At 38.2% G+C, this 72,089-nt stretch overlaps 3 protein-coding genes across 3 annotated transcripts; 1 reads left to right on the top strand and 2 right to left on the bottom strand.

Annotated features, from left to right (window-relative positions):
• The first annotated feature begins 185 nt into the window (after positions 1-185).
• Positions 186-3,734, top strand: LOC107769957 (glutamate-1-semialdehyde 2,1-aminomutase, chloroplastic-like). The gene is given in 3 exon segments (NM_001325045.1): positions 186-483; positions 1,643-1,816; positions 2,500-3,734. Coding segments are annotated over 3 exon segments (1,437 nt in total). The 5' UTR covers positions 186-288; the 3' UTR covers positions 3,568-3,734.
• Positions 3,735-4,917: 1,183 nt separating this feature from the next.
• Positions 4,918-7,801, bottom strand: LOC107769958 (UPF0664 stress-induced protein C29B12.11c). The gene is made up of 5 exons (XM_016589218.2): positions 7,549-7,801; positions 6,413-6,515; positions 5,566-5,637; positions 5,284-5,489; positions 4,918-5,177 (listed from the first exon to the last, which is right to left on the bottom strand). Exons 1-5 carry the CDS (start codon positions 7,656-7,658, stop codon positions 5,081-5,083), a joined length of 588 nt encoding a protein of 195 aa, XP_016444704.1. The 5' UTR covers positions 7,659-7,801; the 3' UTR covers positions 4,918-5,080.
• Positions 7,802-27,546: 19,745 nt separating this feature from the next.
• On the bottom strand, positions 27,547-29,080 carry LOC107769959 (transcription factor TCP7-like). Its single transcript, XM_016589219.2, has one exon. The coding sequence runs from the start codon at positions 28,801-28,803 to the stop codon at positions 28,018-28,020; it is 786 nt and encodes a 261-aa protein (XP_016444705.1). The 5' UTR covers positions 28,804-29,080; the 3' UTR covers positions 27,547-28,017.
• Between the last annotated feature and the right edge of the window lie 43,009 nt (positions 29,081-72,089).

The following is a 72,089-nucleotide window of genomic DNA, read 5'->3' as shown; positions in this document are numbered from 1 at the left end:
TTTTTTAATGACCACTTGTAAATCTGACTATTTTTAAATTTCTCCCATATTTCTTAAAAGGTGATATTTATGTAAATCTTCCGTAAAGAAGATGTTTGAACCATGGGCCAAGCCCAATTTTCCGACATCTTAGAAATTTTGTCACATTCGTTTTCTTTAAGATTTCTCTATCTACTTTTCCTTATCTTCTTCATCAAAAGGCACTTTAAAAACCAAGAATTCATAACAAAAAGCCATTGCTGCACCAACTCAAGAAGATTCAAAACAGAGAGACACAAAGTTGGTAAAATGGCTGCTGTAAATGGTGTTGGAATTTCATGGCCATCTAAATTGACTCAAAGTCAAAGACCCAAATTGGTTTTCTCTCCATCTCCCCGTCGATGCACCCCATCTTCTTCAACAATTAAAATGACTGCATCAGTTGATGAAAAGAAGAAAACTTTCACTCTTCAAAAGTCTGAAGAAGCTTTCAGCAAAGCCAAGGTACAATTTCGATTTTTTTTTTTTTATGGTTATTGTTCAGTGTTTAGTTTTCGTTTTGAAATTGGGTTGCTTCAAGATTCAATCTTTTATATTAATTACTAATATTGCTAGTAAAAATGCTAGCTTTAAGGGTTAGAGGAAGAAGAGGAAATTTTGGTTTGATAAAATTGGTGCATTTTCCAAGATCGGCATTTACTCCTTTGCTAGAATCTTACCTTATGTCAAGGGGATTCAATACTTTAATATAATACGACAATAACAAACTCAATGTAATCCCACAAGTGAGGTCAAGTGAGGTCTGAGGAGGGTAGTGTGTACGCTGCCTTCAAGCAGACAGATAGTCTGTTTCTGGAGAGAGGCTGTTTCCGGTATAGTTTAATATAATAAGAAGTAAAAAAGTTCGTTTTTGCCCTATTTACACAGTGTAATTTTGCGGCCAAGTGGATTCAATTGAACCCTTTTTTCTCAACTTAGCTCCGTCTCTGCTGATATACAAAATGTGGTTATCCTCCCATATAAGTTATAATTGAATTGCCATTTGTATGTGTCGCTATGAGAATCTTGAGTATGTTTTAGGTGTGTAGTTGCGCTGAAAAGGTGCAATTTATTACACTCTTTAAATATCTTGAAAATTGTAGGTGTTTGACTACAAAGAGGAGATATACTGAGTAATCTGATAATGTAGCAAAATGTGTGTGTTTGCTTTAGTTGGTTTCTGTTCCCTTTACATATTCTTATATTTTTAACATATCTTCTGATGTAACTTATTGAGATTGGAACTTATAAGGGAAAGATGCTAAAACTTATCACATTTTCTAGATGGGGGAAACGTTAGGAAAATGCGCTTGAGAAAGAACGAATTGTACAATCCCTTGTTTGAAAGGGAATTGCACTTTCAACTAGTTGTCTGTGGTTGTTTGCATCAGTAGGAGGCGCTGAAAATACAAGTTAAAGTTCAGTTATATGGTGCAAACAGTCAATCTACAGATGCACTTGATTCGTGCTATTCTTTTTGTGTTGTGCTCAACATTCTATATTTTTTAACTTCTAGCAGCATAATATTAAAAAAAATGGAAGCAGACAAGATTCCAGTTCAGTTTTATTGATTTCAAGTCCCTACAAGTCCATTGATTTGCATCTCGTGTTTCACTGTTGGTAGGAGTTGATGCCAGGAGGTGTAAATTCCCCTGTTCGCGCTTTCAAGTCAGTTGGCGGACAACCTATCATTATTGACTCCGTGAAGGGCTCTCGTATGCGGGACATAGATGGTAACGACTACATTGACTATGTCGGATCATGGGGTCCAGCTATAATCGGTCATGCAGATGATGAGGTTCAATTTTCTGCTTTTAACTCTATGTTCAGCTTGAAATTTCAATACACTGCATTTATTTGGCCTGGCTCATAACTGCATCTGCATGCTTTGTATTTGGTAACATGTTTCAGAAACACAATCTTAAAGCTGTGTTTTTTTTTTGGCTCCCATTATGTTAGAAATGTTTTTTTTAATAGAACCCTTGTCCTGGAATTATTTTGGCCTTCGATGAATTTTATGATTTCCAAGAACATATGGTTTAATTTTTTTTCTTTTGTTCATTTCTTAAACGGAAGTCGCTATATGACGTTCATGTCATAGACAGTTCTCATGATAAAGTGAAGACTCAAGTAGAACATGGTAGACCTAGGTGGGAATTGTCTAAATGCTTCCTCCACTTGTTTCTCCTCCTTTCTGAGAAAGAAGAAGACCGATATGTCAACTGGATTCTCTTGAGCTCAGCTTTAATAACTATTGTGCAAGACACCTCAAAATCTTCTATGCCCCTCTGTCTTATTGCGTTGTACAATGAGAAACTTGTTTGAAAGAGAGTCTTGTGAATGTCTTAGCACTGTATGGGGGGAGGGTCTTGGTTGTTGTGGATTGTGGAAGGTCTAGGGACGAAGACAAGAGAGTGAAATTTTGTATTGCTTTTTCAGTTGTTTTTTACGCAACAATCCTGGTATGACCTTTTCCTGCAGGTGTTAGCAGCATTGGCTGAAACAATGAAGAAAGGAACGAGTTTTGGTGCTCCATGTCTCCTTGAAAACACTCTGGCCGAGATGGTTATTTCAGCTGTTCCAAGCATAGAAATGGTTCGGTTTGTCAACTCCGGTACAGAGGCGTGCATGGGAGTACTACGGCTGGCTCGTGCTTTCACTGGCCGGCCTAAGATCATCAAATTCGAGGGTTGTTACCATGGTCATGCTGATCCATTTCTTGTTAAAGCAGGCAGTGGTGTTGCCACCCTAGGACTCCCCGACTCCCCTGGAGTTCCAAAGGCAGCTACTACTGATACACTGACAGCGCCTTACAATGATATTTCTGCTGTTGAGAGCCTCTTTAAGGAGCACAAAGGCGAAGTCGCTGCTATAATTCTTGAGCCTGTAGTTGGAAATGCTGGCTTCATTCAACCTAATCCAGATTTTCTTGCTGCCATTCGCAAGATCACCAAAGAAAATGATGCACTTCTTATTTTCGACGAAGTCATGACTGGATTTAGGTTGGCATATGGCGGAGCTCAGGAGTATTTTGGAATAACTCCAGATTTGACGACACTTGGGAAGATTATCGGCGGTGGCTTGCCAGTAGGTGCATACGGAGGAAGGCGGGATATTATGGAGATGGTAGCACCTGCAGGTCCGATGTATCAGGCCGGGACACTAAGTGGAAACCCATTGGCCATGACTGCTGGAATTCACACGCTTAAGCGGTTACAGGGACCGGGTACATACGACTACTTGGACAAGATCACGGGTGAACTTACTCAAGGAATCTTGGATGCTGGAAAGAAGACCGGGCATGCAATGTGTGGCGGGTACATAAGGGGGATGTTTGGCTTCTTTTTCGTGGAGGGTCCTGTCAATAACTTTTCGGATGCAAAGAAGAGTGATACAGAAAAATTTGGCAGATTCTATAGGGGAATGCTGGAGGAAGGTGTATATTTTGCACCATCACAGTTTGAGGCTGGATTTACTAGCTTAGCACACACTTCAGAGGACATTCAAAGGACGGTAGCTGCAGCTGAAAAAGTTCTTAAGCAAATTTAACTACTAGGCTTTGTTCATTTGTATCCTAGATGGAAATGTTTTTCTTGTTTGGCGAGAAAAACAAAAGGTGATTCGTACTGAGAAGTTTTGTAGCATATCTTTTATTCAGAAACATGCTGTACCATTTGTACTCCTTTTCGGTTGTTATTCTTACTCATTTTGAAGTATATCCCTCTGTAGTGTAGTGTAGTGTATATGAGGATTCTATTCTTCTTTGGAACTTATCTCCTACCTATAAATTCCTAAAATATGACTTTTGGATTAAGGATGAATTCCTACTCCAACACTTACAAATCTCTAACCAAATAGAAAATGGTGCATCATAAACCTAAATATTAGCAATGATGACCATGCATTAGTTCCAACTAGTAGATATCACCTATATGTAGGGGCGTATCTAGGTCTTAGAATACCCATACTCCTCTCCCTAAATTATGTATAGCGATGTTATATTTCTTCAAAATTACTTAAATATATGTGTGCACTCATGCTCAAAAACTCTTATGGTGCAATAATTATTGGATGCACCTCTACGAGTGAATTTAACGATTCAAATTTCATTTCGGATAGTCTTATTTCCAACACGGAATATAGATATATATAAAAATCACTAAAATTTCAAAAAGAACATAATTTTGAATTTGTAATTTCAAAAGTGTAGCGAGTTGTTCATAGACTAAAATTAAACATGTTAAATGTAAATTCTAACTCTACCTCTTTACAATTAGTTCACCCATCCTCTTGAAAACATTGATCCACCTCTGCGGCTATATGGATCAATTGCATCATTTGCTTCCATGGCATTATATACTTTTTATTAACTTCGCATGGATTTCAAAATTTTAAGATAAAACCTATAAAAAATATTCAGCTGTATATAGATCGAATTGAGCACAATGATAAACCCACAAGAGAAGGAAGATCCACCCCTCACTATGAAAAGGAGTGGATATATATTGTATGCAGCTTTCTCCCAACATTTCTGCAAAGAGACTCTTTTGCACCCAATTTGTAACATACAGGCTAATACAACCAATTTATTTTTACAGCCATTCTTTCAAATTACCCTGGTAGGGAGTAGGTGTTCTGCACTTCCAGTGCAAAACCTAATATGCTATATATATAGAGAGAGAGGCGAATCCAGGATTTAAACTCTATGGGTTCTACTTTTAATGTTTTAGCATTGAATCCATCATATTTTTAAAATTATGGGTTCATATTTATTATTTTTGTAATTTTAATGAATTTTTACTCCGCGTCGAAAGCTAGGGTTCAATTCATCAACACTCTACATCCGCCCCTGTATATATACCCGTGTAATGAACATGAGCTTCAAAATTATTACAGATATTTGTAGGAAGTCATTAGTCTAGTGTATCACCCATATAATAGATTATAATCCATGCACACCTGAAAGAAACATATACCAGCCTTACATAATATACACATGCAAGCTCATTGTCACAGAAAACGCGAAATTCAGGTAGCTTTAAACAAAGAGGTATATCGAGTTCTAAGCAGGCTGTGACTGGTATGATCGACGCCTGAGTTCAGACTCTGAATTAGGCTGCTGCAAGTAGATTTTGGTTGGATCATTGGGGTCAACATAACTGCAAAATTGACAAAAACAATAAGTATTCAGCACACCAGCTAGCATATTGAGAAAAAGGATCTATAACAATTTTAATTGTAAAAGGTACAAGCAACGTGACATACGCATGTCTCATCATCTCATCAACTGGAGTTTGTGCAGCTTGGAGAGGATCCACCCGTGGCTCTGCAGTGGACTGTTGCTGAGATCGTCTCACGGAGGCGATTAAATTGAAAAATAATGGCACGAAAGTCCCACAACCACCTTCCTTGAACAAAATTTTGAATGAATGTGTGGAGTACAAAGCCCTGTTTTCATTATCTGGAACAACCTGAAATTGGCCAGAATCGATCATCTAAAGTAGTGCGCATAATCCAAACATATCTGAATTTATCTATTCAACTTACCGGATCAACATGTCCGGAAATATTGTTGCAGTGGAATACTGGTTGATTAAATTTTTCATCATGAATAAAGAGCTGCAGAATGAAGTTAAACTTGGTCAAGCAAAAGTAGCTTGTATAATCTAGGATTATTTTGAGAACAAAGAGCTAAAAGATTAACAAAAACGAAAGCAAGAAAAAAAACAGGATTCAGCAAAGCATAACACTAGGAAAACCGTGGGACATGAAGCAACAGAGAAAGTACCAGAAACTACAGAAGCAACCTTATCCCAACAACAAAAAAAGGCACAGCAGCAAGATTGACCAACACTGGACGAGCCGAATCTAAGGTGATATACGCAAGAAATAGTATGCTACATGAAGCTAGCATCAACCAGACAACAGGCTTTTAGGTATCTTATACACGTCGGAGCTACGACGTATTCAAAATTCAAATGTTTACTGCTCTGCCACCTGCAGCAATGCAAGTGGCACACACGCAGGTAAAGCAACTTGGGATAAGAATATTGTCTTCTTCTTTTTTTTTACCTCTAAACCACCATATCCTAAATTGCACATTATGCATTTCTTGTTCCGGTTGCATATGATTTTCATGGAACGCTATACAAGGTCACGCCTTTTTAACTTTTGGGAAACTATCAATGGAGTCAGAGATGAACACGTTATCCCTTCACTTTGATTAAACAAATATTTCCTCTTTACTATGGTTTTGATAATAACATCTTGACATTTTAGTAAAAGTAGTAAAAAAAAGTTGTCTTCTTTGATCCGTGAGAAAAAATCTTCTCAGACGAGGAACTGGAACCCAACATATGACCCTGCTAGCACGTAGGACATAAGTGTAACATACCAAGGGCATGTCAAAAGCAATGAAATCCTCCGGCTTCTTTGCAACGAAGACCATCCGAATATTCGACAAGTAGATCGTTCCTCTTGTTCTTATTTTTCCTGCACTGTGAGCAAACAGTCTCGTCAACACAAAGTCATGAACTAAAAGAAACTAAAGAAAAGGAGAAAGAAAAAAAGAGAGGGCAATGCAAGAATTATGTGTTCAAAGAAAGGTAGAACTAAACACAAAATAAAGCAAATGCAGGCATCCCATGCAAACTCAACAGCCAAATGTAATAACTACCTTATTCCTCTATACCGTATATCCACATAAATGATAAATAAGTTCCTTGTGCAATTTCTAACTACCACCTAAGTGGTATAAATAATTTCCTTATGCACTAACCTACCAACTGATCAAATGTCCAAGCCTGTGTTGAGACATTTAATTCTTTTAAAGTATCCATGTGAATATATCTTAGCAAGCCCAAAATCATACAGACATCTGTACTCACATGTTGAGCAGTTCATACTGCATCCCAAGCAAGTTCACCCCCATAACCATATTAAATGGAAACAAATGGTGGATAGTTTTTTATAGGTAGAAGTAAATGGTAGTAGTAGTATAGCATGCATAAGTTGAAAAGTGCAATTTATATTGTTGCAGCTACTGCTATTGATGCTGCTTTTTGAACACCCTCTTTGTGTCCATGGTAGAGAAATGCAGGCAAAACCCCTAATGCATTAGGAGCACCAACTACTGCAATTGTAACATATCCAAATGCATCATCTCAAAGTTCTCAACAACAACAAAAAAACCCATTGTAACCCCATAGTGGGGTGTGGGGAAGATAGCGTGTAAGCAGACCAACATTTATTAGTAATCTCTAAAGCAGAAATCAGAATCACAAAAAAAAAATGTTCAACAGAAAGAAACCCATTACGGATAACGATTAACGAAATGAAAATGGTAAAAATTAATGATGCACTATATACAGACCCAAAGAAACAATAGAAAGATAGCATCTATAATCAAACCTCGATCCCAAACTATTTTCTTTCAATCCTAATTCCAGAATATCCATTTTACTCCATTTCGATCCGATTCTTTCAGAGATAACTAATTTAAAAGAGAGAAATAAAAGTTAGGCCGGTTACCCAGGGATTTTATCGATCTCAAACTCAACACCATCTCTAGAAAGGACAAACAATTCATTGAGGAAAGGGACGGGCATTCCGTTTGGAAATAGTTGAGGATTCAGTGCCATTTTTTCTGATCGGAAAAAGAAACCTCTTCCCTTTGTCAACCGAATGAAGAAAATGTTGCGTAGAATCTGGAATTCTGGATTCTGGAATTTGCGATTGTATGATAAAGGGGTTATTTTGAGGCAGTGGCGGTTTCGGGAAAGACGCGGACTTGTCGTTTTGACAAGTGTGCCTTTGTTATGAATCAACAGCCCAATGTCACACAAGTAGCTGTTGGGCTAACAAGACTTATTGGGCCGAGAACAAGCAGTAGGGCCAGATTAATTTGGTGAAAAAGTAGGTAAAAATTGCACGGGCGACCTATTTGGTTGCCCCCATTTAACTTATACTCATTTTTGAAAAAACTTTTAACTTGTACCCACTTTTTAAACAATTTCAGCCCCCTTTCTCCTCCTTCTCCTCCTCAAAATTAAATCCGCCCTCAACCTCTTGTGATTAAACTTCTACTTCATCTTTTGTGGCTTCACTCAATTCCTCAGAAGCTATCTTACTATACATAATTAAAATAATTATAACGTAAGAAAACCTTTTTGTGATATGGTTGATGTGGCTCAAAATGTTTTTTTACGTCATTAGTTCAAATCTCAAATATATTTTTGCATTTCTCTGAATCCCCTTGACACTGTCTCCATCGTTGAGATGCTATGGTCAAGCAGAACCATAGTGCGTTCCTCGATGTTTCGATCGAGAATAAATCAATGAAGTCATATCCATACTTAGAATATGGAATTTGAAAGGTCAATCTTCCTCCCCCAAAATAGAAACTTCAGCAGTACATACTCAAGGGTTTTAAATACCTCAGCTCTAGAGCTGAAGTTCGCCAGTTACAAAAACAAAAAACTTTAGCTCTAGAGCTGAAGTTCATCAGTTACAAAACAAAAACTTCAGCTTTAGAGCTGAAATTCGCCAGTTACAAAAACAAAAACTTTAGCTCTAGAGATGAAGTTCATCAGTTGCAAAACAAAAATTCAGCTCTAGAGCTGAAGTTCGAGAGTTACAAAACAAAAACTTCAGCTCTAGAGCTGAAGTTCGCTAGTTACAAAACAAAAACTGCAACTCTAAAGCTGAACTTTAGGCCCGGCTACTAGAATGCTGAAGTTTTGCATGATTGTCTTTGCTACTTCAGCCCCGTATGTTGAAGTTATGCGAAAAACGGGTACGCTTGCAATATTTTTTGCAAAGCGGGCACAAGTTAAAACGTGACACAAAAAACGGGTATAGATGCAAATGCCCCAAATAGCATGGACTAGCCAATTTTCGGATTAGTAATCAAATAATAAGCAGTGTTTGTAAAGTCATCGAAAAATAATCACTATTTTAGCTAAAATACGGAAAGTTTCAACATAATATGATGGATTATGGAGCTCATGTGTATAGACTTACAACATATTATGGTGGAACTCCAACACATTATGTTGGAATCTCAAATGTAAAATTCGGATTTTTAAGAGTATTTTTGTTCAGATTTTATCCTTACATGAAAAAGTGACTATATTTTAATTACTTTTAGAACTGTGACTTCAATTATTAGTTGTAAATGAGACAATTTCTAATTAATTTCGGATATTGGACGAGTAGCACGCGTAAGAATGGTTCTATGATAAAGGGCAATCATTTGTGATTTGGGGTTATGTGAATTTTGTTGAGAAAAATATATTAATCCTCTCATCTCCAATTCTAAGTTTGAGCTTCACATCTCCCATTTTCTCTATCTCTTGTATTTAATTAGTATTTTTAATTTCTGTAATAGTTTTGAGTTGAGTTCTAATTCTTTTCACTATTGAAGTAATAGAAGTGTTGAAGTTGAAACAAAATTGTTACCGCCTTTTTTAGTTCCACAACACAAAATAAGAATTTATATTGTGTCCTTTTAGTCAGGAGCTGACGCACATTATGAAGCGGTGTCATGCCACACTATCTCGTCAAATTTTTTTCCTAAATATATGTATTAATATTGTGAGAAAACGACTAAATAGAAAAAGAATAACACAGCTTGACACAAATTGTCTCCTGACGTGTTGGTTATGTGCTCATCTACCATGTATTTTTTTTTTGCAAATATTTGAAAGAACCTCTGTGGTTTTAAAATTGTGATTAAATTGAATTGAGGGTCTCATTTAACTTAAGATTCAGTGATACCAATAAATTAAAGTTATTTTTTTTTATCTAAAAATATAATAATTAAAGTTATTTATTCTCGTTCTCCTATAAATTTTGACACGGCTTACAAAAATTTATGCATATGCCCTGATTTTAGTACGGGATAGGAAGAAACTTTTACTAAGGAATTGGATAAATTTTCCATATTGCAAGAGATGTCAATAAAAATCCAAGTTTTTATTTACAAATTAAAATATACTAGCATCAATAAATTGCACACATTTCGGATACGTTTGTTCATATTAAAAAAAATCTATTTTTTTTTTCAAAAATATGTTCGTTTATGAAATTTTGGGAACTTTTCGAAAATGAGGTTTTCAAAACAAAAAATTAGTTTTGACCACTTTTTCAAAATTTTCAAGAAAAAAAAATTCCACCTACAAAACTGTAACATTTTTTCAAGTAAAATGCATGTCCAAACATAATTTCAAATTTCAAATACTGTTATTCAACTTAACTTCAAATACAATTTTATTCCAAAATAATAATTTCTATATCCAAATCTACTTCATCAATTCCAACTTTCCAAAGAATCAGGGGAAGTGAATCTTTACAAATGTCGAACTATTCTATAACATCGGTCAAAATTGGGCTTCTCTAATTTTGTGTGGCTAATCGAAACCAGGGTGGCGGATCAAAGTTCTGCCTCGCATTGTATCGAACCATGGCATAGAGATGGGTTGATAAGTTCATTAATTAGTAATCGATCAAGAATGAGACCGGCCGTGATTGAGACCGAAATGGGATAGAGATCGAGTGATATCGAAGAAGGCCTCCTAAAGTCAAATAATACAAAGCCTAGATATCCGTGATGGGGGCAAGGATCATGGCGAAAATCACGGCACACATCAAGTCAAGACCGGACATTTAGTCAATCATGGGATTTCCTTTTGTATTTAGAATTGTACCATAAGTAGAATTCCTCTACTATATAAATGGGGTTCTAATCATTTTGTAATAATCATATTCACGCATAACAAAGCAATACATTACATTTTCTCTATTAAGATCTATTGTTCAGTTCATACTTTTTATTAGCGTACTCTGTTGGTTCGAGGGCAATCTAGCTCGAAAGCCATAACCGCTCATTATATTGATTTGCTTTATTTTACAGTTAATTTCTAACATTCATTCTCATATTTCTCAGTTTATGCCAAGTGAAATCACATATCCTTAAAATCACTTATAAGTTTAATTGTTATCCAATTTTAAGGGTAAACAGTTTGGCACCCACCGTGGGGCTAAGGATAATAGTGATTGCCTGGTACGAATTTTTGAAACACACACTATTTTACGCTTGCTCTTTGAAGTGTTTTTTATTACAGTATTAAAAGATGTCAAACTTTTAGTCAGCACCTCAACACATTGACAATGATCTCAGCTACCACGGTGTGAATGTGAATATTGCACCAGGAAATGTTCCAGCTATAGATCCAACCGACGTCAGCTCGCATGCGATGGAAATTTGGCCGCCGATCCCAAAAGCAGCATTCGTGGGGGTACCCGATCAACTACTTAGAATGCACACGACAATGAAATCAGCCTGCAGGTAATCTTCGAAATGTTGCAAGCCCAACAGGCAGTAATAGCTCAGCTCCAAAATTAGAATCATACATCGAGCAGGGTCGAAGTCGAGCCATCCCAGGAAATCATACATAGGGTCAAATTGGTTTCAAAGAGGTCGAGCGAGAAGGAATCGGAGACAAACCCTTCTATCATTAAGATGCTCGAAGAACTGACAAAGCGAATTGAGACAGGGGAAAAGAAGATCGAGGAAAATGACAAGAAGGTAGAAACCTATAATTCCAGGGTCGACCAGATCCCGGGAACTCCACCAATATTGAAAGGTCCAGATTCCAAAATGTTTGTACAAAAGCTTCCTCCCCCCTCCAAGCGCAGCTCCGAAGCCAATCCCCAAAAAGTTCTGTATGACCGAGATTCCTAAATATAACGGGACGACTAATCCAAATGAATATGTCACCTCCTACACGTGTGCTATCAAAGGAAATGACTTGGAAGATGACGAGATTGAATCCGTCTTGTTGAAAAAATTTGGGGAGACTTTATTGAAGGGTGTTATGATATGGTATCATAATTTACCACCTAATTCTATTAACGCGTTTGCTATGCTTGCAGATTCCTTTGTAAAGGCACACGTCGGGGCCATCAAGGCCGCAACAAGAAAGTCAGACCTTTTCAAGTTAAGGCAGAAGGGCAACGAGATGCTTAGGAAATTCGTATCCCAATTCCAAATGGAACGATGGATTTTCCACCGGGCACCGATGATTGGGCCGTTCAAGCTTTCACTCAAGGTCTTAATGTTTGAAGTTCAGTAGCTTCCCAGCATTTGAAGTAGAATTTGATCGAATACCCAACTGTAACTTAGGCCGATGTACACAATCGATATCAATCAAAGATTAGGGTTGAAGATGATCAACTAGGGGCTCCTTCTGGGTCTGTTTATCCTAACAGGCTAGTGGATAGAATCAAGAAATATATCGACCAAGAACCGAGGTCAAAAAGAGATCGATATCAACTGTATAATGGGGACCGCAGAGATAGCAGGTTTGGGAGAAATTCTACATGGAATGAGAGGGGAAATTATTGAGGTCAAAGTTCATGGACACTTGGTACTAAAGAAGGTCACATTAAACATCCAAAATCCAAATGAAGTTGCATAGTTACGAACCCCTAGCATCCCTTTAAGAGGAGCAGCGCTTGACCAAATGTGCCACATAGAAGGTACAAAGCGTTGGATCTTAAAGCAAGCATTGCACTCTTTTTCCTTGGAACCGTTTTTGTCCCATTGGGTTTTTCGGCAAGGTTGTTAGCAACATCGGATCGTGCTAACTTAGAATCGAAGGCCAACCACGAATTAGTGTCAAATACAACATTTAATAGTATCTGAGGTTCCCTACAATAAACCTCGAATACTGGGGGCATTGCATTTGAATGTCAACTTTGTTGTGAGGAAATTACTTCATAATGACGGGGTCTCGATGGGGCCAAATGGTCGAACGAACCGTGCCCACATAGGTTGTTTGAGCCCTAGCTCAAAACATGTACGCACGTGTAATCATTTTTCTCAAGAATAAAGAGAAGTATTTTTCCTTGCAATCATCTCATATCTTAGAAAAAGTTTTTCTACTTTACAATTCCATGCTTTCAATCTATTATGGGAATGAGCTTAAGGGTCGATCATAACCAGAGTTCGGATATTCCCCCTACACTCGTGGACTGCCATCCGAAAATAAAACTCGAACATATTGAACTATTGAGCGTCAAGGGCATAAGACCTTTTAGGCAACCCTCGAATTTTAAGAAAAAATTGTGGTCATTCCCACTCGGGACTGTTATCTTAGGCACGCTTGGATAACTAGAGGAAGCAAGCTCACTGGGCTACACCCGAACCAAAAGGCTACGGGCAATTTAACATGGCTCGGAGACGTCCGAAACCCGTAGTAAAATGGCATCGAAAAAGACACAAAAGAAAGAAAAACTACAAAGCCCAAGGACTATCTTAACCCGAGTTTGAGCAAATTCTCATACGGGGACTATATATCGAGCCTAAGGGCCACCTTATCTTGAGTTCGAGCAAGTCCTCACTCGATCATAAAGCCTAAAGGCTACTTTTACTGTGAGTTCGAGCAAATTCTCACTCGACTAGAAAGACTAAGGTCTACTATTACTTCGAGTTCGAGCAAATCCTCACTCGACCATAAAGCCTAAGGGATACCTTCACTTCGAGTTAGAGCAAGTCCTCACTCGACTATAAAGCCCAAGGGCTAGCTTAACCCGATTTCGAGCAAATTCTCACTCGGGGACAACCTATCAAGCCCAAGGGCTACCTTATCTCGAGTTCGAGCAAATCCTCACTCGACCATAAAGCATAAGGGCTGCCTTCGCTTCGAGTTCGAACAAGTCCTCACTCGGGGACTACCTATCAAGCCCAAGGGCTACCTTATCTCGAGTTCGAGCAAGTCTTCACTCGATCATAAAGCGTAAGGGAGAACTTCACTTCGAGTTTGAGCAAATCCTCACTCGATTATAAAGCCTAAGGGCTACTTTTACTTCGAGTTCGAACAAGTTCTCACTCGATCATAAAGCCCAAGGTTACCTTATCTTGAGTTCGAGCAAATCCCCACTCGACTGTTAAGCCTAAGAGCTACTCAAACTCAAGTTCAAATGGTCATTCGGAGTCCATCGATCAGAAACGATCGAGGGCAGTACTTATTATTTGTCCTTACCATCTCAAACTTTGGACCTTCGAAAATAACTTCTTAATTTTATTTTAAGGCGCTTTGGCCCGTACAAAAAGATAACAGATTTAGAAGCCATTGGAAGGAAAAAGTTTAATATATTCATCAAAACCTTTTTACAAGGGCAACACGACCCGATGGAAGTTCTTTACAAAAAGCCAAAGCGACCTCGACAGAAATACAAAAACTAACCAAAAGCCTAAATGGCTGGGTCATCTCCAGGAGTGGCATTTCCGCCCTCAGGGTCTTCTGCACTTTCGAATTCTTCGTCATCATCGAGATAAGCTAATTTCTCAGGCTCAGCTTCAAGCTTCTTAGCACCCTCGATCTCGGTCGAAAGATCAAAGCCCCGAGCATGGATTTCTTCAAGGGTCTCCCTCCGAGATTGACACTTGGTGTGCTCGCCATTCTTCTCTGCACGAATCTAAGCGGTCTCGACAACCTTCTTTGCTCGAACCTGAGCAGCTTCAGCGTCAGCCCTGTAGATAGCCATCACTGCATCAGCATTGGCCTTGGTCGTTTCGACCTCCGATTTGGCCACTTCGAGCTCTATGACTAGCTTCTCCCGATCAGAAATTGTAGAACCCAACTTAGAATAGAGAACCTCGACTTTATTGGCTTGCTCCAAGGTTTTTTCCTTTAGATTTCTTAGTTGAACTTCAGTCGAGGCTAGTTGGGCCTGGGCAATCTCCTTTTTCTGAGGCTAAGCGATCCATGTTCTTTTCCCACACTTCGGCCTCAGTCTTTACAGTCTCTACCTCTTCACAGAGCTGCCCAATTGTGCCAATATTTTGGTGCACCTGTGGGTTCAAATCGTTAGTCACAATACCCAATTCGTCTTTAGTAACTTCAAAGATTCTGCTTACCTGCTTGACAAGATCGGCATGTTCTTTTTGGGCTACCTCTAAATTAGCTCGAAGGCTTTCAACCTCCATTTCTCTTTGCTCACTAAGAAGTTTGAAGGTATCTTTCTTCTCGGTGAACCCCTGGATCTCGGCCTCATGCCAGCTCATCTCCCCTCGGAATCGGAGTAAAGCCTCGTGATGAAGCACTGAAGCCTGCAAACATAGAAGGGAAAGTTATACAAAGGGAGAAAAATCTAAGTATGAAAATTGACAAGGAAATCAGAGATTACTCGGTTTAGAGCTTGTTGGGCTTCATTGAAAAGACAAGGCACTCCCACATCGTGCATCTAGGATCAGTCTTCTTCTGTGACCAAACATCGGAGGTAAGGCTAGAAAATAGACCGGGCCCGGGCCTAAACGGGCCTCGTGGGGGGACTTCGTGGGTCGGACTTAAACGGTCCCCGGCTTCATGGGCTATTGGTAGGAATCGGTCCGGGACCACGAACTAATGGTCCTGGGCTAAGTGGGTCGGTCCTGGGCCTAAGTGGGTCTGGCCTTTTTTTTACATTTTTTATCCGAGACAATTTCTTGTAAATTATATTATATAGTTGTGAATTAAAATTTTTAATTCAAATTTAAAACACAAAATATTGTAAAGAGATATTCAAAGGAATGCGTTATAATTTTTATTATTATGACATTAACAAAACATGGCCCATTCTTTCTTAGTCTTCCCCCCCCCCTATGGAATAAGCACAACAAGGTGCTAATACCACCATTGAGAAGAAAAAGAAACTAATCAAGATGTGCCAAAATACAAGTTATATATTAATTTTATATGGTATCTCTTACAAATTTCATAAATCCTTCAAGGTTCGGAGGAATTTCCGTTAGTGGTGTCGGAAAAGAAGCCTGTTCATCACCGCTTCTGGGCGAAGCTGCATCCTCCATAAGTTCAGCTAGCATTTCTTCGTAAGCTTCGTCTACCTCTGGTTGTGATTCAGCAAGTCAAAAATTTCTTCGTTTCGAACGGATCCAATCTCTGAAAAGTACTGATTTTTCCAAGCTCTCCCTCATAGACGCTCTATAATCATTGAGTTGAAGTCTTGCTTGACTGAAAGCGCTCTCCGATGCCACTATTGAAGCTTGAATGGTTAAAATATCTTGGACCATCATTGAATCGGAAAGTGTTTTTCCTTGTCCTTCCACCATTCCAAAATATTAAAGGAGCCGTCGAGATCCACTTCCTCAATTCTTTGTGACAAATAAACTTCAAGCTCATTTAGTTGTGAACAATCACTAGTACTAGAACCTTGATAACCCCTGAACCCGGCCCAAGCAGTAAGTGCTCTTACTCCCGTAGTTCTTTTATATGGTTGAGAACTAGAAGAAAAAGGAGTTGGAACATTTGGTCTATAATTATCTATTGCAATTTGATAAGCACTATACATAGTTTGAGCATTTATTTTAATTGAGGCTTGTGCGTCCGAAAGTCTAGACAACTTCTCATCTTCAAGTGCTAAACTATGGTAAATAGATTGACACTAATATTGAGGACCTCCTAATTTCATAGTAGGATTTAACAAGGTAACAACACCATAAATAGGGGGAATAGGAAAAAATATTTTTTAAATTTCTTTCTCATAGAATCAATAGCTTGTTCATAAATTTCCCCACCCTCTGCAAAGTAAGCAAACAAATTTGCAAGTTCTGTAAGATAAACTAAACAATTAGAACTAGTAGGATAATATTACCCAGAAAATTCATTTGTAGCAATATAAAATTTTTCTAAAACATCTACAAGCATTTTAACATTAGCCCAATCCGCATTTGTAAGGTGCTCATCATCTTCACTTACATGAGCATTAAACGTTGAGTTTATGGGGTTTCTATATTCATATGCAACAACTAAACTTTCATACATGTAATTCCATCTAGATGTACAAGGTTTAGGAACCTTTCTTTCTCTTAGGCCAAATTCATCGCAACCTTTAAAATATTCTCTAAGTCTACTTTTACGGTTTAAATAAAAAAGTCAGTGAAGAGCCATTTTAACCTTTTCAATTTCAACATTTAAAATTCTCATACCATCACCCACAATTAAATGGTAAATATGATAAATACATCTAACATGAAAAATATCACTAAATGCAGGATTTAGTATAGTGGTAAGCATGACTACAATATTAGTATTACTAGTAGCATTATCCATTGAAATTGACATTAATTTATCACTAATGCAAAAATATAAATATCCGTAACCGTGCTAGAAATAAACTGGCCTGTGTGATGTAAATTAATTATTCTATAAGCAATAATGCGCTTTTGCATTATTCAGTCCTCATCAATCCAATGACTGGTAACAGTAAGATAATCACAGTCATTACCATTTCTATCAATATCAGTAGTAATAGTAACACGACAATTAATATGAGTAAATAAATAGCATAAATATTATTCATATTTATATTTATATTTATAAATATCGCTCTTTACAGTTGTGTGAGGTCATCCTTTATAAGTAGGATTAAAAAAAATTCTAATATAATGCACAAAGTGAGGGTTAGACGGAAAACTGTAGGGTAAACACATAACAGTAACCATTTTTGCCAATTCTTCCATATCTTTTCTTGGGTCATAATATAAAATACTACCGGTAACAGTGTTAATTCCCGGTTAAAATTGATTTGACCCGGTACTAGGGTCAGACTGACTAGGTAGACTTGTCCCCCCAGCCGCAGCTTTCATTTGAAAATATTTAACTTTATCTTGAGGATGTATTATTATGTGTCTCCTCAAACTTCTCCACCTCTTCTCCCCAGTAACATAGTTAAAAGCTAACTCTTTGCCACAAGTTTTACATTTAGCTTTATTTTTTTCTCTTATTTGAATAAAAAATGTTCAAACAAGAGATGTTTCGGCCGTTTAGAAGGTTGTCTAGAAAAAGTGGGAGTAGTAACAGGGGAGTCATACGGGGCATCATTTGGATTAGTTGGGTTAACTTCAGTAACAAGACTAGTGGGTATATCGTCATCCGGTTGTGTTTCATCCAAATGTATTTCCTGCTCATCTTCTTCATCAATAGTTGGATTACCATAAAGAGAATTTGTATATTCATGATCTAAGTATTCACCACCTCCAACATTATGCACATATTTACTCTCAACAATTTATAATGGAGTATTATCACTATCAAGAATAGGAGCAGGTGGAGGGCGGGTATGGGGTTTGGGTAGGGGAGCCCGGGAAATAAGAGGAGGAATAGATTGGCCACTAGATTCACTACTCTTGTATTTTTACTTATTTTTACTAAACATTTTTAAGGAATAGGTCATCTTAATTATAATTATACAAAGTAAATAAAATAAACAAAACTATAATTTTAAAACTAAAGAATTGGAACAAGTTTACTGAATTGACGAACAACTTGTTAAAAATTAATTATCGTTGAAGATTTGAATACTTCAATTCAACAACTTCACAATTTTTCACACAAATTGCAACAATAAAGTAACCAATTATAGAAGAAAATTAGAGAGGGATTGATGATTTTGTGAGAAAAATAAATGAATAAGGGGGTACTTATAGTTGAAAATAGGGAAAAGTGTAATTATAAAAAGTTTGAGGTTAAAACAAAGTTGGGGGGTTAAATGACTATTTTACAAAGCCCAAACGGTTATTTTTGCAGGCTAACGACCATATTTTAAATGTTGCAACTGTTAAAAAAAATTGAAAAAAATAAATAGTTGTTGGGCCCGTTTGAGCCCGTTTAGGACCGGTTGAACTGACCCACTTAGCACCGGTCCCGAGCCCAAACGGTCCGGTCCTAACGGGCTTTATAACGGAACCGACCCACTTAGCAGGGCCACCATCTGGTCCCAGGCTTAAATAGTTAGGCCCGTTTAATCCCACTACCCATATGGGCTCGCGGGCCTGGGTCAGGCCCGGACCTAACTGGCCTACATGCCAACCTTAATCAGAGGTATCTAGACACCCCTACGGGGGCAACAAGAACCCGGGCATCCTTCGGGACCGTAATAACATTTGTTTGCTTGCACGCGGGATCGGCACTAGGGGCCGAAAACTGATTGGTCAATTTGAAACTCGAGGAAGCCTCGTCCAAGCTTTTCTTTGAAACCTCCAAGTCACTCACACCGGTGACATCTTCTACCCCAACAAAATAACCACGAAAAATATCTTCCTCTCCGTGGGCTCCTTCCACATGACAAGTCTCCGCGGCCTGAGCATCGCGTATCATCAAATCGGAAAACTGAAGGAAACAAGGGGGAATCCCCGATATCTATTGCCCCAAGTGGGTCTTTTTTAAGGCACTACCTCCGTCTTGGGGAGCCTCAAGCCTGGTTTCTGCACCAATATCCACTGCCTCTTCAACGGTCTCTTTGCCTTGAGGTAAAGCATCTTTGGTTCCTCTTGGCTCGGGGACTTGAGCTGAAATTTCCTCCTCGACCTTATCAAGCCTAGGTGGAGCAGTATTAACTCCCACCGGTTTTGAAGTTTTCTGAACCTCGGTTCTAGCTCGCGCACGGGCCACCATCCCGGAATCATCTTCATTCTCTTCGGGCTCATCCAGTAGTCGACGGACTGAGTCCATTGTTAAAGGGATGATGTTCCCCTTGGGTTTACGGGTTGTCTTCTTTTTGGGCTTCTGCCCTCAGAGTTCGCGGAAGTTGAAGCCCTCTTCCTCTTCTTCTCCCCCACTGGCTTCGAAATTGATGATGGGAGAAGGATTTCTTCATCACCAGACGGAGGTATCATCATCACCTCCTTCCCAAGACCTTCAAAAGAAGAGAAATGAGTAAGTTCGGATAAACACTCGAACGGTGGTCAAATCATTAAGTCGAGGAGAAAAGCTTACCATGGCTACTAGCCTCCAATCGACCATTCGCCAAATCGCGCCATGTGCGCTCAGTGTGTGTCGATTGTGATATCAGGCTCCTGACCCAGTCCTCGAGTTGAGGGACGGCACCCGACATCCAGGCAACAACTGCATCCAGTAAAACACTAATAAGAAAGGGTGAAAAAAACGAAGACGATGGAGCAGTCTCCTTTCGAGGAACAGTTTTAGATGTTTTGGCCATTTTGTTTTTGTAAGCAATGAAGAATAGAGATTAGAATATTGGGTGGTTTGGGAAGAACAAGAAAAGAAACTCAAAGACCTGGAGATAGGAAGCTTTGAAGAATGCAAAGAATTATGAAGATTAGAATGGAAGAAGTTGAAAGTAAAGTTTGGGAAAAAGAAGGAAGATACATTTATAGGTTGAAGACGACGGTTCAGAACCGATAGTGGCCGACTACAACTAACATGCATTTAATGCCTCGACATCCGAACCGACGGGACGTTTTAATGCCCAGTTGTTACTGGCGTCATGGTCGGGCTCGTCGCTTATGTCATGGTAAACCGAGGGGAAGCTCGAAGACTCAATTCGTTTCTTGTCATTACACTCTAAAAAATGAGGGGACTATTTGTATACGGTCAAAATAAGATTTCCAAAATTTTGTGTGGCTAATCGAAACCAGGGTGGCAGACCAAAACTCGGCCTCGTATTGTATCGAACCATGGCATGGAGATGGGTTGCTAAGTTCATTAATCGGTAATCGATCAAGAACGAGACCAGCCATGATTGAGACCGAAACGGGATAGAGATCAAGCGAGATCGAAAGAGGCCTACTAAAGTCGAATAACAGAAAGCCGAGATATCCGTGATCGGGCAAGGATCTTGGCGGAAATCTTGGCACGTATCAAGTCAAGGCCGGACATTTAGCCAATCATGGGATTTCCTTCTGTATTTAGAATTGTACCATAAGTAGAATTCATCTACTAAATAAAGGGGTTTCTAATCATTTTATAATCATCAAATTCACGCATAACAAAGCAATACATTACATTTTCTCTCTTAAGCTCTGCTGTTCAGTTCAAACTTTTTATTAGCGTGCTATGTTGGTTTGAGGGAGATCTAGATCGAAGGTCATAACCGCTCATTATATTGGTTTTCTTTATTTTACAGTTAATTTCTAACATTCATTCTCATATTTCTCAGTTTGTGCCAAGTGAAATCACATATCCTTAAAACCACTTATAAATTAAATTGTTATCCGATTTTAAGGGTAAACACATACTATGATGAATTTAAGAGGTCAAGTTTATCTAGTAGAGCAAAACTGAATAACAAGTGAATGAATATTCAAGTACAACATCAATTTTTTTAAAAATAATACAGAGTTTTGGAATGGATAGTATTAGGTGCTTAGCGTAGACAGATGCAACCAAGGACAAATTTCACATATGGTAATATAAATATGACTTTTTTTCACCAAAGTCATATAATTATGTTTTCTCATACAAAAATCATAGAACTTTCACTAAATCACACAAAAATCATAATAACTGAAAAACACAACTTTCAGTTAGTATTTTCTCATTTTTTGTTTTTTTTGTTTCAATCTAATAAACAATAATAGGAATCACCCAACCCAAATAGTATTAAGCTAATTTTAAAGTGAATCCTTCCCCAAAATATGCTATTTATATCTTTTTATTTCTTTTTGAAGATTTTCGTTTAAATTTAGCATTATTTTTTCATGATATATATATATATATATATATATATAGTGATGACTTGATAGGTCATCTAGAGTTTTGAACCTTAAATCTGTGTTTTGAAGCCTCCAATAGCTTCTTTATGCCTTTCTCGATATGCATGCGTTGTTTTTTCCAAAAGGCTTTTATGTTAAAAATTGATAAAATATGAAATTTTGCCTTAAAAATCTATTTGAGTTGAGTTGACTTCAGTAAACGTTTTGAGAAAACAGATTCGAATCTGTATTTTGACGGTCCCGGTGGATCCGTATCATGATTTGGGACTTGTGCGTATGCCCAAATCTAACTCAGAGGTCCTTACCTTGAGTTATAGTATTTTGTTGAAAAATTAAAGTTTAAATGCTTAATGAATCTAAAAGATTGACCAATGTTTGACTTTGTTGATACCGGGTCCTTATTTTTGTTCCGAAACTTGGTATAGGTCCATTACTATATTTAGAACTTTCCTGTCGAATTTGATGAATAGCAGAGTTAGTTTGGCATGATTTGGACGTCCGGTTGTTGAAATAGCAATTCTAAAATTTTCTCAAAAATTTCATTTGATTTGGTGTCTGATTCCTAGTTCTAGGTGTTATTTTGGCGATTTGATCGAGCAAACAAGTTTGTATGATGTTCTTGGACTTATGTGCACGTTTGGTTTGGAGCCCCGATGGCTTAGAAGAGTTTCAGATAGGCTACAAAGTGAGTTTTAGACTTAGGAAAATAGCTAGTGTATCTGGTGCTGGTGCTGGTCTCTGATCTCGCAATTGAGAGGTCAGTTTTTACAATTGCGAACATTCAATTCCTTGTCAGGTTCGCATTTGGGAAGAATGGTTGGGTCAGCAAGGGATCGCAATTGTGATCAAAAGGTTGCATTTGCGGGGGACCAGAGTTTGCATTTGCGAACATTTCCTCGCAAATGCGATGAAAGCAGAGGTGCGAAGGCTTCGCAATTGCGAGGTATTTTTTGCATTTGCGGGGGATCGCAATGGCGAATCCCAGGTCGCAATTGCGACATCTGCAACTGGTCAAAAGCTGAGTTAGATGGGAATTATCTCATTCTTTCAAATTTTCAAACCTAGAGAACCCTAGAGACGATTTTCCCAAGAGCCCTTCTTCCCCAATTCATTGGTAAGTGATAGACGATTTTTCCAAGAGCCCTTCTTCCCCAATTCATTGGTAAGTGATTCTAAACTATTTTCTTTCAATCTTCCATTACATTTCATAAGATTTCAACCTAAAATCTAGAATTTTCATGGTAGAATTGGGGATTTGGGTAGAATTAGGAATTTTTGTAAAATTAGAATTTAGACCTCAAATTGAGGTCGGATTTCAAAACAAATTACATAACCGGGCTCGGGGGTGAATGGGTAATCGAATTTCAGGTTTGGACCAAGCAAGACCCGGGAGTTGACTTTTGTTGACTTTTTCAAGAATGACCTAAATTGAACCTTTTTTCATTTGTGGGTAGTTCCTAAGGCTTATTTTGAATTGTTTGGTTGATAATTTGCTAGATTTGGTTAGTTCAGAGGCTTTCTTGAAAGACAAAGTTATGGTTGAGCTTTGAGTTGATTTTTTGGAGCGAGGTAGGTGTCGCGGTTAACCTTGACTTGAGGGATTAGGACTTGTTTGCCTATTTGCTACTTGTTTAGATGTTGGGTACATTGTATATGTGAGGTGAAAAGTACTTATGCGTTGTTTTTGGGCTAAAGCATGCGGGTGGAACTTGTTTCTTGTACTTTATTGCTTTCTTTGATCATGATATCCATGTTTAGACTAGTTAATTACTAAATTGATCGTTCTTTCCCCATTTATGGGTTAAATGTGATAATTGAGAATTTTATTTCTGAATTTGAGGTTGGTATTGTGGAGCCATTGTTGACGTACGACTTATTTTTGTTTATTCTATCTCCTTATTGTTATATGTTCATTGTTATATGGTAAGGGAGAGTGTTAATGCACGAAGGATGATGACGTGCCGTATTTGAGAATTAATGCACGAAGAGTGATGTCGTGTCGTATTTGAGAGTTAATGCACGAAGTGTGATGTCGTGATGTATTTATTGATTCATGATGATATTGAGTGCTAATGCACGAAGAGTGATGGCGTGTCGTACTTATCATTTTATGGTAAAGTTGAGAGTAAAAGCACGAAGGGTGATGCCGTGCCATTATTATTGTTTTATGGTGAGGTTAGAGTGAAAGCACGAAGGGTGATGCCGTACAGTTTTTGCTCATTATATATATCTGCTTTCTTTGTTGAAAGTTTATCGACTGTTCTTATTATCATTCCCTGTTGTAGTTACTGTATTTTGCACCCTCTTTCGCATATACCTTCCCAATAGTACATGTTTAGCCTTATTTGTTGTTATGTTATACGTATATTGTTACCTGCACAGGTTTATTTACGTTGGTGTCCTGTCATAGCCTCGTCACTACCTCGTCAAGGTTAAGCTCGACACTTACGAAGTACATTGGGTCGGTTATACTCATACTACACTCTACACTTCTTGTACAAATTTTTGGTACTGGTCCCAACTATCCGTGAGGCGTATCAGCTCGGAATTGCTTTTGGAGACTCGAGGTAGATCTGTTGTCGTACGCAGACCTTGAAGTCTCATTCCATCTTCCCCCTATTTACTTTTCTTATCATTCGAGACAGTTGTACTTATTTCAAATTCTGTATGTAGCAACTCTAGAAACTCGTGAACTTGTGACTCCAGATCCGGATTATACTTAAATATATTTGGTTTTTATGTCATACCGCACTCAGTTTTAGTTTCATTTCGGCTTAATTGATTTTACTTATTGAAATTGATTAAAATTGACTTAAAGTTCCTCTAACGTTGGTTTGTCTAGCAAGTGTTAGGTGACATCACGATCTTGAATATATATATATATATATATATATATATATATATATATATATATATATATATATATATATATATATATATGTGTGTGTGTGTGTGTGTGTGTGTGTGTGTGTGTGTGTGTGTAATATTTCTTTCTTTCTTTGGAGCATTTTGCATGAAATTTTTACCCCATGATTTTGTGTGAGATTTTTTCAAATATATTTTGCATTTACTTTTAGTGTTATTTTAATTTATATATAGTCAGATATCTCTATAACAACATCCCTATATAACAACAATTCACAAGAAAAGCCAAACTTTTCCGGAACCAATTTTATTTTTTTATTTTTTTGAAAAGGTAACATGTTATGTTATAATATATATTCTCTATAACAACACTTCGCTATAACATCAAAAAATATTTGGAACAAACGAGGTTGTCTCATGAAATGAAAAACTCTCTTTGAAGCAAGCAACTATATATGAGACCAAACACACATAATTATGTGATCAAGGCTAATATGATACTAAGGGTGGCAAACGAGCGGGTCAGATCGAATATGAGAGGGTTGAAAACGAGTAATACAAAAACGAATAAATTATTCGACCTGACTTATATTTAATACGAATAAAAAACGGATTAATCAGCGGATAATATGGACATCCATATTATCCATTTGGATATCTATATTATCCATGACGTCTTGAATATGACTTATTAGTTATCCATTGGTTATCCATTCTCTAAGTGGATAATATGGTTCGTATCCATCCGTTTTTAAAAAGTTCAATTACCCAACTCATTTTTTAATGAATAATATGGGTGGATAAATGTCTTTTAACCATTTTGCCATTGTAGATACATTCTTATCTTCCTGCAGTTGATTACCAACTAATAGTTGATTTGACAACTAAAATTGAAATTCCATATGTGATAATCATTACGAAACACTATATTAGCAAGAGTAACATCTGAAACTTGTTCCAAAATCTGATGAGATCATGAAACAAGCAGGTAATAGAGTAGGTACAGCCCAATGCCAAACCCTGTCTTATAATGCGGAAATGGCGTGACTGCTCCCATGCAGTGGCTCAAGACACCCCTTCATCGGGTTAAAAAAAAAAAGTATGTATACATACGACATGTTGACACCCCTCCCCGGCTTCTTCATGGGTTACTTCTTTACATTTTGACCTGCTTAGTTAAAACTCCGGCTCCGTCATTGCTCCCATGATTGCAACATATACTTTTCTTATGAATATAACAGAAACAGATACAACAAGATTAACATGAGAGAAGATGACTAACGTGATTCATAGGCATGTGGAGAACAATAACATTACCTTTGCTAAGCACCTGTCTGGTGTTATGACAAGGTTTAGTAGTCTTTGGCTTTGAATATCCCATGGATCTCCCAGAGTATATGAATTGTGTTGTAAAGTAGGCTATGTTGCTTGGACTCTCCCAAAATGCGGCCAGGTGCATGTCGGATCCTCCAAAAGTAGTGCATTTTACAGCTTAACATAGAAAGTAGGAAGTAAATAGAATATCATTCACAGCTTAAAGATTCTAGATTCTGCAATTCCTTATATTATGACCTTCTACCAGATATGCAGTCTTGCACCATTTGCTACTCCAGATGAAACTAATGCAGAAAGAAAATCAGCCAGCTCATGGAGTTAAAATTGATGATGGAGGCATATTTGCTAGCCGGCGTGTAAAAATAGTATATCAGACAGGAAAAAAATAGTTTAAATGTAATGAAAACTTTAGCAACTTAAAGAGTTAGCAGAGTTTGAAAAGAAACAGTAAAATCAAACTCATTCTAGAAATTGCATCTCAATATGTAAAGAAGAATCATACTAACCTTAGGGACAAGTAGTTGTTAAAAAGAGCCTTCAAGTAACAAAGCATGATATACTACATTGAACCACCCTATATTAAAGAAACAATCTACAAAAAAAACATAAGGGAGAGCTGCAAATCTCCACAATATACGTAAACCCCCTCAATTTCCTGCCAGGATAGTTAGGAGGTAGCTCTGTGTCAACTCGAAATAAGACTAACCAGAACATAAGGAGGCGCTGACATCTCCACGACATACATAAACCTTCTCGTGTTTCTACCAGGATAGCTAGCAGGCATGCCTAGCTCTCGTCAACTTGAAATTTGACTAACCAGATGTTACAAATCAATTTGTTCTCTCGCTTTCGGAGGTCAGATAACTTATCTATATGCTTCTAAACTTAAAAGATTCGAAAAGGAATTCATAAGCACAAAGAATTTAACCACATGTTACCTAATCTGATGCAAAATTGAAGCTGGAAGCTGGAAGGTGTCGTTAGTCTCAGATGCTGCACAACGGAATCCTCCCAGTTGCTGTAGAAAATAGCAGATGCTGCAGTATAATCCTTTCCTCCTTCAAGTTGAAGCAGCACATGATAGAATAGGGCATCATGTCGTCCCTAAATGTATAGGACACTGTAACATTTTTAATAACTACACTATCTTCTGAGTACTAGGGAGGAATTTATAGCATTAAGATCATTAACGTAAAATCATCTGGCACTCATCGCACATTTATTTATGGAATAGACATCAAGCTGCAGCAAAATTATCTGGTCCATTATCAATTTAAGAAAGCTCGAGTGTAGAAATATTTTCTTTCCTCCATTTCTATATATTCGATTCAACAGCATTTCACATGATCAATCAAGATCCTGTTCTAGTTATGTTCATCAGTGTATTGATTTCACTTCTCACTGTCCCATGAATAAGTTGATCAGTCGCAAGTGAATCGAGTAATGCTTTTAAAATGATTCAGGGAGGGGGGGTGGGGGTGTGGGCAGAGGAATTGGGCAGAGCAAGAAATGAATATTTCATTTTATCCAATATGGTATCATACTGGATGAGATCATTGACGTAACTGGTAAAGTTGTTGTCATGTGACCAAGAGGTCACGGATTCAAGCCGTGGAAACAACCTCTTGTAGAAATGCAGGATAAGGCTGCGTACAACAAACCCTTGTGGTCTGGCTTTTCCTCGGACCCCACACATAGCAGACGCTTAGTGCACCGGGTTGTCCAGTATGGTATCAAATCAATTATTGAGTAGCAAACATCCCATTCAAGATAACACAAAGTAAGTTCAGTAATGAAAGTCCATAGCACTCTTTTGAGTAGGAAAGTTTAGCTCACAATTGATAGTTTCAACAAATTACAGAACTGAATTAAATAGAAACCTCCACGGTTTCCTTACAAAACATTCATGTGGAACTACAGGTTTTCATAGTCCACACTTGTCCCTATTATCTCTACTAACCACTTGATCAAGCAGCTTATTATGAGGTCTGCAACAACAAAAGTGGAAATCCCCACCAACTTCATCACAAGCAAATCCCCTAATACTTGTGTCCCTTGTTATCTTCCCACAGCTACAACAACACCCAAAATTTGGAGAATTTAAATGCTAACAAATTCGACGAAGCAAACAACCTAATCCTAGCAATAATTCATCACTCACTAGAACCTAACCCCCAAAATTCAACAACAATTTCTCATCTAACACAACATGAACAAACTAGAACATTAACACATATTTATACGATATATTAACAACAACAATAATAATAATATCCATATCTTCAGCGTCCGTCGTCGTCTCTTCTACCAGAAGAAGGCTGCGGCGGACCTGATAAAGAAGCTAGCAAATTGAGGTGTCCTTGAGTCATGGGTAAATAATTCCCCACTCTAGCAGCTGAAGCCTCTCCCATTTGCTGCTGAAAGAATCTTGAACTCTGCAAACTTAACGCTGCTGATGTTGGCGCCATCATTTCTGGTGGCGCCGCAGCAAAGCTCCAAACTTGGCCAAAATCTGGCCGAGCTGGAACAGCCCAGAACCCGGATGTGGGACCCACAACCGTAGCTGCAGGTCCCACATCGTCCTTATTCCCGTTTTCAATGCTCTCATCATCAGGCCGGAGGCGTTTCCCAAGTATAAACGGAGCAGGAGAAATCAACGGCTGTGATGATGGCGGCTGCTTATGATCAAGCGGAGCCGAAATGGATGAAGTTAATATCGATGACGATGAGCTTCGAACTGAAACCGACACAGTAGAGAAACTAGCTGGTATTGTACCAGTACCAGTTGCAGCTATAATTGACGGCTCAGCTTGACGAAGCAACCATTCAATAGTTTGACCATCGGACTTGTGACCTAGTTCACGAGTGAGCTGAAAAACCCTAGCTGCACACACAATTGGCATCCTTATACGCCTTCCTCTACCGTCAACTTTGCTATGACGGTCTTTTACCGGCGGCTTTTTCACTGTTAAAGCGCCGTTTGTACCTCCGCCCCCAGAAGGATTTTGCTGTTGCTGCCTTTGATGAGGATCAATTATAGCTCCGTTTCCTTCTGCTGACGTCGACATAGAAGCAAAAATACAGGATCAACAATGAAGAAGTAACAAATATGATAAATTACTTGATAACCAAATTATGAGTAATGTGTGCCTAAGAGGGTAAATAGAGCGAAAATTGCACCTCAACAAAGGAGTAGAAAAAGATTACTTGAGAAATAAGTTGAAGGGAGTGGTGGATAAGAGTTCGAGTTCAACAATGGAGGAAAATATGGGGAGAGAGAGGAGGGGTCAAATGATTGAGAAGCAGGAACTGGTGGAGACAGGAGAGGGGCACATGGGTGGTGGGGACTAGTACTTATCTTACACAAAATTCACAGCTCATTGCTACTGCTCATCTAGTACACCCACCCTTTACTTCACGCGCTCACTCTTGTTTGGTAGTCGTATTCTCAAAGTAAAAATTTATTGGATTTAGCCACTAAGATTAATGGTTTATTCATTATGAAGCAAATTCTCAGCTTTAACGTCATGTTTTTGTGGGTAAGAATGCAAGTTTAGATTGTTTGATATCTCTCTGCTCAAATGAATCATTTAACTTGATAACTGAAGCAAAATTATGTTAACTGAACTTCTATTACCAGTTAAGGATCCCCAATTTGTATTTTAGCTTGCATATTATTAAAGAAGAAGAAACTATCATCAATAACGAGAGCTTCATTGGCGTATTGAAGTGTGACTGTGATTGAATCGGTTATCTATTGTTTAATATTTTATTTATTTATGTAATTTTTATTGTCTATTTGATTTAGCCGATAAACCTTCCAATAATCGTTAATCCGATACCAATCCGCCCAATATTATATCGAATGGCTAGTGGAGTAGTGTATTTACAAGCAAATAATCAATAAATCGAACCGTCAAGCGAAAATATCTGTCCGCTGAGCAACCCTAGGTGAGACGAGGAAAAGACAACTCGATGTATAAAGCATAAATAGCCTTAATAGAAGCATTAACAATTACTTCTACGATTCGAGCTCGTAACTTATAAATCACGTGATTGAGGGAAATTCTACAATAATAAATTGGTTACGGTTCAAGTTCTCCTCTGTTTAGGGTTTCGTGCCCCCTGTTTCATTTTATGCTTTTAGTTTTATTATTTCCTTCGGCTCAATTTATGTGATACTTTTAATTTATCGAAAGTCAAAATTATTAATTTTTGAAGCTAAATTATATTAGATTAATTTAATATTTTAAAATTTAGATGTTCAAAAACTGATAAAATAGATCTGTCATCTTAAGTAAGAAATGAAGATATTAAATATAAGGTTAAAAATATTAATATCATAAGTACCATTTGCATTTAATTTTTGTTTTTTAAACCCGTTAACATAGATTATATGTCAATCACGGAATCACCCAATTGCAAAAGAAACATGCAAAAATAAATAATTTTAATTATAAAAAGGTATTTAGTAGTATTATACTATTTGGAACAGATAACAACTTACTAACATATGTCAAATCAAGAAGGAAAATAGGGAGAATTTAAGCTTTAAAGGTTGTCAGAGTGGGTCCATTTTAATCCGTACTGTGGACCAAAAGTCTCCAGGGAGGGAAATATTTTGAAACTTTTTTACATCGGATAAATTTATTGTTTAAGTATTTTTTAGTTGATATATATAAATTATATATTGATCATATATGGTTATATGTATATTATATCTAAATCATACTTATATTATATATTTTTCGGTTATTTTTAATTTAAGCGGTTATATTGACGATTAGTTAGGTTAATTTTTCTATACTATTATTTTTCAATTTAAATTTCAAGTTAAAATTGGTCCCCTCATTTTCCTCATTTAATTTATTGTTAGGTCATTGGTGGGTCCCACATTTTTTTTTTCTCCCTCTTGATCAATAATTGGTCTGTTCAGGCTTGAGTTTTAAATGACTTGAGTAGTCTGGCATTGTAATTTGTACACCTTCTCTTTATAACCAAAGTGGACAATAAAATGTTGCATGTGTTCCAACTGTGTTTTAAATGTTTTACCAAAAATAAATAAGCTTTGAATTTTGAAATCTTATAAACAGATTTTGAAATAAAGTAAAAAATTATTCTGGATAAAAGTGAATAAAATTCATGGCTAAACATCTCCTAAAGTCTATTACTTAGAAAAGAAAAAAAGGAGTTGCAACACATGCACCTTTCTGCACATCCTCCCTCCATTTTTGGAGTATTTTTTGGTATTCCAAGATTATAGTAGCTCTACACCTTGATTTTATATTCTCTTATTTTGATTTATGTGATGCAGTGATTCATAATAAAATATAAAAAAGAAATAATGACTTTTGAAACTTATAATTTATAACATGCTGCAACATTTGTTGGGAGAAATTCAAAAACAGTCAGATTTACAAGTGGTAATTGAAAAATAGCCACAGTTTCAAAAATAATCGAATTTTAGCCACTTTACATGTAAAGATAAATCTGAACGAAAATACTGTTCAAAATTCGGAAATATACTGGAACTCCAGCATAATATGCTATACTGGAACTCCAATATAATATACTGGAAGTTCATATATAGGTACTCCAATCTCCAGTATATTATGCTGGAACTTTTCGTGTGTTGGAGTTCGAGCATAACATGCTGGAAATTCATACACAGGCGCACCAATCTTCAGTATATTATGCTGGAACTTTCCGTGTTGCAGTGAAATAGTGACTATTTTTGAATGACTTTACAAACACTTGCTGTTTTTCAATTACCAATCCGAAAACTGGCTAGTCCGTGTTATTTTCAGACATTCGTTTGTTGTATGAAGAAACTTATGGATTTAAACTTTAAACCCATTATGACATTTGTTTAGCTAAATCGGGGTTTAAAGCTAAGTTATTTTCAATTATAAAATATGTTATTCTTTTTGAAACAGAATATGTTATTATCTCAATTAAATAATTAATTAAATTATTCGAAAGGAGCACACTTTTGTAACTTAATATATTTGAACTCGCATCCTATTTATTTCATCAGTCAAACATATTTAAAAGAATTATGTAAGTATGAGGTATCACAAACTTCAACACGGTATCATTTGTTAGGATTGAAATAATCAGGTATCATGCAGAGCAAACTTTGAACGATAATAAATCAAACAACAAAAGAGAAATATACCAAAAGAGACACAAATATTTAACGTGGTTCGGTCAATTAACCTACATCCACAGATAGAGATGAGCAATCCACTATATAAAAGAGAGTACAAAATATTAAGAGAACAACCTCATAAAGAGACAAACACAAGTGACACACTAACACTTGTACTGAAAAGTTCTCTATAATGACTGTATAGTGAGCATTTATATTTGGTTTGGAGGTTTGAGGTCGTGATAGCTTCGTATGGAGTATTACGACTTGGGTGTATCGTCGGTTTTGATTTTTGGGTGATTCAAAATTTATTTGTAAGAATGATCTTCATTATGGAAGCTTTAAGTTTGAATAGTTGACCAAGTTTGACTTTCGTATATTTGCCTTCGGATCGAAGTTTTGTTGGTTCCGTTAGATCCGGATGGTGATTTCTTAGACTTGGGCATATGCTTGGATTTATATTTAGATGTTTCTAAAAGGTTTCGACACTATTTGGCGAAATTTGACAATGTGAAGGTTTGGAAAGTTCAAGGGTTAGACCGTGAGTTGACTTTGGCGTTATCAGATGTTTATTGTAGTTTCAGGAGTTGGAATATGTTTATTATTTCATTTGGGACTTATGCACAGAATTTGAGGTCATTCCAAGTTGATTTGATATGATTTAGCACAAATTTTAAAAGTTGAAAGTTCAAAAATTCATTAAGTTTGAATTGAAGTGTTATTCATGATTTTGATGTTGTTGGGTGTGATTTGAGGCCCTCGAGTGGATCCGCGTTATGTTTTGGGACTTGTTGATATATTTGGACGGGGTTTTCGAGGGGCCCGGATGTTTTTCAGATTGATTCAGACCACTTCGGACTTGTATTCGAATGAATTATCTGAATTTGAGAGTTTTGTCGGGTCCCAAGGTACGAGCCCGAATTTGACTTTTTGGTTGACTTTAAATAATTTATCAAAGATTCGACCTTTATCATTTGGGTTTATTTTCTTTGGCATTATTTGATATTATTGAGTTGCTTTTGGCTAGTTTCAAGCCGTTCAGAGATCGATTTGTGCGGGATGGCGCTTATAGAGTATTGTTTAGCTTGCTCGATATTTGATTTGGCTTGCTTGAGTAAGTATCTTATATAAACTTGGTTGAGGCACTAGTTGCCTGAGTTATTTGTGATAGCTATGTGCTATGAGTGCGCATATGTGTGGGGTTTGAGCTCATGTGCGAGCACCAGTGGTATTTATCCATGCTCGGGTAGCTCTTAGGCTATGATATACCTTGAATTGACTATTATGAGCTATTTGCCTATATTTTGAGATTGCATAGTAGTTGATTTCCTGATTGAGCTTGATATGTGCTATTCTCGTGATGAAATTATCGGTTTAAGATATGATCGCATGCTTTGCACATGCATACATTCTAGCATAACACTTATGCCGGTCCAAGAGCATGAAATCTGATATTCATTGATCATATATATGTATTCTTGTATATTTACTTCTATATGATATAATTTGGACCGGATACCTTTGACCATACTGGGCGGATTGTATTATTATGCATGTGACCACGTATGACGGATTGTATTGTTATGCATGTGACCACGCCTAACATATTGTATTATTATGCTTGTAACCACACTAGGCAGATTATATTGTTATTCATGTAGGCACAATGGGCGGATTGTATATTTATACTTGTGACCACGCCGGATGGATCTATTATGTTGAGTTTGTGACCATGTTGGGCGGATTATAATATTGAGCCAGTAATCACACCAGACTGGTAGCACGTTGAATTGGACGTGCTTGTTTGTGGATATGGATCCATCCACCTAGGGTCACACTCTCATGTTTGTCTCTTGAATGGTGTACACGCTAATTATAAGAAACCGACAGGTTTTTGGTTGATGTGAGTTCTGGGAGAGCTAGTTATTATTATTTGAATCGGGTTGCATGCCGTAATAGGCCTTATTGGCTTATTGTTATTTGGACTGGATTGTGCGGCCCAACGAAATGATATTTGGTTATTGCGTTTCATCTTTACTTGCAATTTCCTTGACTATTTACCTGATTTACTTGCATATCTTAATTATATACTGGATTGTTGACTGGGTAGAACACTTTAAAATAAAAAAAATTGTGAGCAGCAAAGTGGTTTTACTAGTATTTTCTTGATTTGATCATACACATGTTCTATACCTGTTGGATTTAAGAACTAGTACAAGTGACTGGTGAATATTATTTATAATTCTTGCTCTTATTATCTCGCCGAGGTTAGTTATGATATTTATTGAGTATAAAGGGTCGGTTGTACTCATACTATACTTCTGCACCTTACATTCAGATCTTGAGCTGATGTTACGGTACATGGTGGGAGTTGGCACTGAAGATGTACCCATTGTTCGGACATAGCTACCAGTTATTCTTGGTAGTCTTAAAATTTGAGTTATGTTTATGTATAATCAAACAAATGTTGCGTTACTTCCTACCAGCTTTATATATCTAAATCTTAGTGACTCGTGACTTATACTACCAGTCCTTGGGTTATTTTATAAGAATTCAGATATTTCATCATTTATTTTCTAGTATTCTCATTTGGATTGTGTTTATTGTTAATTGGCTAACCTAGAAGATTGGGTTAGGTGCTATCTCTGCTAATTGGATTTTGGGTAGTGACATTCTCCCCCTAAACAAGGCTCTCAAATCCCTTATGGTTACATTATAGATGCCTCTAAATGAGAAAGAAGGATCCTCAATTTATAAAAGCCAAACCTTTTCCTCCAAGAAAATGGACTAGCCAAATATAAAATAATTATTTTTCTTTTAGAAAAAAAACTCAATTATGGAAATCATTGTTTAACTAAAAATATATCTTTCGGTTAAAGTCTAATTTTAGATGAAAACAGGTTTCTAATAACCAAGTTTTGCTTCACTTTCTCAAGGGAAAATAACAAAAATAACTAAGAAAATAATTGATTGCAAAGTCAAGGTAGAGAATTTCGAGAAAGCAGAAAAGTAAAGTGTATATTTCAATATTGACTCAGATGTCCCTTTACAAATAATATTTTGTGCCATTATATATGAATGTACAATAATAACGGTTTTCCCCCATAATTTGAGCTAATTATGGGCATTAATAATATTGATTGCTCATTATTTTGGATACTTGTAACCGGTACATTTATTGCTATAAATGCCTTACATCTGTTACAATTCCCTTCCTCATTTCTTTCCGGTCCATGTATCTTTCCTTCTTTCTACTATTTATTCATTCTTTTCCAGTTGTACTGTCTCGTGGGTGTTTCTTCTTACCTTTTTTTACTCAATCAAATAAGACTGCCACGTGTTTCTATACTATTATTCTACACATTATGCCATGTCAGTAGTCTAATATTCCACATGTACCTCTTTTTCACCACCAATACAGATAGTCCCCCCCACTTTCTTAAATATTCTCTATTGAATATTCGGGAAAGTGAAAAGTTTTAATGGCGGGAATTCTCTATCGCCGTTTTCGAATATAATCATTCTCTTTTCTGAACCGATATGACGTTCATCACTTTCATTTAATGACTATGCCACGTGGCTTTTATCAACTGGTCCTTCGGTTCTTCAGCATCTTTTATGGTTTTCCTGCAACTGCATCAGTCATGAAGTGATGATTCCATTATGATGCTTCATAATGACCTTAATAGTCGTGTCTTCTTATAAATACTTTACCCTTTTCCGATTTTCTAAAGCCTTTCCTTCTTCGTCTTCTTGTCTTACTTCTTTCTGCATCTTTTTATTGTGTTTCTTTAGTTAATCATGGCTTCCCCTGATCCTTGCAAAGTTATCATTGTTGATGAGTTTGTTTCTTCCAATTACCTACTAGAAGTAGAAGAGGTGGTAGATTGCGTAGCCTCGGTTGTATTTCTAACCGTGGTTCCCCTTCTCAAAGTAGTGCTGCCAATCCGTCTTCTTCTAGACCTAGGGCTTCTGCAACCCTAAGATTTTCTTCTAAAGACAAAGATTCAACTAAAGCTCTATGTGAACCCACTGTTAATGAAATTGTTCCTCAAAAGCTATCCTTTGTGACTGATAGTGAATCCGTGAAGAGTCAAGTTTCTTCCATGGTTGTTTTCCTTGATCGTGTTGACCGTTACCCAACTCTAATTACCACTGGTCTTCTTGCTCTGGTTCGAAGAGAATGTAATTGGAAACCCGACTTCCCAATTTTAGTCCATGGTTCTAACTAAAGAATTACTTCATACCAAACTGGCTATTCCTTCGTTTATATATATATCCTTTTACCCTAGGTTTTAAACCTCATATTGACCTGGTAATCATCGAGTTCTGTCGTTACTTCAATGTGTGTTTAGGACAGATTGGTCCTATTATTTGGAGAGTTGTTGCATGCCTCCATTATTTATCAAATTTGGCTTCTATGCCTTTTACTTTTCGTCACCTACTACATCTTTACTCTCCCAAACTATTTCATGAAGGATTTTTTTCCCCTTGTGGCTAAAAGAAAGAAAGTATTAGTTAGCCCTAAGGATGATAGGATCGAGGCTAGTATACTTTCTTCGTTGCTGCTCTTACTAGTGCTTTGGTTGGCGAAGAAAATATGTCTTTTCCAGAAAAGTGAAATTTTGCATGTAAGTATTTGTATCTCACCTTTTTCCTTGCTCAAAATTGATTCTCATGTATTTTTACCCCTACTTTTTCAGCAACTATGGAAGTTTTTAAGGAAATCCCCAACTTCCGTGCTTGGGTAGAAAAGTTGCTATTTGTTTCCCCTATGGAGAGAAGATCTTGGAAATATCTCTCAGAGATTTTGGTGGAAAGTTAAAAAACACACGGTACTTTTTCCCGCTTAATCTTCTTCTTTTTGTCTTTTGCTAACTTAAGAGTTTCTCACAGTGACTCTTTTCTTTTATTAGGGTTTTCCATTCTTGGCGTCCTGCATATGTTCCCACGGTTAGGCTTTCTGTAAGTTCTGCACAAGAGCGGATTTTGAGCGCTTCTTTCTCCAAGAGGAAAATTGCTGAAGCCTGTGGCTCTGAAGGTGAAGAGGAACAAGAAGAGGGTTCCTTAGTGCGCAGGCCTCGGGCTAGGAGGCGCGATATTTTAGATGATGAAGCCACCACTCCTCCAAGTTCAGTTCCTTTGAAAGAGCCTAAAGATGCTACTTTAGTGTGATAAAGAGATGGATGCTCCTCCTCGTGCCTCTACTAATCACCTATTTTCCCGTGGTTTTGATAGTGAAGATTTTGGTCCCATTTTTGAAGAATTACCCCTTGCTCCTCTTCCACCATTAGTCCCTATTCATTCTCAATCTACTATTCCTATTGTTGTTGATACTGCTCCTCCCGTGGCTGCTTTCACTTCCTCAACTGTCCCTGTTGCTACTACTTCTCATGTTGAAGTTGGTACTTCTAGTAGCAATAGGGTGATGAAAAAGGTTATCATAGAAGTCCCTGAAGGTGGTAATCTGTTGAAAAAATCTGGTCAAGCCGACCTATGGTTGAAACCTCTACTTAGCCCAGTTGAGAAATCAAAGTTGGAAAGCTACAACTCCTTGACATGGATGAATTATATTGTTCATTCATCTTTGAAGATTCAAGTCTTAGCTTTTTCCTTTCTTTTTCTCATGGTTATTTACTTTTATTTGACAATCGCTTCTTTCTTTTCTTTTGTAGATAAACTTGATAGGAACATAGCTTATGAAGAGAATTGTTCACACTGAACAACTAGTAAATGATTATTGTACTGAAGCGGATAACTGGAAGGAACAATACGAGAGACTTCAATTGGAGAAAGAAGTTTTAGCTGAAGAGAAGTGTGCTTTGGAGAGGCAAGCAAGGACGATGGCGGCGGAATTGGCAGTTGAAAAAGCCTTTTCAAGTCAAGTTGGCAAAGACAAAGACATCTTTGAGTCCTCATTTTCAGAGCAACTTTCTAAAGCTACTGAGGAGATAAGGGGTTTGAAAGAACTCCTTAGTCAGAAGGAAACTTACGCCAGGGCACTCACTCAGGTTCAAGAAGACCTCCGTGTTTCTTCTGATAAGATCCAGTTCTTGGAGAGTTCCCTTGCCCTTTTGAAGGTTTCTTATGATTCTTCTTTGATTGATAATGAAGATTTGAAGGTTGAAATTGACCAGTGGGAGAAAGATTACGAAGCCCTTGAAGATAAATCGACATTTGATCTAAGTTGGACTTTTTTGAATACCTGCCTCGAGACTTTGATGGAGGCTAGCCAGGAAGGTTTTGATCTCAATGTCGAGATTGATAAAACTAAATAGGCAATCGAAAAAAACTCAGAAAGTCAAGACTTTCCTTCACTTGAGGTCGGTGTTCCCGAAGGTGATGAGCTTACTCTTGGTGAAGTTGGTATTTAAGCTTCTTCTTCTCAAGTTGAATCTTCTCCCGCTGCTGATGATGCCATATTGGATTCTGCCTTTTAGTCTTCTTTCAGAACTTAGTGTGTGTTTTGAATTTTTGATAGGAAGTTTACTTTTTGGAATGGTTGGTTAGTTTTTACCCCTGGTTCGTTTTGGGGTTTGTTTATCAAACAAACGTTTTGGTTTTAACTAAGTATATACTTAGTTTTAGCCAAGTTTAATATATGATCTTTCGTTTAATTTGAGTTTTTGTTTAAACTCTTTAACTTGCATTTAAAAATGCTTTAATATTTTGTGATTTTGGCATAGACACGAATTTTATAAAAAGGGCCCTTTTATAAATGTCACTAATGAAGGAGACGTCTCAAATTCATATTGGTGTAAGTATATGAGAGAAGTAGGAAAATAGATATTTTTGAAGAAGTTTCATGAATAATTTGAGGAAGTTTCATGTTTTGAACTTTCAAATTACATAACACTTTACAAGTATTCAATTAACTTTTTTGTACGACATCTACAACTCTTTCATAACTGTTTTTCTTATATCAGATTTCAAACAATTCTAGGGTATATCTTGCAACACATGACTAATCATTGCCCTTAACCTAAGTACTCGCAGGATCTTGTAATTTATGTCCGCGAGTTTACACTTTATCAAAGCTTATTACAAAGGCTTTTGAATCAGGCTTGTTTTTTTTTCTCTGATTGGCTCTTGACTTTTGATTTTTGGGTTGATCCAGGTTTGAATTCTGACTTTTAGCCTTCTTTTCCTTCATATCTATAGTCCCCCAAGTGTTAGAGCTTTGAAGTATGAAATCTCGAGCACTTGATTATTCCTTCCATTTGGTTCATTTCCTGAAAAAGAAAATACATACGAGACTCGGAGGTATAATTTTAGATGATGATTGCTTAACCCATTTTATTTCCACCAGAAAGGTTGTAACCCAGACCTGGAATAATTTTATATCCCGCGTGTCTTTCAGGTCTAATATCATCATTTGGTGTGGGCTAGCTTTGTGTCTATTATCTAAAATGATTAGTATAATTAAAAAAGTATAAAACTAAACCATACACGAATGATACATGACCGGGGGTTCTTCCTTTGCTTAGAAATAATACTTTTTTAAATGAATAACATTCCAATTCGATGGGAGTACTTTGCCTTCCATTGTTTCTAACTCATAGCACCCTTTCCAGCAATGCCTCGAATCTTGTAGGGTCCTTCCCAATTTGGACTCAACTTTCCTGTATTGGTCGCTTTTGTTGATTGAAAAACTTTTTTGAAGACTAAGTCCCCAATCTTGAAGTATCTAAGATGAGCTTTCCGATTGTAATATCGCTCAATAATTTGTTTCTGCGATGCCATCCTTATTAGATCCGTTTCTCTCCTTTCTTCAAGCAAATCTAGATTTATTCGCATCTCTTCCTCATTGAGTCTTCAGTCACTTGGGTATATCTTGTACTTGGTTCACCTAATTCAACTGGGATTAAGGCTTCAACACCATACATAAGTGAGAATGGAGTCTCTCTCGTACCTGTTTTTGTTGTCGTTTGATAAGCCCATAAGACTCCTAGTAACACTTTTGGCCACTTACCTTTTGACTCCTCTAATCTTTTTTCGAGTTGTTAATAATAACTTTGTTTATCGATTCGGCTTGTCCATTAGTCACAGGATGATAAGGTGTTGAAGTTATCCTTTTAGTCTGCCAACTCTGAAAGAATTCTGTGATTTTCGCACCTATGAATTGTGGGCCATTATCACATACGATTTCTTTTGGAACTCTGAACCGGCATATGATGTTTCGCCAAATATTGTCCCTGATTTCTTTCTCCTGCACCTGTTTGAAGGCACCTGTTTCTACCCACTTGGTAAAATAATCTGTTAATACTAATAAAAATCGTACCTTTCCTTTGGCTTGTGGTAGTGGACCTATGATATCTATCCCCCACTTCGTAAAAGCTCATGGTGAAATAACTGGATGTAATAGCTCCACTGGGCGATGCATGTTGTTGCCATATCATTGGAATTTGTCACACTTGGCCACAAAACTTTCCGCATCTTCTTCCATTTTTGGCCAATAATATCCTGTTCTAATTAAAGTTTTTACCAAAGATCTTCCTCTTGCATGATTTTCACAGTGTCCCTCATGTACTTCTCTCATCACATACTCTGTTTGAGAAGGTCCGAGACATCTTGCTAAAGGCCCTCCGAACATCTTTCGATACAGGTTGCCACAAACCAAACAATAACGGGCAGCTTTTTGTCGAAGTGACTGAGCCTTCTTCTTGTCTTCAGGTAAAATCTTGTACTGCAGGAAATTAACGAACTCGTTTCTCCAATCCCAAGTTAAATTATTGAAGTTCACCTTATTTTTATCCTGATCGAGTGACGAATGAAACAACAGTACTACGGTAGCATTTTCTTCATTTGTTACTTTTGCAACAGATGCGATATTAGCCAACGCGTCTGCTTCCGTATTTTACTCCCTGCGTATTTGCACGATTTTCCATGATTGGAATTGTCTAATTAATTCTCGTGCCTTTTCCAAATATTGTCACATCCTCGCCTCTCTAGCTATATAAGTCCCCTGCGTTTGATTAAATACAAGTTGCGAGTCACTTTTGATTATAATCTACTCTATTCCGAGTTCTCGTGCCAATTCCAGACCTGCAATTACAGCTTTATATTCTGCTTTATTGTTAGTAATGGGATGACACTTTATTGCCTGCCTTATGGTTTTTCTGAAGTTGGAATTAGAATAATGCCTAAACCCGCTCTTTTAACATTTGAGGAGCCATCAGTAAATAAGGTCCAAGTACCCGGATTAGATCCGATGAATACCTATAGTTCCTTTTCTGCTTCAGGAACTATCCCTGGGCTGTAGTCCGCCACAAAATCTGCTAAAACCTATGATCTTATCGCAGTTCTAGGTTGGTATGCGATATCATATTCACTGAGTTCTATAGCCCACTTGGCTAACCTACCTGACAGTTCTTGCTTATGCAATATATTTCTTAAGGGGTAAGCGGTCACTATAAAGATAGGGTGACATTGAAAATAAGGCCTCAACTTTATAGATGCTATGATTAGTGCTAAAGTAAGTTTTTCTAAATGAGGATATCGAGTTTCAGCATCCAATAAAGATTTGCTAACATAATAGATTGGATATTGTTTACCTTTGTCTTTATGTACTAACACTGCATTTACCGCTATTTATGATACAACGAGATAGATGAGTAGCCTTTCTCCATCCTTCGATTTAGCGAGCAACAGTGGGTTTGGCAAGTATGCTTTTAGATTTTTGAGTGCTTGTTGACATTCATTAGTCCACTCAAATTGGTTTTCTTTTTCAACACTGAAAAGAACTTAAAACTTTTCTCCGAAGATTTGGAAATAAATCTTCCTAAAGCTATCATCCTACCTGTTAGCCTTTGCACCTCTTTTTTGCTCGTGAGTATGTCTGGTATTTCTTCAATGGCTTTGATCTGTGCAGGGCTTACTTCTATACCTCATTTAGAGACAAGGAAACCTAAAAACTTACCTGAAGCCACACCAAAGGCACATTTTTCGGGATTTAACTTCATATTGAACTTGTGGAGAATCTGAAAAGTATCTGATAGATATTGGATATGGTCCCCCACCTGTGCTGACTTGACCAGCATGTCATCATGTAGACTTCCATAGTTTTTCCCAGGTGTTCTTCGAACATTTTTGTTACCAATCTCTGGTACGTGGCTCCAACATTCTTTAATCAGAAAGGCATAACTTTATAACAGTAAGTCCCCCTATCTGTGATAAAGAAATTTTTTTCCTCGTCTAAAGGATCCATCTTTATCTAATTATATCCTGAATAGGAATCTAAAAAATATAGTAGAATCAATTAGTTGATCTATATGTGGTAAAGGAACTGAGTCTTTAGGATAAGCTTTATTTAAATCAGTATAATCTACACAAACTCGCCATTTCGAATTCTTTTTTGGTACTACTATAGTGTTAGCTAGCCAGACATGATATTTTACCTCTCGTATGGACCCAATTTTAAAAGTTTTTGTACCTCATCCTGGATCACCTGATTTTTTAAGGATCCTTGCTTCCTTTTCTTCTGTTTGACTGGACAATGGATCTTCATTCAGCTTGTGGGTCATTACCTCCGGTGGTATACCTGTCATATCAGAATGCGACCAAGCAAAAAAATCTGTGTTAGCTTGTAAAAATTTGACAATTTTACCTTTCATTTTTGTGCTTAGCTTCATTCCAATATAAACTTTTCTATCGGGCCACTACTCGGAAAACATGATAGCCTCGAGTTCTTCTATTGTTGTTTTGATATTTTCATTCTCTTCTGGCTCTTGAATGTCATCGGGCCTTGAATCTATGTCTGTTTGTCCACCTTCAGTTGAGGTTTGTGCTGCTTTATCCTCAATTGAATTATGTAATTGCTATTTTTCATTTGCACCATCGTTCATTATGCTCGAATCAACCACTGAATTGATACTTCTAGAAGCCTGCTGATCTCCACGGATTTGTCTAGTCCCCTATTATGAAGGGAATTTAATAACTTGATGCAAAGTAGATGGAACATCATCCATATCATGAATCCAAGGCCTACCCAAAATCATATTATACACCATGTCTGTATTTATTACTTGGAATTTCGTAACCTTGACAACTTCTTCTGCAAATGTGGTAAGCACTATTTATCCTTTTGTAACAACACTTGAATTGTCGAATCCAGATATGGTAGGTGCTTTGGGAACCATTTTTTCATCAGCTTGCATCTCGTTTACCACCCTTAGAAGAATGATACTTACGGAACTACCTGGATCAATCAAAACTCGTCTCACTTTAGTATCATGTACAAGTAAAAATATTACCAGTGCATCGTTGTGAGGGATCATCACGCCATCTTCATCTGCATCATCAAACATTGTCGCGCCCCCTTTTTCTCGCGAAATCGGATTTATGACATTTGAGAGACAACTCGTTCCCGTTTGGGAATTGGGTTTTGAATTGAAGAGTCGCCACCTAATGATTAAAGTGCATTAGGACACTAAGAGGGGTTTGTTTTGAGTAACCAGAGATTGGGCAAGGGCTTGAAATTATCCCAAGGGGAAGGTGTTAGGCACCCTTCAGGATCCACTAGTATGGTTCCCGGCCAAACTATTGTTGTAACTTAAGTGCAAATAACACATAGGCAAATAAAGGCTTCAAATAAGAGGGGATTTTCACGTAATGGTTACAAATAAACAAAAGTAAGAAAAAGGAAATAAAAAGAGTTGATTTTCTTAAAAGAAATGGTTTAAAAAGATTTACAAGAAACAAAGAAAACAAAGGGAAGGGGGTCCTAGGTTTATTAATAATACGGATCACCCCATACAACATCCGGTAATCACTCCTTAGTGAGGGGCTACACGTGATGTTATCGTGTGGTCATCATTTCCATGTCTACCCTTTCCCACCCCGTTAAGGTATTAAAGCGCGGAATGGTCTCGTTTACTTATTGCATGTTATTACCCGCCCCAATTCTATCAGCCCTAGAGGCACTTGGGACTACTAATCCTAGAGGGAGGAGGTATTAGGCTTATTTGTGGTTTCAAAAGGTAAAATACTAAGGCGACAAACAAAACACATATAACAAGTTTGGGGAAGCATATAAACAAATAAAAGGGCTCAAACAGACCTCCTTTAAACCAAAGAAAGCACATAATGTAACATGACTTGCATGTACTGTTTAGGGTCTGATTAAAACTTAAACAGTGGAGGCAGATTGATTTATTACATAGTTCAGAGAAGAAGCCCGAATCAGGCATGTCTGCTGGTTGTAGCTGATAAAAGTCTGATTCAGTTCATAAACTGTCTTATGGCCTGCCTAAGTGTTAGACGAAAACCTATAGGCATGATATCTACTGATTTCAGAAAAGATGAAGTATACTGATTTTTTAAAAAGGTTGCCAGTTATTCAGGAAAGACGAGTTTTGACAAAAGATCATAAATTCTGCAGACGTTAGACAATGATTTTAGATTTGTAGGCGAGTGAGACGTTTCAGACTTGATTATTAATTCCTATAGGCATGCTTTCTAGGCATTGTTGATTTTAAACCTTTTTACTGACATAGCAAGAGTGCAGAAATCCTATAGGCATGGCATCTAAATGTTGTACTTCGTTTAAGCCTACGAACATGAAATTTAAATGCAGTTAGTTATTTAAGCCCTATAAACAGGTTTGCCTAGTGACAGGTGCATATGCAGGATTCGGATTTCTAGTTAACGATGAGCATGATATCTATATGAGAGATGGAGAAATTTAACTATAGACAGGATATCCATATGAATGCTGAATTCAGAAACCTATAGGCAAGATATCTATATGGGTGCAGAATTCCTTGTCGATGCCCCCTTTTTCTCTAACCGTGGGGTCAGAAATCGGGTATACGACATTGGGAAGACAACTCTATTCCCTTTCGAGAATTGGGTTTAGAAGTTGAAGAGTCACCACCTAATGATTATAGTGCATTAGGACACTTTAAGAAGGGTTTGAGATGAAGAGACCAGAGATTAGGGTAAGGGCTAGAAATTATCCCGAGGGGAAGGTGTTAGGCACCCCTCAAGATCCACTAGTGTGGTTCCCGGCCATGTTACAATTGTGACTTTACAAGTAAACAATCAAGGCTCAAATAAGGATTCACATATAACATTGTAATCAGGTTGAAAACTTTCGAAGGTAAGTAGAGAGGGCAGAAATTTATGAAAAAAAAGATTTGAACAGTTTTACAAGAAGAGATAAAAGTAAATAAAGGGAGGGGGTCATATGTTTATGATTAATATGGATCACTTTAATGCAATACCCAGCAATCGCTCATCAGAAAAGGGGTCACACGTGATATTAGCGCATTGGTCATCATATCCATATCTACCCTTCCCACCTCGTTAAGGTGTTAAAGCGCAAAATGGTATCATTACTTATTGCATGCTATTACCCGTCCCAATCCTATCAGTCCCGGAGGCATATGGGACTACTAATCCTAAAAGGGAGGGAGTTGGGGCTTTTGCGGAGTTTTCAAAAGGATAAAAATCTAGGCGACAAGCAATAACAGATAGCAGTTAAAAGGGGTACAAATAGCAGTTAAGGCTCAAGTCGGCCTCCTCATTCAAAGCAGCAGATTATTTAGCATAACTTACAAATACTGGTTTGGTCTGTATTAAACTTAACGTAGGAAGGGTGGCTAATTTATCATATATTTTCAGATAAGAAGTCCGAATTAGGCCTGCCTGTTGGTTGTAATTATCAAAACTGATGCAATTATAAAATTTTACCATAAGGCTTGCCTAGGCGTTAAACAGAACCTATAGGCATGATATCTATTAGTTTCAGAAATAAAAAAGTAAACTGATTGCAGAAAAGAATTGTCAATTACAGGGACATAAGATCTGCAGGCGTTAAACATTATTGCTACTGATTTTAGGCTTATAAGCGAGTTGACAATTCAGGTTTAGTTAAAAGCTCCTATAGACATGCTTTCTAGGTGTTACCGATTTGAGCACTGTTATTGCTTATGCAGGAATCCTATAGGCAGGTTGTCTACATGCAATTGATTAGGTATTTAAATCCTATAATAGGTTTGCCTAACGACAGATGCAGAATACAGAAAGTCCTATAGGCATGGTGTCTATATGAAGATGCAGAATTTCAGTGATTTATAAAATGCAGAACTTTAGAAAAATAGTAATCCCTATGAACATGGTATCTACATGAGTGCAAGAATTTCAGTGATTTATAAAATGCAGAACTTTAGAAAAATAGTAATCCCTATGAACATGGTATCTACATGAGTGCAGAATTTCAGTGATTTATAAAATGCAGAACTTTAGAAAAATAGTAATCCCTATGAACATGGTATCTACCCCTTGCATGCATAGGCCCTTACCCTTTTCCACTAGCCGACCCCAAATGTTTATTACAAGATTATTACATACCGGAATGAATAAGAAAAAATATATCAGAAATTAAAGATTCCAACCAAGGAGAGCCTAATTCAGACCCCAGGTCTGAAATATGAGATAAACCAACTTCCAAAGATCAGATTCCAAAGCCTTCTCTTATCTGGGGTGTTTCAGAGATCCAAGGAGTTTCAGGAATTCCAAGCAGTGCTTACACCACAAATATATTGCAGATTCAGATTATAGTGCAGTGTGGAAGGGCCAACCCTCAAATGTCCAAGTTCATATGGAACTCAAGGTCCTAAAGCAAGGCTCAAAAGAGAGGGACAGAACTTAAGATTCTAGGAATAGGTGTAAGTGTACAAGGGTAATTAGGGAATGCCAAGGCAGGCTGGTGGTCATGCCCAGCAATTAGGAGTGCTGGCACACCCTTGGCCAAGCTAAAAATTAGAGAGCTAGGACCTATTGAAGGTCAGGTTTAGCCCTGGACAGCAACTTGGATGCTGCTAGGCTATACCTCAACTCAACACACCTAAGGGAATGAGGTATGGGAAATTGAAAGAGCCTAGGATCCAAAGGATCCAGTTTTAATCCATGGTCAATAACTTTGTGTATTGCCATGTCTTAAACCACAGCTCAAACACATAAAGGGGTATGGGGAATGGGATTCATTGCAGTAACAGATAGCAAGACATAAGCATACTATCATAGAAATTGAACTCTATAAAGTAGTAAAGTAGGCATGGACATAAAAACTTGTAAGTAAACACATTTGGGTTGATGCTAGAATCAAAACTAGGACATACCAGTTTTAGGAAAAACAAATGAAAGCAGAAGTCTTGAGAAAGCCAAAGTGCAGAAAGTTTTAGAAGGGGTTGTGAGAATTAAGTGAAACTCTGAAGTGTATTCCGTTAAGGTGAAAAGAAAAAGAGTCGAGTATTTATAGCTTGGAAAAACAGGTAGAGAGTAAGGGAAGAATCATAGTAATTTTGGAACTATGTATCAATTATAATCAATCAACATAAGAACTTCCTTTAATTAAGGAGTTCAAACTCAAACGGTAATGGACAACAATCAAGTTAAGGAAAGAGAATCAAGTAAACATCTTGTGTAAAGTAGGAAATTAGGGGTAAATACATAGGGGTTTAACTAAGGAAAGAAAATTTTAAAATATACTGTTAGCCCAAATAAGGCAAGAACACAGTAAATCAATTAGTACCTAGTAAATCAAGGAATCAGGGATTCGACATTACCAATGAACCAAGTCAGAAAGAGAGGAAAGATTTTAACTTAAGGAAAATCAGTAGCGATCAATTAGACCTATTAAAAGGGATTCTGAATCAATCACAAGTTGGAAAGCCCTTTTACAGAAAGGTTCATCACATATAAAGAGCATACATACACGTTAAGTATGAAAGAAAAAATTGTCATGCCATCGTAAAATCAGTGGAAAATCCAGTAACAGAGTTTAGAAGAGTTTATCAAAAGGTCAGAATCATATGAAACTTCGAAATTGATCTAAAAGGGTTGGGGGTTTTGAAATAAGAACCCCAGTTCGGGCAAACCATAAAGCAAAGATGAGGGGGCCAACAGTTGAATCAAAACATGTTCAGAGGTTTCTAAAAAGAACTGAAACTTCTAACACGCTTCTCGCAGCAAAAGAACTCATGAATAACATGTAAATACAAATAAAGCAACAGAGTAAAGACTAATTCGAAGCATGATGAGAAAAAACTGATAAGAACAGTAGAAGGAAGCATGCTTAAGAAGATCCTTTTAGAAGAGGCTTAAACAAAGTTCAGTAGAAGGAAAAAATAGTAAGAGCACTTAAGAACACGATAGAAGAATACAGTAGGTGAAACACACCAGAACATTGTAGAAGAAAATAGTAGAACATAGTAGAAAAGCATACAAGGACATAGTGTAGAAAACACAATGGCAGATCATACAAAAACGGAATATAGAAAGCACGGTATAGGAACATACATGGTAGAAGGAAAACATAAGAACATAGTAGAGGCAAATACATACAAAGGAAAAGGAGAAGACATCCAGATAAATACTTACGCATTTTCAGAAAACCCTAGATGGTAAAAGGGGCTTCGGAAAGTAATTTTTGAAAGAAAAGTTAGGGAAATCGTTTGAACACTCAAGTAGAGCATCGATACATAACAGATCTAAAAGAAAAATCGGGGAAAAGCTCGACGAGTTAGGGTTTCAGAAGAACCCTAGAAAAAGCTTTGAAAAGGCCATCGATCTGAGTCGGAGAGGTCAGAATCAGGCTCAAAACACCATGGTATGCCAGAGCAAGGCCGGAGATGGCCGGAATCTTCGAATCGGTGAAGGTCTAAGTGAAGACCTTCAAGGTCTAGCCTCAAACTTTCGAGCATCAGGCATGCAAGAGCTGGAGGAGGTGAGTATAGTCCATGGCCTGAGAAGCCATGGACTCCGGTGAAAACACGGTGGAACAAGGTAGGAGGAGGCTAGGGTTCCGAAGGAACTTGAGAGAGTTTTGGGATTCAGAGGCATCGTCGTTGTGAAAATGGGGTTAGGGTTATAGGGGTTAGGGGATTAGAAAAGGAAAGGGCGAATCAGGGCTGTTGATCAAAACGATCAACGACCAGGATTTAAAGAAAATCCGGACGGGTCTGAAAACGGGTTAAGGGGTCGGGTAAAAATAAGAATTGGGTCATCCGAATTTGGGTCTGAAATTGGGTCACTTTTAGGCTAGAATTGAAATGTAATGGGGCTATAATTGAAATGAACTGGGGCTACATGTTAAATAGCCAGTTTTACCCCTTTTATTTATAAAAAATAGCAAAAATGATTTTAAAAACAAATTAAAAGCACTGAGCTAATTAATAATGTATAAACATTAATCTAAAATGTTGAAAATGATTTTATGATTGCAAAATGCTATTAATCGTAATATAGGCCATAATTGCAATTTTATGTAATTTAGCTTAAAAAATCAAATGAATTTGTACAAAATATGCTAAAATCACGTTAATTATATTTTGGTATAAATATGAGGATGGAAATAAATTATTCACCAAAATGATAATTTCAAAAATAATTATTGGATTTTGTACTGTTAAAATAGACAATAAATTGGTTTTGAAAATCTTTAAAAATTTGGGAAAATACCAAAATACTTGGTCATGCTTATATATGCATACACATACTATTTTGAAAGTATTTTGAGTATATAAAATATATAGGGAAAAATTGGGTATCAACAGCTGCCCCTCTTTACCCGGGAAGGATGAAAGAGTTGTCGGGTAAAGATAAGATGACCAATTTTGACCGGAAGTGGCGATTTGAAAGGAGTTTTGACCGAGCTCTGGTTTTTTGAGCCGCCCACATATCCCTGGTCTTACAGGAATCAGGCCATATGCAGTTCCGGAACCATTGACGGAATATGCCGATGGAGATTTGAAACGGAGGAACGCGATGTTTAGATTGAGAGAGGTGGTTGAAGTCTGATAGGCTGCGGGAACTGGAGCGGGATTGCTCCTGCTGAGGCGGCTGTTAATAGCCGGTGTACCTGCAAATGAATAATACCAGCATACATTGTGCATAAATTTAAACGTGATGCAAATTCCTATTGGACCATGAATGATGTCCTCGGATGGTTAGGATGATGTCCTCGAACCATGACGTCCTGGGCCATGAAGCGTATAATAAAGGATTCACAGGCTATGAAATTATGTTCTCGGGCTATGAGAATGATGCCTCCGAACCATGATGCCTTTGAATAATGATATGCAAAAGATAAAATGGGGTCCTCAGGCCATGACATGGCGTTCTCGGGCTATGAAAATGGTGCCTCCGAACAATGACGCCTTTGGACAATTTGGCGATCTTTCAGCCCATGAAATTCAGAAGGTGACAATCTTTCAACCGATGCAAGACGTAAATAAAAGGTGGCGATATTTCAGCCGATGCCAGAGAGATAAGGTGGCGATCTTTTAGCCGATGCAAGAAAATAAAGTGGCGATATTTTAGCCATGCAAGAAAATAAAGTGGCGCTAATTCAGCCATGTAGGATGGAGATAGAGCTTAGTCTCGGAAGGCAGAAAGGTGGCCTTGTGCAATGCAGGAAATGCAGATGGAGACAGAGCTTAGTCTCGAAAGGCAGAAAGGTAGCCTTATGCAAAATGCAGATGGAGACAAAGCTTAGTCTCGAAAGGCAGAAAGGTAGCCTTATGCAATGCAGGAAATGCAGATGGAGGTAGAGCTTAACCTCGGAAGGCAGAAAGGTAGCCTTATGCAATGCAGAGAAATGCAGATGGAGGTAGAGCTTAACCTAGGAAGGTAGAAAGGTAGCCTTATGCAATGCAGAGAAATGTAGGATGGAGATAATGCTTAGTCTCGAAAGGCAGAAAAGTAGCCTTATGCAAATGATGATGGAGGTAGAGCTTAGCCTCGGAAGGCAGAAAGGTAGCCTTATGCAAAAAATGCGGATTGAGACAGAGCTTAGTCTCGAAAGGCAGAAAAGTAGCCTTATGCAATGCAGAGAAATGCAGATGGAAACAATGCTTAGTCTCGAAAGGCAGAAAAATAACCTTATGCAAATGATAATGGAGGTAGATCTTAACCTCGAAAGGCAGAAAGGTAGCCTTATGCAATGCAGGAAATGCAAATGGAGACAGAGCTTAGTCTCGAAAAGCAGAAAAGTAGCCTTATGCAATGCAAGAATGTAAAAGGATGATCAGTAGTAAGATCTCTTAGCTGATAGCCGATTACGATAATATAATTGTTGGGGAGATTGTGTACAAATAGCAATTGCGGGCAAGTGATGATTCTGAGAAGTTGCATTCTTGGGAAAGTATGCGTACATAAATATACCTGACGATATTGCAAGTCGAGTGCCTGCATCCAAAGAAAATCGTGAGTTCTGTGAGGGGAAAGGTTAGTTCGTCTTCCCCGGGCTCTTGACGTTATGTGTTATTAGGGTAGCGTCACTAAACAACAGCAATTCGGATAATAATTATGCATGATTTAGTAAATATAACGTATATAATCGAAAATAGTTTTCTTTAGATGAACCAACGACTGCGACGTGGTTCAGGATATTGCAACCTCTTTTCTCCGGAATTTTGAGGGTTCTCTTCAAAATTCTGCCCCAGTTTGCTGAGCGGACATTTATTATGGCTGGGCTGAATGACCAAAAAACATCTTTGGCATTTTGAGGGTCCTCCTCAAAATTCTGCCCCAGTTTACTGGGCTGGCGCTTGTGGAGATGCATGAACTAAAATTAACTTCGGAATTTTGAGGGTCCTCCTCAAAATTCTGCCCCAGTTCCAATAGCGGGGAAAATGGAATTTTTATTAAATTATGACCGAACCCATAGGGCTGCCTACGTATCCCCTCTTAAACGGGAATCAGGTCAGGCATAGTTCAAATCATATCATTAAGGGAATTATAAGTGGCTACACGTAATATCGTTTCACTGCGTCTGAATTAATTGGTTTCGGCCAGACTTCTCTATCCATTTCTGCAAGAATAAGGGTTCCTCCAGTTAGAACCCGGTGAACCATGTACAGACCCTGAAAATTGGGAGAGAACTTCCCCTTAGCTTCATCTTGATGTGGGAATATTTTCTTCAACACCAGCTACCCCGGTGTAAACTTCCTTGGTTTAACTTTCTTCTTCTTCGCTACGTCCAAACAGACCCTGTCGCTGCTGCTCCAAAACCAAACTGCTTTTGCCGCTCCTGCTGCATCCAGCGTCGTCGAGCATCTGGATTCAAAACCAGTGACCCCCATCGTTCTGCTTCTAACTCCAGTCAACTAGCGCGTCGAGGTTCCGTTCGAATCCGGGCTTCAAACTAGTAGGTTTCCATTTTCTTGTCTCTTAGTTTTCATTTAGTGAATTCCTCTTTCGTTCCTTTTCTTCTTATGTTTGTGTTCCAGTGGTGTGGTTCGAGTTCGAACCCGGGTCTTTGTTTGTAGTAGAGATAATTTGTGTTCATTTTGCTTGAAGTTTGTTAGATTTTCGTCAAGTGATTTGATGTCGAATGTTCATTTTAGTTTGAGTCATTTTCATCCTTGTTATAATGTTGTTAGATTTAATTTAAAGTTCAATTGATTCTTTGAGTTTAGTGATTTGAATTTATTTGTTTGTTGTGATCGATTTGTTATTTTTGTTAAATCTGAAAGTAGGATTGTTGTTAAAAAATTGTTTAGTCAAAATAATTCCTGCTTTTTTGTTGTTCATGGTATGATTTCAGTTTGCATTACATTTCCGTTAATTGTGATTCATGTTGTTTCAGTTTACTTTTGTTGTTAATATTGTTATCTCCTTGCTCATTCATTTTTTGTCTAAGTTAACCAGGATTGGTTCCCAATATGGTTAACTTACTCCCATTAATTTGATGTTGTATGATTCAATCTGTGTTCATGAGATTTGTTGTTTGAATTTGTTTAGAATTGGTCATATTTGCTGTATTTTGGTTGAAATTGATTAGGTGAATTGGTTATAGTTGATGGGGGTAGATTGGTAAATTGTAGTACGTTCAGGGGTAAAATGATAATTTCAGTAAGGTCGGAGGGGTATTTTTGGAATTGAACATTTGAACAATTATTTAATATGAGTGCTCTGTCCACTAGGCGTTAGCAATATTAAAATAATACATTATGGGGGACAAGACATAAATTAGTGGGGAGGTGATATAATTGTTTAATATAGTGGGGGGCAAAACATAATGTAGTGGGGGAATAATGTAATTATTTAAGTTAAGCATGAAGGACAAGATATAATGGGGTGGGGTTGATATATTTATTTAATGTAGTGGGGGACAAAACATGTGGACATGGGGGACAAGGGTTTAAAATAAAGAAGACTGTCCTATCTCCTTTTATGAATCCTCCCTTCAATTGGGCTATGCATGCTGCATTGTCTTCATACAAAATTGTAGGTAGTTTTTCACACTTCAAACCACATTTGTCTCGGATAAAATGTATTATAGACCTCAACCAAATACATTCTCGACTTGCTTCATGAATAGCAATTATCTCAGCATGATTAGAAGAAGTAGCCACGATTGATTGCTTAGTCGATCGCCAAGATATGGAAGTGCTGCCACATGCAAACACATAACCTGTTTGAGATCGAGCCTTATGCGGGTCACATAAATACCCAGCATCGACATAACCAACAAGATCGGGATTGCAATCATTGCCATAAAATAAGCTCATATCGGTAGTCCCTTTTAGATATCGCAATATGTGTTTGATCCCATTCCAGTGTCTCCTTGTAGGAGCAGAGCTATATCTTGCTAAGACATTAACCGAAAAAGTTATGTCAGGCCTTGTAGTATTAGCAAGATACATTAGCGCACCAATTGCACTAAGATATGGTACTTCAGGACCAAGAAGCTCTTCATTCTTTTCTTGAGGTCGAAACGGGTCCTTATTCACATCAAGTGATCGAACAATCATCGGAGTACTTAATGGATGTGCTCCATCCATGTAAAACCGTTTCAATACCTTTTTAATGTAGGCAGATTGATGAACAAAAATCTCATTTGTCAAATGTTCAATTTGCAAACCGAGACATAATTTTGTCTTTCCGAGATCTTTCATCTCGAATTCCAACTGACCGTGGCAAACTGCATTCATCCTTTTCCCGTCTATAAGGGCCAACTGCTCGTAGCGACCTTTTACCCATTCTGCATCATCCAGCTCTGCTTCTTGTATGATCCTTAAGGAGAGAATTTCTACCTCGGCGGGGATGACCGCCTTTGTACCATAAACCAGCATGTAGGGAGTTGCTCCGGTCGATGTGCGGACTGTGGTGCGGTATCCCAATAAGGCAAATGATAACTTTTCATGCCATTGTTTGTGCCTTTCGACCATCTTCCTTAGTATCTTCTTGATATTCTTGTTGGCTGCTTCCACAGCTGCATTCATCTGAGGCCTGTAGGCTGTAAAGTTCTTGTGTTTGATCTTGAAAGATTCACACATTGCTTTCATCAAGTCGCTGTTGAGATTGAACCATTATCGGTGATGATTGATTCCGGAACTCCGAACCGACAAATAATGCGGTCGTAGACAAAACCCGCCACAACCTTCTTAGTGACTGCCTTGTATGATGTTGCTTCAACCCATTTGGTAAAATAATCGATTGCCACTAAGATGAACATGTGACCATTTGATGTGGCAGGCTCGATAGGTCCGATAACATCCATTCCCCAAGCGGCGAATGGCCATGGTGATTTTCTTGTAGTAAGCTCGTTTGGAGGCGCCTTTATCATATCTGCATGTATCTGACAGCGATGGCATTTGCGAACATACTGGATACAGTCTATTTCCATAGTCATCCAAATATACCCTGCTCGGAGTATCTTCTTTGCTAAGACAAAACCATTCATGTGCGGCCCGCGGGTCCCTGCATGCACCTCGTCCAATAGCCTGGATGCTTTTTTTGCTTCGACACACCTTAGTAGACCCAAATCGGGAGTCCTCCTATACAGGATTCCTCCACTATGAAAAAAGTTGCTGGATAGTCTACGAAGTGAACGCTTCTGAGTAGCGTTGGCAAGTCCTGGATATTCCCCTGTTGTCAAGTTCTCCTTGATGTGATGGAACTATGGTTTTCCATCCGCTTCTTCCTCAACATGGACACAATAAGCTGGATGATCATGAATCTTTACTGGGATGGGATCAATGAAATTTGTATCTAGATGCTGGATCATGGACGATAAAGTAGCTAATACATCAGCAAACTCGTTCTGGACTCTGGGGACGTACTGAAATTCTGTCTTTGTGAACCTTTTCCTCAACTCCTGTATATGATGCAAGTAGGGAAGTATCTTAGAGTTCTTGGTTTCCCACTCTCCCTCGAACCTGATGTATGAGCAAGTCTGAATCCCCGATCACTAGCAACTCCCGAACGTTCATGTCAATGTCCATTTTGAGCCCCAAGATGCAGGCTCCATATTAGGCCATATTATTAGTGCAAGGGAACCTGAGCTTGGCGGATACCTTGGTAGTGCTGGCCGGTTTCTTATACTAAAACTGCTCCTATGCCAACTCCTTTGAAATTTGCAGCTCCGTCGAAAAACAAGCTCCAACCATCATAGGATTCTGTAATATCTTCTCCTATGAAAGATACCTCTTCATCGGGAAAATACATTTTTAGGGGCTCGTATTCTCCGTCCACGGGATTCTCGGCGAGATGGTACGCCAAGGCTTGCCTTTTGATTGCTTTCTGGGTCACGTAAACAATGTCGAATTCACTTAGCAGGATCTTCCACTTGGCGAGCTTGCCAGTGGGCATGGGCTTCTGGAAGATATACTTCAGATGATCCATTCTGGATATGAGATAAGTAGTGTAAGCACAGAAGTAATACCATAACTTCTGCGTGACCCAAGTCAGAGCACAACAAGTGCGTTCTAAAAGAGAATACCGGGCCTCGTACGGCGTGAACTTCTTACTGAGATAGTTGATGACTTGCTCCTTTCTCCCTGTTTCATCATGTTGTCTAGAACACAATCGAATGCTCTATCCAATACCGCAAGGTAAAACAATAGGGGTCTTCCTGGCTCAGGCAGAACCAAGACCGGCGGCGTTGATAAGTATTCCTTGGTTCTGTCAAAAGCTTTCTGACAATCATCAGTCCATTTGGTAGCAGCGTCCTTCTTCAACATTTTGAAGATAGGTTCACAAATGACCGTGGATTGAGCTATGAACCGGCTGATATAGTTGAGTCTTCCCAGGAAACTCATCACGTCCTTCTTGTTTTTTGGCGGCAGCAATTCTTGGATAGCTTTGACCTTTGATGGATCCAATTCTGTTCCTCGACGACTCACGATAAAACCCAATAATTTTCCAGCAGGAACCCCGAATGCACACTTGGCAGGATTCAGTTTCAGATTGTACCTCCTCAGTCTGTTGAAGAACTTTCTTAGATCTTCCATGTGATCCCCGACTTTCTTGGATTTGATGATGACGTCATCCACATATACCTCGATCTCCTTGTGTATCATGTCATGAAAGATGGTAGTCATGGCTCTCATGTAGGTGGTACCAGCGTTCTTCAAACCGAATGGCATCATTTTGTAACAGTTGCCCCACGGCGTGATGAAAGTTGTTTTCTTTGCATCTTCCTCATCCATCCATATCTGATGATACCCAGCGAAACAATCAACAAAAGACTACAACTCATGCTTGGCGCAGTTGTCGATAAGAATGTGTATGTTAGGCAAGGGGAAGTCGTCTTTGGGACTGGCCCGATTAAGATCCCGGTAGTCAACACAAACTCTAACCTTCCCATCCTTTTTTGGCACTGGCACGATGTTGGCTACGGATACTCTACTACCCTGAGAACCTTGGCTTTGACTTGCTTGGTAACCTCTTCTTTGATTTTCAAACTCATGTCGGGTTTGAATTTCCTGAGCTTATGCTTTACCAGCGGGCATGTTGGATTTGTTGGCAGTTTGTGAGCTACAATGGATGTGCTGAGACCAGTCATATCATCATATGACCAGGCGAATATGTCTTCATATTCCTTTAGGAACTCCGTATACTCTTTCTTTTCTGATGGTGACAGGTGAACACTGATGCGCGTTTCTTTGACATTCTCTGTATCTCCCAGATTAACGACCTCGGTTTCGTCCAAGTTAGACTTAGGCCTGTTCTCAAAATTCTCAACCTCTCTGACGACCTCTTCGGGTATATCATCCTCTTCTGAATCTATATCCGTTTATTGCGTTGTCTCGTTGCAAGTCACAATCGTTGGTTCATCGTCAAGGCAAGTAATAGTAATGTTGTGTAAAATAAAGCGAATGATAGAAAAAATAATAAGAGAGATATATATAATAAACTGAAATGCTTCGATTGAATTCATAATTGTTTTGAATATCAGAGCTCTTTTCATAATTAAAAGACAATGCGGAAATAAAATCAGTTAGTAAAAGGTAAAAATGTGATGCATGGTGCTTTTGTTTAGCCTTGCTACCCCGAAGCTTTCCGGGCCCTGGTGGTTCTGATTGACCAATTGCTGAGGCGTTCTCCTAGGTTCACAGCTTGTATACGAGGCCCTTGGATCTCGTACTATATGATGATGGTGCCAGAATGCACGAACTAACCATTTGGGAGGAGAATAATAAAAGAAAAGAAAAACAAAAAAAGGTAACAAGTTAGTGCGGGTTATGAGAAGAAAATGTTGCAATATTTAAACACATTTTGCAAGAATATAAATCACGTCCTAATTTGGGTACCTCGTTGTGCCCGAGGTAGGCCTAGCGACAAATTAATTTGGAGAACTTATAATGCTAAAGGCCTCATTTTATTGATAAAAAATAAGACGGATCCAAAACGATGCTAAATAATAGAAAATAAAATGTCACTGGTGGCCATTGTCCTTATTACATCATTAAAAGCAAAATAAAAGACTACTAATTACTTGGTCCCAGAAGGACCTTCCCCAGATTTGGTATCTTTATCCCCCTCGAACAACTTCAACAACTCGCGCAGTCCTAGCAGCAGATAAGCTTGGGCCAAATGTCCGCCTGTATTCCCTTCAGCGTTTTGACAATCTTCAATCCTCTTGAGGAACTTTCCTTCTAGCTCCACTAGACCCCGCTCCAAATACCCTAGTCGCTTGTTGGCGCTGACAGCCATATCCTTCCATTCTTCGATCAACTTTTGATGGGCTTCTTGTATTTCCCGATGCTCACTTTCACACTCTCGAATCGTCTTGCGCAGTTGATTGTATTTAACTCGTGCTTCAGCCTTCTCGTCGATGATTCTGTGTCCGTGAATGAACCCGGGCTGACCCATACCATTGTGATTATCTTCCAACCAACCCGAATAGTGCGGCACGCAACCAGCGTGATACCTGTCTGGCTCAATAGATTCTTTCCCCAAAACGAGCTTGCAATGCCACATGTGTTGAGCTTGGCATTTGTGAGGGCTATCATCGTCCTGGAAATCAACCCTAAAGTGACTCATTTTGTCGACCCTTGGTATGATTTGCTTTCTTCCAGCCTGCCTCATGGCTCGGAGGGTAACGTAGGGATAAGTTCCTCTTAGACCAATGAGTATGAGAAATGGTGCATCTCGGGATCGAACAATGAATTCTTCCGTAGGGAACCATTCGACCATCCACTGTACCTGGTCTTCCTTTAGATTCTCACATAGCTCCACCCATATTCCAGCGTCCTCTGGCTGAGCGAACATGTTAGGCATATAATTCATACGCCTTGGCTGGTGGAAGGCAATGTGATCATCCCAGTCTCTGCGTAAGATCTCCTGTCGGTATTCTCCTTTCTGGAGGTGCTCCATGAGTCAGAGCTGAAGTAATAAATTGCATCCCTCAAAGTGACTGGCCTTTCACTGACAGTTGTCCAGAGCCCGGTATATCTCAGCAACAATCATGGGCACTATACTGAAAGGTTGTCCGCCAATTCCTTCCATCAGGGTCTTAGATACCATAGCCAGTCTGGTGTGGATCCTAGCCTTCTTTATAGGGAACACTATCATCCCCAGGAAACAAAACATGAATACGAAGACCCTTCTGTGAATATGCCCCAGTGAGGTGAGGGAAAATTCATCTGAGTAGGTGCGGTATGACTTGCTATGGTAGTACCTCTCGTACATATAGTCGAATGGGATGTAGGAGTCTTTCAAACAGGCCAAGTCTGGGTTCTTCTTCAGTCCCATCATCTTAAGCAAACCCCTACCCCTGCGGTTCTCTGGCATAAGCAAACCCGGAGTCTCCCAAGGAATACCAGCTAAGCCTCATATTTCTTCGAGCAAAGGAGTCATTTCAAGGTTCCCGAAGCGGAATACAGACCTGTCACTATCCCAGAACAGAGTTGCAGCCTCTATGATTTTGTTGTCAGGCTGGATTTCTAGAAGAGAAGGCAGATTCCCTAAGTATTTGCGGACGAGTGTCTGATCACTGGAGTGGAGATCTTCCCACCAATTCAGCAGCCTTGGATAAATGTTGGTTACCATGCCAAATCTGGGGACTTCGTGCCTCATTTTCTGCAAAACAGAGTGTTAGACTCTTACCCCACCAGACTCGACTATTTAAACCAATAATTAGCATAAAAAGCATTTAGTTCTCCAAATAAATGCATAGAACATGTAGGTGTCCGTTTGGGTTTCAGGGAAACCCGATGGACTTTGGACAAGGCTATCTTAATGAGTCATTATGTGGACAACATAACTGACTCGGCTAGGTTTGACCATGATGCATGCACAGTTAGACAGAGTAAGGTTTCTATTGGGGTATTAGACAGGTACCCTTGAGCGGACAACTCAAGAGGGAAAGGCACGGAACCGTCGACTGCACCGCTGATCGACTGGTTTTACCGCAAATATGCCTTTGCCGAATTTAAAGGGTGATAATATTGGAAGAGCGCAACCACTCATTACAAGCGTTGCTATGGTATTTGTTTGGCACGAGTGGAATATGATGTTGAAGATGAAGTTTACAAGAATGAAACAGATTGCCATGTATTTTCACGTTCATAAGATAAATGATTACAATAATTGCAGTAATTACAACAGTATTGAAATAAAGCAGTAAAGGAAAGCAGCTAAAGGAAGGAAAAGACATGAAGAGCCAAGTCAGTTTCGTAGTGAAAGAATAAAAGACAGTAAATAAAGCAATTAATGAGATAATAAAGTCACAAGCAACATGCAATGGTAAAAGCCTAAAGAATCTCCCCAGCAGAGTCTCCATGCTGTCGACGCCCCCTTTTTCTCTAACCGTGGGGTCAGAAATCAGGTATACGACATTGGGAAGACAACTCTATTCCTTTTTGAGAATTGGGTTTAGAAGTTGAAGAGTCGCCACCTAATGATTATAGTGCATTAGGACACTTTAAGAAGGGTTTGAGATGAAGAGACCAGAGATTAGGGTAAGGGCTAGAAATTATCCCGAGGGGAAGGTGTTAGGCACCCCTCAAGATCCACTAGTGTGGTTCCCGGCCATGTTACAATTGTGACTTTACAAGTAAACAATCAAGGCTCAAATAAGGATTCACATATAACATTGTAATCAGGTTGAAAACTTTCGAAGGTAAGTAGAGAGGGCAGAAATTTATGAAAAAAACGATTTGAACAGTTTTACAAGAAGAGATAAAAGTAAATAAAGGGAGGGGGTCCTAAGTTTATGATTAATATGGATTATTTCAATGCAATACCCAGCAACCGCTCCTCAGAAGAGGGGTCGCATGTGATATTAGCGCATTGGTCATCATATCCATATCTACCCTTCCCACCCCGTTAAGATGTTAAAGCGCGAAATGGTATCGTTACTTATTGCATGCTATTACCCGTCCCAATCCTATCAGTCCCAGAGGCATATGGGACTACTAATCCTAAAGGGGAGGGAGTTGGGGCTTTTGCGGAGTTTTCGAAAGGATAAAAATCTAGGCGACAAGCAATAACAAATAGCAGTTAAAAGGGGTACAAATAGCAGTTAAGGCTCAAGTCGGCCTCCTCATTCAAAGCTTCAGATTATTTAGCATAACTTACAAATACTGGTTTGGTCTGTATTAAACTTAACGTAGGAATGATGGCTAATTTATCACATATTTTCAGATAAGAAGTCCGAATTAGGCCTGCCTGCTGGTTGTAATTATCAAAACTGATGCAATTATAAAATTTTAACCTAAGGTTTGCCTAGGCGTTAAACAGAACCTATAGGCATGATATCTATTAGTTTCAGAAATAAAGAAGTAAACTGATTGCAGAAAAGAATTGTCAATTACAGGGACATAAGATCTGCAGGCGTTAAACATTATTGCTACTAATCTTAGGCTTATAAGCGAGAGGACAATTCAGGTTTAGTTAACAGCTCCTATAGACATGATTTCTAGGTGTTAATGATTTGAGTACTGTTATTGCTTATGCAGGAATCATATAGACAGGTTGTCTACATACAATTGATTAGGTATTTAAATCCTATAATAGGTTTGCCTAACGACAGATGCAGAATGCAGAAAGTCCTATAGGCATGGTGTCTATATGAAGATGCAGAATTTCAGTGATTTATAAAATGCAGAACTTTAGAAAAATAGTAATCCCTATGAACATGGTATCTACATGAGTGCAGAATTTTAGTGATTTATAAAATGCAGAACTTTAGAAAAATAGTAATCCCTATGAACATGGTATCTACATGAGTGCAGAATTTCAGTGATTTATAAAATGCAGAACTTTAGAAAAATAGTAATCCCTATGAACATGGTATCTACCCCTTGCATGCATAGTCCCCTACCCTTTTCCACTAGCCGACCCCAAATGTTTATTACAAGATTATTACAGACCGGAATGAATAAGAAAAAATATATCAAAAATTAAAGATTCCAACCAAGGAGAGCCTAATTCAGACCCCAAGTCTGAAATATGAGATAAACCAACTTCCAAAGATCAGATTCCAAAGCCTTCTCTTATCTGGGGTGTTTCAGGTATCCAAGGAGTTTCAGGAACTCTAGGCAGTGCTTACACCCCAAATATATTGCAGATTCAGATTATAGTACAGTGTGGAAGGGCCAGCCCACAAATGTCCAAGTTCAGATGGAACTCAAGGTCCCAAAGCAAGGATCAAAAGAGAGGGGCAGAACTTAAGATTCTAAGAATAGGTGTAAGTGCACAAGGGGAATTAGGGAATGCCAAGGCAGGCTGGTGGTCATGCCCAGTAATTAGGAGTGCTGGCACACCCTTGGCTAGCCTGTCAGCTAATAATTAGAGAGCTAGGACCTATTGAAGGTCAGGTTTAGCCCTGGACAGCAACTTGGATGCTGCCAGGCTATACCTCAACTCAACACACCTAAGGGAAGGGGTTATGGGAAATTGAAAGAGCCTAGGATCCAAAGGATCCAGTTTTAATCCATGGACATTAAATTTGTGTATTTCCATGTCTTAAACCACAGCTCAAGCACATAAAGGGGTATGGGGAATGAGATTCATTGCAGTAATAGATAGCAAAACATAAGCATACTATCATAGAAATTGAACTCTATAAAGCAGTAAAGTAGGCATGGACATAAAAACTTAAAAGTAAACACATTGGGGTTGATGCTGGAATCAAAACTAGGACATACCAGTTTTAGGAAAAATAAATGAAAGCAGAAGTCTTGAGAAAGCCAAAGTTCAGAAAGTTTTAGAAGGGGTTGTGAGAATTAAGTGAAGCTCTGAAGTGTATTCTGTTAAGGTGAAAAGAAAAAGAGTCGAGTATTTATAGCTTGGAAAAACAGGTAGAGAGTAAGGGAAGAATCATAGTAATTTTGGAACAATGTATCAATTATAATCAATCAACATAAGAACTTCCTTTAATTAAGGAGTTCAAACTCAAACGGTAATGGACAACAATCAAGTTAAGGAAAGAGAATCAAGTAAACATCTTGTGTAAAGTAGGAAATTAGGGGTAAATACATAGGGGTTTAACTAAGGAAAGAAAATTTTAAAATATACGGTTAGCCCAAATAAGGCAAGAACACAGTAAATCAATTAGTACCTAGTAAATCAAGGAATCAGGGATTCGACATTACAAATAAACCAAGTCAGAAAGAGAGGAAAGATTTTAACTTAAGGAAAATCAATAGCGATCAATTAGACCTATTAAAAGGGATTCTGAATCAATCACAAGTTGGAAAGCCCTTTTACACAAAGGTTCATCACATATAAAGAGCATACAGACACGTTAAGTATGAAAGAAAAATTTTTCATGCCATCGTAAAATCAGTGAAAAATCTAGTAACAGAATTTAGAAGAGTTTATCAAAAGGTCAGAATCATATGAAACTTCGAAATTGATCTAAAAGGGTTGGGGGTTTTGAAATAAGAACCCCAGTTTGGGCAAACCATAAAGCAAAGATGAGGGGGCCAGCAGTTGAATCGAAACATGTTCAGAGGTTTCTGAAAAGAACTGAAACTTCTAACACGCTTCTCGCAGCAACATAACTCATGAATAGCATGTAAATACAAATAAAGCAACAGAGTAAAGACTAATTCGAAGCATGATGAGAAAAAACTGATAAGAACAATAGAAGGAAGCATGCTTAAGAAGATCCTTTTAAAAGAGGCTTAAACAAAGTTCAGTAGAAGGAAAAAATAGTAAGAGCACTTAAGAACACGATAGAAGAATACAATGGGTGAAACACACCAGAACATGGTAGAAGAAAATAGTAGAACATAGTAGAAAAGCATACAAGGACATAATGTAGAAAGCACAATAGCAGATCATACAAAAACGGAATATAGAAAGCACGATATAGGAACATACGTGGTAGAAGGAAAACATAAGAACACAGTAGAGGCAAATACATACAAAGGAAAAGGAGAATACAGTCAGATAAACACTTGCGCATTTTCAGAAAACCCTAGATGGTAAAAGAGGCTTCGGAAAGTAATTTTTGAAAGAAAAGTTAGGGAAATCGTTTGAACACTCAAGTAGAGCATAGATACACAACAGATCTAAAAGAAAAATTGGGGAAAACATCGATGGGTTAGGGTTTCAGAAGAACCCTAGAAAAAGCTTTGAAAAGGCCACCGATCTGAGTCGGAGAGGTCAGAATCAGGCTCAAAACACCATGGTATGTCGGAGCAAGGCCGGAGATGGTCGGAATCTTCGAATCGGTGAAGGTCTGAGTGAAGACCTTCAAGGTCTGGCCTCGAACTTTTGAGCATCAGGCATGCAAGAGCCGGAGGAGGTGAGTATAGGTTGTCCATGGCCTGAGAAACCATGGACTCTAGTGAAAACACGGTGGAATAAGGTAGGAGGAGGCTAGGGTTCCGAAGGAACTTGAGAGAGTTTTGGGATTCAAAGACAGCGTCGTTGTGCAAATGGGGTTAGGGTTATAGGGGGTAGGGGATTAAAAAAGAAAGGGCGAATCAGGGCCGTTGATCAAAACAATCAACGACCAGGATTTAAAGAAAATCCGGACGGGTCTGAAAACGGGTTAAGGGGTCGGGTAAAAATAAGAATTGGGTCATCCGAATTTGGGTTTGAAATTGGGTCACTTTTAGGCTAGAATTGAAATGTAATGGGGCTATAATTGAAATGAACTGGGGCTACATGTTAAATAGCCAGTTTTACCCCTTTTATTTATAAAAATAGCAAAAATGATTTTAAAAACTAATTAAAAGCACAGAGCTAATTAATAATATATAAACATTAATCTAAAAATTCTGAAAATGATTTTATGATTGCAAAATGCTATTAATCGTAATATAGGCCATAATTGCAATTTTATCTAATTTAGCTTAAAAATATCAAATGAATTTGTAAAAATATGAAAAAATCACGTTAATTATATTTTGGTGTAAATATGAGGATGGAAATAAATTATTCACCAAAATTATAATTTTAGAAATAATTATTGGATTTTGTACTGTTAAAATAGACAATAAATTGGATTTGAAAATCTTTAAAAATTTGGAAAAATACCAAAATACTTGGGCATGCTTATATATGCATACACATGCTATTTTGAAAGTATTTTGAGTATATAAAATATATAGAAAAAAATTGGCTCTCAACATTCCTTATAGGCATAGTATCTACATATGAAAGTGCAGAATTCCTATAGGTAGGCTATCTATGTGATATGCGGAAATTAGAAATTCCCTATGAGCAGGATATCCATACGCTATGCAGAAGCTCAGAAATAAACTATAGGCATGGTACCTACATGAGAATGCAAGATTCCTATAGACATGGTATCTATATGAGAATGCAGAAATTCTTATAGACATGGTATCTAGACGCGAATGCAAGATTCCTATAGACATGGTATCTATATGAGAATGCAGAAATTCATAAACTCCTATAGGCAGGTTATCTACCCCTTTTTGCATACATAGTTACCCTCCCATCTCAATAGTTCATTACAAAGTTATTACAGTCCAAAAAAAATAAAGTAAGGAAAATACATCAGAAGTTGAAAATTACAACCAAGGAGAGCCTGATTCAGACTTCCTATCTGAAGTATGAAGTAAACCAACTCCAAGAGATCATATTTCAAAGTCTTTCTCCTATTTGGGGTGTGTCAGAGTTCCCTAAGAGTTTCATATGAACTCCGGGCAGTGCTTACACCCAAATGTATCACGGATTAAGACATGGTACAGTGTGGAAGGGTCAGCCCTCAAGTGTCCAAGTTCAGAGGGAGCTCGAGGTCCCAAGGCAAGGCTCACAAGAGGGGGGCAGAGCTTAGGGACTAAGAGAGAGTGCAAGTGCAGAAGTAGGATTCTGAAAGGGGAAAAAGGGAAAAAGGAAGCAGCTCACATCATTACACATAAGGGTATAGGGGAATGGGAAGTTGCAAGAGGTAACAGAAAAGCGGGCTGAAGGGCATACCCAGCAATTGGAGATGCTGGAACACCCTCTGGCCTGTTTGCTTAGAGGTCAAGACCCCAGTGGTTCAAACTTAATTCATGGACAACAACTTACATTGCCATGCCATAAGTCACCACTCAAAACACATAGGGGTGATAGAGGAATGGGGGTTCATAACAAAACACACATAAGGAAATCAACATGCTATTTTAAGTGCTGAGATACACAGAAATAGCAGATGAACATGGATACAAAAGCAGTAATTACACATTGTTGTGGTGCTAAGAATTAAATCAGGACATACCAGTTTTCAGGGAAACAAGTAAAGGAAAACAGTAAGTTTTGTAAAATAGGCCACAGTGCAGTCAAGAAGAGAATATTATTAAGAGAGAGTGTGAGTTCAGAAGGATTCTGATGTTGTAGTGTGTGAAGAGGGTCGTGCCTTTTATAGTGTATAAATCAGGCAGAAATAAGGCAAGAAAAATAGTTAAGGAACTGATTGTCAATCAATTACATAAGGCTTCCCTTAATTAAGGGATTTAGATTCAAACGAGTGAAAACCATTTAAGGAAAGAAATTGAGTAAGCACTTTGTGCACAACATGCAATCAGGGGCAAATGCATAAAAAGTTATTTAACGACAAGGTTTTGAAATACACGGTTTGTGCAAATAAGGTAAGCAAATCAATTAACAAACAGTAAATCAAAAGAGTATGAGATTTTGCATGAATGAACCGAGTCAAAAAAGATGAAGAAGGGTTTTAACTTAGGCCGAGTAACAGGGAGAATCAACAAACAATGGAAAGAAATAAATCGAGCCATATTCAGAAGGAAGTTTGCACTAATTGCAAATTTGAAAACCATTTAGAGGAAAATTCATCATATATAAGGAGCATGTGAGCATGAAAGAAGACTGTCATGTAAATCAGTAGAAAAAATCCAGTGTAGAAGAGTTTAGCAAAAAGTTCAGCATTGTATGAAAACAAAGATATCCAAACTCAGTTCAGAGACTCAAAGTCATTCTGAAAGAGTTAAGGGTTCTAAAATAAAGCCCTAGTTCAATCAAACCTTGGCAGAACCCCCAAATTCTAGGGTTTCCACCTTGAATCAAGTGCAGAGATGAGGAGGCAAGTAGTCAAATCGAAACATGTTTAGAGGTTTTAGAAAAGAACTAAAACTTCTAACATGCTTCCTCCAACAACAGAACTCATGAATAGCATGTAAATACAGTAGAGGGGTTCAAGGCAAACAGAGTAAAGAAACTAATTCGAAACATGATGAGAAAAGACTAATAAGAACAGTAGAAGAAAGCATGCTTAAGAAGATCCCTTTAAAAGAAACTTAAACAAAGCTCAATAGAAGAAAAATAGTAAGAACACTTAAGAACACGGTAGAAGAATACAGTAGGCGAAACATACCAGAACATAGTAGAAGAAAATAGCAGGGCGTAGTAGAAAAGCATACAAGAGCATAGTATAGAAAGCACAGTAGAAGAACAAACAAGAACGGAACATAGAAAGCACAGTAGAAGAACATACATGGTAGAAGGAAAACATAGAACACAGTAGAGGCAAATACACAAAAAAAAGGAAAACAAAGTCAGAGAAACACTTAAGCATTTTCAGAAAATCCTAAATCATAAAAGAAAGACTTTGAAAAGTAATTTTCGAAAGAAAAGTTAGGGAGATCGTTTGAAAACTCAAAGAGAACACAGATACACAACGGATCTAAAGAGATCAGAGAAAACCTTGAAGGGTTAGGGTTTCAGAAAAACCCTAGTAGGCTTTGAAAAGGTCATCGATCTAAGTCGGAGAAGTTGGAACCAGACTCAAAACACCATGGTACGCCGGAGTAAGGCCGACAATGACTCTGGAACCTTGAATCGGTAGAGGTCTGGGTGCAAACCTTCGAGGCCAGGCCTTGAATCTTCATAGATCAGGCGTGTAAGAGCAACATGAGGTAGGTATAAGACTCTCATAGCCCTGGAAGCCATGGATTCCGGTGGCTTTTAGGGTGGAAACGGTGAGAGGTGGCTAGGGTTCTGAGAAGACTCGAGAGAGTTTGAGAGAGTGCAGGGTTTCAGAGGCGGCTAGGGTTGTGAAATGGTTAGGGTTAGGGGAGATCGGGATTAGAAAAGGAAAGGGTATTTGGTGGCCGTTGATCATTTTGATCAACGGCCTGGATTAATTGAGTAGTTGGGGTGGTTTAACAGGGTTGGGTTTGGGTCAGTTCAAACAGGGATTGGGTCAGGGTAATTGGGTTTAAAATTGGGTTGAATTGGAGGCTCAAATAAGGCTAAAATTGAAATAAATGGGGCTAACATTTAAATAGCTATTTTTCCCTTATTTATTTTCTAAAAAATAGTAAAATAATTTTTGGAAATAAATTAAAGGTACTAAAATGATTAATAATACGTAATTATCAAATTAAAAATATTGGAGTCAATTTTATAATTATAAAAACAATTAAATCTTAAAATAGGCTAATATCGCAATTATATGCAATTTAGCTTTAGAAATACTAAACAAATTTGTAAAAATATGAAAACATTATTACAGCTATATTTTAATATAATTATGAGAATCCAATGAGTGAATCACCTAAAATGATAATTTTGGGGATAATTTTTGGTTTTTTCTTGATAAAATAGGGCAATAAATAGATTTAAAAATATATAAAAATTAAGAGAAAAATAGTAAACCTTGGGACATACTTATATATCATATACCTGCTATTTTGAAAGTATTTTGCATAAAAAAATATACAGGAAAAAATTGGGTATCAACAGTTGCCCCTTTTTACTCGGGAAGGATGAAAGAGTTATCGCTTAAAGATATGATGGCCAATTTTGACCGAATGGAATGGTTTGAAGAATTTGACCGAGCTCTGGCTCTTGAGCTACCTACATATCCCTGGTTTTATAGGAATCAGGTCATATGTAGTCCAGGATCCGTCGGCGAAATATGTCGATGGAGATTTTCCAAGACGGACGCGATATTTGGGTTAGGATGGATGGTTGAAGTCTAATAGGGCTGCGGGAACTGGAGCGGGATTTCTCCTACTGAGACAGCCGTTTCTCACTGGTTTACCAGCAAATGAACTATACGTTGTGCGGAAATTTAAACATGATGCAAGTTCCCGTCGGACCATGAAATGTTGTCTTTGGACGGTTAGGATGACGTTCTCAGACCATGATGTCCTGGGCCATGAAGTGTATAATAAGGATTTGCATGCCATGAAATGGTGCTCTCGGGCTATGAGAATGATGCTTCCGAACTATGACACCTTTGAATAATGATATGCAAAAGATAAAAGGGGTTCTGAGGCCATGGTATGGCGTTCTCGGGCTATGAAAATGGTGCCTCCGAACAATGACGCCTTCGAATGATTTGGGCTTTCAGCCTATGAGATGCAGTAGGTGGCGATCTTTTATCCAATGCAAGATATAAATGAAGTGGCGATCTTTCAGCCATGCAAGATGTAAATGAAGTGGCGACCTTTTAGCCGATGCAAGATGTAAATGAAGTGGCGATCTTTCAGCCATGCAAGATGTAAATTAAGTGGCGATCTTTCATCCGATGCAGGATGTAAATGAAGTGGCGATCTTTCAGCCATGCAAGATGTAAATGAAGTGGCGCTTTTTCAGCCATGCAAGATGTAAATGAAGTGGTGATCTTTCAGCCGATGCAAGATGTAAATGAAGTGGCGATCTTTCAGCCATGCAAGGTGTAAATGAAGTGGAGATCTTTCAGCCATGCAAGATGTAAATGAAGTGGCAATCTTTTAGCCATGCAAGATATAAATAAAGTGGCGATCTTTCAGCCATGCAAGATGGAGGTAAAGCTTAACCTCGGAAGGCAGAATGGTAGCCTTATACAATACAGAGAATGCAGATGGAGGTAGAGCTTAACCTCGGAAGGCAGAATAGTAGCCTTATGCAATGTAGAGAATGCAGATGGAGGTAGAGCTTAACCTCGGAAGGCAAAATGGTAGCCTTATGTAATGCAAAGAATGTAGATGGAGGTAGAGCTTAACCTCAGAAGGCATAATAGTAGCCTTATGTAATGCAGAGAATATAGATGGAGGTAGAGCTTAACCTCGGAAGGCAGAATGGTAGCCTTATGCAATGCAGAGAATGCAGATGGAGGTAGAGCTTAACCTCAGAAGACAAAATTGTAGCCTTATGCAAGAAGTAAAAATGGGAAATGGCAATAGAGTTTCTTAGCTGATAGCGGATTGCGGTATCATGATTGTTGGGGATATTGTGCCTGTTGGGGACACTGTTGTGCGGATAGCAGTTGCGAGCAAGTGCAACGGTTCGGAGGGTTGTATTCCTGAACTTTGTGAGTGAGCGTATAATATATTTGATGATTTTACAACTCAAGTGCCTGCATCCAAAGAAAAATCGTGAGTTTGTAAAGGGGAAAAGGTTAGTTCGTATCCCCACTGGCTTTGCTTGACCTGCTCGGCTTTGATCTGGTGATACTTTATGTATCATCGGGGTAGCGTTACTAAACAAGGAAATTTTAGTAATAAACATGCATGATTTAGTAAAAGCATAACATAAGTGCATAATTAAGAATAATTTTCTTTAGATGAACCAACGATTGCGACGTGGTTCAAGATAGTGCAACTTCGCTTGCTCCGGAATTTTGAGAGTCCTCCTCAAAATTCTGCCCCAGTTTACTGGGATGCTGCTCCTAACGGCTGTTAATGATAAATGGCTGGAATCGACTTCGGAATTTTGAGGGTCCTCCTCAAAACTCTGCCCCAATTTCCAATAGCGGGGGAAATGGAAATTTTATTGAATTGTGACCGAACCCATGGGGCTACCTACGTATCCCCTCTTAACGGGAATCAAGTAAGGCGTAGTTCAAATTACATCATAAAAGAAAGCACAAAGGTTACACATAGTATCGCTTGATTGCGTCTGAATTGATCGACTTTGGCCAGACTTCTCCGTCCATTTCTGCGAGTATGAGGGCTCCTCTTGTTAGAACCCGGTGAACCATGTACGGACCTTGCCAGTTGGGAGAGAATTTTCCTTTGGCTTCATCTTGATGTGGAAAGATTTTTTTTAACACCAGTTGCCCCGGCATGAACTGTCTCGGCTTGACTCTTTTGTTGAAGGCCCTGGACATCTTATTTTGATAAAGTTGACCATGGAAAACTGCATTCATTCTCTTTCCATCTATAAGAGCTAGCTACTCGTAATGATTCTTCACCTATTCTGCATCGTCTAGCTTTGCTTCCTGTATGATTCTTAATGAGGGAATTTCCACCTCGGTGGGAATGACTGCCTCTGTACCATAAACCAGCATATAGGGGGTTGCTCCTATCGATGTGCGGGCTGTGGTGCGGTATCCCAATAAAGCAAATGAGAGCTTCTCGTGCCACTGCTTATGCTTCTCTATCATTTTCCTTAGTATCTTCTTGATATTCTTGTTGGCAGCCTTTACGGCTCCGTTCATCTGAGGTCTGTAAGCTGTAGAATTCTTGTGTTTGATCTTGAAGGTTTCACACATGGATTTCATCAAATCACTGTTGAGGTTGGAGCCATTATCAGTAATGATTGACTCTGGAATTCCGAACCGACGCATGATACGGTCGCGGATGAAATCCACCACGACTTTCTTAGTCACTGCCCTGTAAGATGCTGCTTCAACCCATTTGGTGAAATAATCAATTGCTACTAGGATAAACCTGTGTCCGTTTGATGTGGCGGGTTCGATTGGTCCGATAACATCCATTCCCCAGGCGGCGAATGACCACAATGAGCTTGTTGTATTAAACTCATTTGGAGGCACCTTTATCATGTCTGCATGTATCTGGCAGCGGTGGCACTTTCGGACATACTGGATGCAGTTTGTTTCTATAGTCATCCAAATGTAACCAACTCGGAGTATTTTCTTTGCTAAAACAAAGCCATTCATATGTGGATCGCAGGTCCCTGCATGAATTTCCTCTAATAGCATGGATGTTTCCTTTGCGTCGACACACCTTAGTAATCCTAAATCAGGAGTCCTCCTATACAGGATTCCTCCGCTATGAAAGACATTATTGGACAACCTCCAAAATGTGCATTTCTGAGTAGGATTTGCAAGTTCTGGGTATTCTCCTTTCGTCAACTATTCCTTGATATCATGAAACCAAGGCTTTCCGTCTGCTTCTTCCTCAACGTGAGCACAGTAAGCGGGCTGATCATGGATCTTTACCAAAATGGGATCAATGAAATTCTTGTCTGGATGTTGTATCATGGATGATAGGGTAGTCAGTGCATCGGCGAATTCATTCTGGACCCTGGGAACATGCTGGAATTCTGTCTTTGTGAACCTCTTTCTCAACTACTGCACATGATGCAGATAAGGGAGTATCTTGGAGTTCTTGGTCTCCCATTCTTCTCGGACCTGATGTATAAGCAAGTCTGAATCCCCAATTACTAGCAACTCTTGGATGTTCATGTCAATTAAGCCCTAAGATGCAGGCTTCGTACTCGGCCATGTTGTTGGTGCACGGGAACCTGAGCTTGGCAGATACTGGATAATGCTGACCAGTTTCTGATACAAGGACTGATCATATGCCAACT

Source organism: Nicotiana tabacum, chromosome 16, assembly GCF_000715075.1.
Source record: "Nicotiana tabacum cultivar K326 chromosome 16, ASM71507v2, whole genome shotgun sequence".
In the NCBI taxonomy this organism is placed as follows: domain Eukaryota; kingdom Viridiplantae; phylum Streptophyta; class Magnoliopsida; order Solanales; family Solanaceae; genus Nicotiana; species Nicotiana tabacum.
This window is presented reverse-complemented; position numbering and strand designations above follow the sequence as displayed.

Bases quoted from the DNA above. Each gene is read 5' to 3' on its own strand.
- LOC107769958 (XM_016589218.2), bottom strand. From the start codon at position 7,658: ATGGCACTGAATCCTCAACTATTTCCAAACGGAATGCCCGTCCCTTTC. The intron at 6,516-7,548 runs GTAACCGGCCTA...GTTTGCTCACAG, and splicing joins GAGATCGATAAAATCCCTGG to TGCAGGAAAAATAAGAACAA. The intron at 5,638-6,412 runs GTATGTTACACT...TTCATTCTGCAG, and splicing joins TTGCTTTTGACATGCCCTTG to CTCTTTATTCATGATGAAAA.
- LOC107769959 (XM_016589219.2), bottom strand. From the start codon at position 28,803: ATGTCGACGTCAGCAGAAGGAAACGGAGCTATAATTGATCCTCATCAA.